The sequence below is a fragment of the Peromyscus eremicus genome, chromosome 19 (assembly GCF_949786415.1).
Source record: "Peromyscus eremicus chromosome 19, PerEre_H2_v1, whole genome shotgun sequence".
In the NCBI taxonomy this organism is placed as follows: domain Eukaryota; kingdom Metazoa; phylum Chordata; class Mammalia; order Rodentia; family Cricetidae; genus Peromyscus; species Peromyscus eremicus.
In genome coordinates, this window is record NC_081435.1 from 66053761 (window position 1) to 66125849 (window position 72089).

Genomic DNA, 72089 nt, shown 5'->3' on the forward strand with positions numbered 1-72089 from the left:
ATATAACTAGATGTCCTATATCTTGCTCACAAACTCTAAAATTTATACCTTTCACAATAATTTTCTTCTACTCTCCAGATTCCATAATCCCTCTTTGAGTCATTGTTCCATTTTTTCCATTCTTCCATGATTACTCTTGACTGTGAATGCCTGTGTCCATCTGATTTCCCCAACAGACTGTGAATCCTGTGAAGGACTCAGTGTGTGTCACTTATTTTGTGTCTCCCTCCACAGCCTATGTTGCTTTGTATCACTGGCTTCCTTTGAGACTCCTTTTATAACCCATGTGTTTTAACCCCATTGGTTAAAGAATAAACTGCCTCTTCCAAGACTAAGATAACGTAATCACATTATATTTGCCTATACCCATCAGAAAAGAGGATGCTACAGTGAAAATTAACACTGAGATCTATAGTAGCTGACCAGGATAGCTGTGATGGTGGAAATCATAAGGCAATCTAATTATTTCCAGTGAACTAAAATGTTCTATAAGGCCATTCGCAAGGCTGAATCCTTAGTTTGTCAGTTTTGTACTAGCTACTCTTTGTTTTTTCCCACAGAATAGAAAGATTTCCAAGAAAATTTATTCTGCTGAAATCACTGCTGCAAATTCACATCTTAGTTAACAACGTAATGCTCTCTTTTGTGCTTATTATGGTTTTCGCAAAAACCTATCTAAGATAGTGATTTTTTTTCTTAGTTATAAATGCCTGGCTTTAGCTTGGCTTGTTTCTTGCCAGCTTTTCTTTTTAAAAATTTATTATTAAGAGATTTTCTATTCATTTTACATACCAACCACAGATTCCCCTGTTCTCCCTCCTCCTGCCCCCCAGCCTTCCTCCCCAAACCACCTCCCATTCACACCTCCACCAAGGCAAGGTCTCCCATGGGGAGTCAGCAGAGCCTGGAACATTCAGTTGAGGCAGGTCCAAGCCCCTCCTCCCTGCACCAAGGCTGTGCAAAGTGTCTCACCACAGGCACTTGACTCCAAAAAGCTAGCTCAGACACTAGGGACAGGTCCAGGTCCCACTGTCTGGGGGCCCCATAAATAGTTAAAGCCAAACAACTGTCTCACCTATCCAGAGGGCCTAGTCCAGCACCATGGAGGCTCCTCAACTATTGGTCCACAGTTCATGCTTTTCCACTAGTTTGGCTAGTTGTCTCTACTTTTCTCATCATGGTCTTGATGTCCCTTATTCTGGTGATCAGATGGCTGAATACTCTGTCATCATAGAGCTCTCATCTAGTAAGTGATGGAGGCAGATGCAGAAATCCATGGCCAGGTGCCAGGCCAAGCTCCAGAAGTTCAATCGATGAGAGAGAGGAGGGATTCTATGCACTAGCTACTCTTTAAACTATAATCTCCATTTTGAAGGACATTGAGTCAACCTCTTTGGGTATTTGAAAAGTGTTACAAGGTGGTGGTTCCTTCCTATTCATGTATAAACATCCAGTAATGTGTGCTCCTGCCTCCAGAACACCAGGGATAGCAGCCACATCCTTTCTCAAAATAAAGTCTATTGCTTCAGCTTCTTTCCCACACAGTCTTTTTATTTTTTTACCCTGTTCAATTTGGCTCCATCCACAGGTTACTTACCATTTCCTAATCAGACTTTGAACATTACTCTTCTGCCTTTCCCTAGTGTTGGGTGGTATTGTGTTCCCTGAAATAAACTTACCTGGGGTCAGAGAACGGGACAGCCACAATATTAAACCTAGAGGATAGGCAGTGGTAGCACACGCCTTTAATCCTAGCATTCCAGAGACAGAAATCCATGTGTTCAAGGATACAGCCAAGCATGGTGACTCATGTCTTTAATCCCAGGGAGTGAACCTTTAATCCCAGGGAGTAATGGTAGAAGGCAGAAAGATATATAAGGCATGAGGACCTGGAACTAGAAGCTTTTAGCTGGTTAAGCTTCAGGCTTTTGGGCAGTAGTTCAGCTGAGAGCCATTGGGATGAGGACATAGAAGCTTCCAGTCTGAGGAAATAAGACCAGTTGAGAAGTTGGCCAGGTGAGGTTAGCTGTGGCTTGTTCTGGTTCTCTGATCTTCCAGTTCACCCCAATACCTGGCTCAGGTTTGATTTTATTAATAAGAACTTTTAAGATTCATGCTACATGGTGTTCCTTGTCTCTACTTTTTCAAATCCCACCCGGTCATGGGGTCACTGGTTTGTGACCTTACAGAGTGAAATATGCCCTGAGAATCCAGCCTGGTAGCCTGATTTTAAATATGAAGAAATGAGGGATCCAAGAATGATTAAAAATATTGCTCAGCATAGTGGCAGACCCGTGATTCACAGCGTCCCTACAGTCACTCCTTTGTTCCCTTTCATGTCCCTCAGCTGTGCTCTCTTGAACGAGGGCCTTCCCCAACATCCCAGCCAGAAGAGTTTTCTGTCTCCTGGAAGCCAGGCAGTATTTTCTTTGCTGTTTTCTTCAGGTATTTAGCCCCTTTCAGGCTGTGTTTCTGTTGATGATAAGCTTCCAAGACAAAATGATTCCCTGTACTCTGAAGAGGAAGATGGGGTAGCCTCTGAAACACTTTTCTTGATAGTCTGATGGTTCTGTTTGGAAGAATAATAAGTAGGAAATGTTGCCCAACAGGCAGATCCCACGTTTGAGGCTTTAATCAATAAAAAGATATGCCTGGCCTTGACCCTCTGGATACTGCTCAGAGTGAAGATGGACCATTGGGAATAGACACAGGGATACCTGGACTTTTCCAGGGATACAGGTTACATATAGTGGCGAAAGCATTGCCTCCAGGAGGACTGAATCCTGTGTGCTATTTAACCTAAGGAAATCTGCCCTGTGGTGATTAGGAGAGATACATTCTATGTTAGGGCAATTCCAAAGAAAACACAGAGGTGACTGTGTGATTAGTCTCACTGAAGGCCAACCTTAGACAAGAAAAGAGACAGTGAGGAGGAAGGAGGTTCTGAGTAGTGGCCAGTAGTCAGAGCAGCCTGTGATGAGCATGAACATCCCAGGTTCAATGTTAAAATAAATTGGCCCACCAAATACTAACAACAATGATTCCATACAACTAGAGAGTAAACTTGGTCATGCTTAGAACAGAAATTCATACTGGAAGTTTATCATCAACAATCTGTTTTATGGGAAATAATTGACTTTAAAGGACATAGATTCTTATCGATTCCATTTTCTTTTAACTTTTTTATGCAAAGTGTTGAAATAGGAATGTAGGTAAAGAAGATAACTGCACATGGCTCATTTCTCAGTCAAATTCTTATCTTCAGTGATTTTTTTATCCAGACCATGCAAATTCTTATGGTTTCTATCATATGCCAGGTGCTAAGCAGCCCCAGGTATGGGAATAAATGAACTAGGCATGACCTGTGTCCTTATTACAGTTGTCTTCTTGATCCAAGATAATAAACAGTCTTTGTGGGCATAAAACACAGGAATAGAATGTCAAATAAATCTTAATAATGTTGAGGCAACAATATTCTTGCTGAGACTCTATTTTACCAATTCTGTGCCATCTCAGCATCAGATATGAGAACCATGCATAAGGCATTGGCAGTACCACAGAAGCAATCTCCTTCCCACCCACCCAGACTACGCCTTGATTGAAGGCTCCATCAAAAGAGGAATATTTCTTATGATCAGTTATATTCTGAGCACTTATGGTAAATTTTCAAAAGGAAACAACTTTTATCAAGATTTAGGGCTCATGTAAGTAAATGCTATGTTGCATATCTAAAAGATATTATTAAAAGCTGCCATGTACTGGGTGCTGCTTACATTTCCATACTGTTAACCTTTTTTGATATGAGTTGCATTTAATCTACACAAAACTATAAGAGCTAGGCAGACACTGCTCTTGTCAGTTCCATGTAGATAGGGAAACTGAGGCCCAGTAGGTTGAACAACTTACCCTTAAACACAAAGCTAGCATGTGGTTAGTCAAACTTCAAATTCAAATATTTTGACTCTAGAGCTCACACATTACTATCTGTGTAAGTTCTTAGTGTGTTTAAATATACATTTCGTTCTACAAACCATACTAGCTGCTCCTCCTCTGGAGAAATTAAGAAAATCAAAACTTAAAAGTGGTGAATAAAGCAACTTTCTTTTGGCCACTTTACAGTACCTTAAAATGGAGTCGTAAGAAATTGAAAGATGAAGCTGGGTAAGGCTGATGTTCTCTTGAACCAACTGAGTATAAAAGGGAAGTCTTTTTTGTGGGGAGGGGCGGTGAATGCTGGAAGAGCAGAGAAACAGAACAGGCCACAGCTAACCTCACCTCACCAATTTCTCAGTCGATCCTGTTTCCTCAAACTGGAAACCTCTGAGTCTTCATCTGGAATGAGTCTCCAGAAATTCACAAAGATACCTCCACTGTAGACTACTGGCAATGGTCAAGAGAGTGCCTGAGCAGACCTGCTCTGGTGATCAGATGGCTGAACACCCTAACTGTTATGATAGAACTCTTATCCAGTGTCTGATGGAAGCAGATGCAGAGATCCATGGCTGAGCCCCAGGTGGAACTCCAGGAGCCCAATCAGCGAGAGAGAGGAGGGATTGTATGAGTGAGAAATATTGAGGCCGTGATTGGGAAAAGCACAGGGACAAATAGCCAAACTAATGGAAACACATGAACTGTGAACCAATGCCTGAGGAGCCCCTGTGGAACTGGACCAGGCTTTCTGGATAAGTGGGACAGCTGATTAGCTTGAACTATTTGGGAGGCCCCCAGGCAGTGGGACCGGGACCTGTTCTTGGTGCATGGGCTAGCTTTTTGGAGCCTGGGGCCTATGCTGGGACACTATGCTCAGCCTTGGTGTAGGGAGGAGGGGACTGGACCTGCTGAGTCTACCAGGCTGGGCTGACTCCCCAGGGGAAACCTTGCCTTGGAGGAGGTGGGGATGGGGGGTGGATTGGGGGAGAGGGCTTGGGGGTGGGAGGAGGGAGGATGGGGGAATCCGTGGCTGATATGTGAAATCAAGTTATATATATAAAGATAAAAAGGGAAGTCTAAAGCATTACCATGAAGTTGCAGGTCCATAGCCACATCAAGATGGACACACTTTCCACCAAGCTGTGCTGTTCACACCCTGGCTGTTATTGTAGTTAGGTGTGTGAGTCTAGGTGGCTCTGCAATGATACACCAACCAGGCCCATACTTAGTGTCATAACACAGAGCATGGAGAGAAGACCAGCACAAAACACAGTAGCTCAAGCAAGTCATGACCTATAGCAACAGAACTCAACCAAAAAAGGACAAATGCATGTATTCAGTATGGTTCCCCACCCAGAGTACCCAAATGTCATCATATCTGGTGGAAAGCTAGACACCACGTAAGGGTCTCTGAAGTGATAGAAGGGGAAGTTAGGTGCTGGAAGGAGGTATCAGGGTTGTCCAGGCTACCTTGAATGAAAACTGAGGCAGAAGAGATTCCTTCTAACTTTCAATGGAGAATTCCCAAGATAAGAACCACCATCTGACTGTTCACTAGCATGTGTCTATGAAATCAGTGATAAAAACATCCACACAAATGAAGCCAGTTTGTAGCCAGATGTTTGTCATAATTTAAGTATAATAAATGTTTGTCACTTATGTTTTACTTGTGCCCTACTGTTTGTATTTATTAAAATAAAGCTCTGCCCCCAGCTGCTTGATAGGTCTCTTCTTTGTGGCTGTGCTGAGGGGCTACAAGAGACCAACTGCCCAATGGGTCTGGTGACATCCTGACATTGATGGCTGCCGTGAGGTTCATGCTAAACCGGTAGCATATAATCGGTAACAAGAATTGTGACATCATTCAGAATTATGTGAAGTATAGTAAAAACCAAACTGTCAAAAAAAAAACAAAAAACACCAAACTGTCCATATGTTTGAAAGTCATTACATTCCATGCTGTCAACATAAAATTCATCAAGCTGTGGGCTGGGACAATAACCTCTTTGTTGAACAAGAGCAAGAAGAGATCCTGATACTCTCTGCAATGGCCACAGATGTGGAGAGCTGAGTTTTTCTTCACCGACCAGAACATCTCCTTAGGAACCCTAACAGGAATCTCCAAGTTCCCGATACTGATCAAATTCATCATGTGAAGAGTTGAAAAGCCAGACAAGAGAGCTAAGAATTCAGAGTCCAAAAGGATGATGTTGCCCTCTTTAGGGCTCTAGCCAAATCAGCTCAGGAGAGTGGTAAGGCGCGGGCCCCTCAAAGCAGGGAAAGTAGTCAATTCTAGTTTAGAAGAAGCAGAGTGTAATTTAAGTACTGTAGATGATACCCAACATGCATTTATTCTTCGCAGTGATTATGAAATGTTTGAGACTCATGGAGCAAACAGGGCTGAAAGCATACATGAACTGGCCTTGGCCATGAGCATGCTGTGGCAGTTTAAATGTGAAGGGTTCTCATCGGCTCATGAACTAGAACTAGCACACTCAGTCCCCAGCTGATGTCACTACTTGTGAAGGTTATGGAACCTTTAGAGGGTGGAGCCTTGCTGGAGGAAGGGTGTCCCTAAGCTATCTATCTTGATGTTGCTGTGGATTTGCAACTTCATATTAATGCTGGGTACTTCACTTTTCTACTCAGTTGGTTCATGAGAATGTCAGCCCTAATCAGCTTTACCTTTTTTTTTTTTTGGTTTTTTTGAGACAGGGTTTCTCTGTGTAACTTTGGAGCCTTTCCTGGAACTCGCTCTGTAGCCCAGGGTGGCCTTGAACTCAAAGAGAAGCATCTGCCTCTGCTTCCCGAGTGCTGGGATTAAAGGCATGTGCCACCACTTCCCAGCTACCTTTCTTATTGGAGTTTCATAGCCTGGCTCCACAGGCTATTCTCCCTCTCTCTGGTTCCTGGGTGAGGGTGAAAGTGTGGTGCCAGCCAGCTCCCTGTTCCTGCTGCCCTGCCTTCTCTTCCTGTATATATTGGCATGTCTTTCTCCTCATGGTGACTCTATCTCTCTGGAACTGTGAGCTAAAATGAACCCATTCCCCTCCAAGCTGATTTTGGGTAGAGTATTTTATCACTGCAACAGAAAAGAAACTAATACACATGGCAAGTCATGAAACTGGAATTGGAAGTCATCTATGGATGGAAGAGCAAATCAGCATCTATAATGGGTCAAAACAGCTAAATTTAATAATTAAATCTGAGTTGGGCTATGATGACATTGAGGACAGTGTGCCTATGTGAAGTAACATAGCATATTTTTCGTACTATTATTATTAATTATTGTGTGTGTGTCTATTCCATGACACATGTATAGAAGACATATAACAACTCTGAGGAGTCGATTCTCTCCTTGCACCTTTACCTAAGTTCCAGGGAAGAAAGTAGTATCATGTATCATCAGACTTATGAGGCAAGTGCTTTTACCCACTGAGCCATCACAACATCCTGGCATAGCACATTTAAAATGCAGTTTATGGGAAGAGAGAGAGAGAGAGAGAGAGAGAGAGAGAGAGAGAGAGAGAGAGAGAGAGAGAGAGAGAGAACAATTATAAAATCCTCAGTCAAATACCACGAGTCATCTCATCAGCCCTATCATTTTCAGATTTAGGGTAGTATTATCAAACATGATCATTATAGTGAGGCTGGCTGTCTGTAGAACAGGATTCATTGCTGGTTAGAAGAATGGATGCAAGCCAGAGATGCCATAGCAATTCCCTTCAGAAAGTGTGTATGGCGCTCTGAAACTTAGGCAAGCCCCCAGGAGATCTTGCAAAGCATATATTATCTCCTGCTTGGAGAAACAGAGTTAGTTTGACAGTTCATTTACCTTGACTTTCAAGAGCTTCTGTTTAGATACTTTCTAGGCAGGCATAAAATCAAATGCCCTGTACTTCAGAAGACAATTTCCCTGCTGCCTTAGATTGCTGACTATACAGTAACTAGTCAACACTGTCGCTTCAGAAAAGTGAAGGACTTTGTTCTCTAAAGCATCTTCCTGCAGTGCCCACCTTGTCTTCCTCACAACTCACAAAAAGCAGCTGGTTTCCTACTGGAATTCTCAGCTATAGCTCAGCCCCACTGTATTTCCGCAAGGTCCATTAAAATGCACCAAATATAAGGTGAAAACCAGCTAGGCTCAAACAAGAGTGATGAGTTGCTGTACAAACAAGCTTACTGAGGAGCTACTTTGGGACTCTCAAATTTGTCTTTCAAACAAATTTCCCCTTCTTCTTTTTGACTATTGTGAATTCCCATTTGGTTTGGCATGAAGTATGACAAATACATGTTTGGCCCCCATTGCCTCCCATGTACATCATTTCTACTTTACATTTGTATGATCTCTTCTGGCTCTGGAATCTATTACTGGTTCATGCTATTGCCAAGGAGCAAGAAAGAATGAAGGTAAAGAGGTGGATATTTTCTTGGTTCTCTGTCTACAATTTCCTGTAGAATTGACAAGGTGCTTGTGTGGGACAGGGAGGGGGCGCCTTGTGTGTGCAAGCCATAGGTTGAACAGATCTGAATGAGTCTCTGTTCAACACCTTTTCCTAAGGAATGTAAGTCCTCACTTGTGTACTCACAGCAGCTTGCCTGGGAGGATGAGACAAGACTATTCCCTGGAGACCAGATCTGAGGGAGTTTCTTCACGACACTTTATGATTTAGCCAAAACTGAAAGGTTAAAAATTAATTCTTAGTAAGTTATGTATTTTATCACAAAGTAGACTAAGCTTATGTGTATCAGCTATAAATTCTGTTCAGGAGAGATTCATATACCACGTATTAGTTCTGCTCCCTATAGGATGTAGGTGTAACCTTTTCCTGAGGACACCAATAACCTTGTCCCAATTTCTGTAGCAGGCAGTAAAGCACCTTTGTCCACATCCCACCTCTGCAGACTCCTGGTAGCCCATTTTCATTCTGCTGATTACTTCCCATTCCAAGACTCTTATGAATAATTTATTTTTTCCATCTGTAAATGCCCAAGCTCCCATGTGTCCCGGGCTTCTGAAGAGAGCCCTGACTTGCCTTCTACATTGTTCAAGAAGCCAGCTGCTGGTATTACTTGCTATTGTAGAAAAGACTTTGATGTGTCTGCAGTTCCTACTGGAGTTTCAGGACTGTGCTCTGCCTATGTTCTTTGCTGAGATCTTTGTTTCTCTTTTGCTGGGGTGAAGGCAAAGAATTCCCTTCCTAAGTTGCAGAAAACCACATGTAGCTAAGCATCCTTCCCAAAGTCATTAATTGAAAAAGTATTTCCATCCCATTATATCTAATACCATGATTTAAATGTCAATAGTACCATGACATCTCAAATCAACTCAGTATAATGAAAGGTTCCCTTAAATATATCTTGTTAAAATGCTTTAGCATTTTCTAATTACCTCACACATGTTCTTTATTTATTTTAAAATATTAATTAGTCAGGACTTATGGCATGATTCTCATCCTGCACATGAAACAATCAAGTTTAAAAAGGTACATTATTGTATCATGTTTAAGTTTAAAAACTGTTGTCTCAAAAACAAACAAACAAACAAAAAGCTATTGTTTCCTAAAACTTAGTTCACGATTCTTGCCAGATGTGCTTATAGAAAACAATTGTGTGAAACGATTTCTGGCAAATAAAACCAGGCAGCCCTGGGGGAAAAAGGCTATTTAGAGGATCCCATTGAAAACCATTTTGTGAAGTAAATGTTCTCTAATGCATCTATTTTAAAAATCTGAAATTTCAAACAAGACATATCTACTGAAAATAAGTACCAGGAACATTCATATTTTGTCTACTTAATCATCTTTTGTTTTTCTCCTGATTTTTGGTATGCAAGCTGGCTGAGTCTTGATGTATATAAAAGACAACAGAAGAAAAGGTAGAATATACCCCAACAAACACTTGAACACATACAATCTGTATCTAGTCATTGGTTAGCTGCTTCCCACTGTCACGGAAACTCTCCTTCCTAGAAACTCGCTGATGGTTCCAGTAAACCTTTGCCTTCTCACCTGTTTGGCTGTTTAACTCTGACTCACCCGCTGTCCCCAGCACTCTTGGGGACATACTCCTAACCCAACATGAATGTGTGTAACAGCTTCCCTTCTACTTCCATGTAGCATCCTCTACTGCAATGTTTTCCCTCTGGATGTGGACACAGCAGGGCCCCTGACTCAGCCTGATGATAGATTGTCAGCCCCAGATCTGTATTAAAATAACTTGGTCTGTTGGTTTCCTTTTTCCTAAGCTGAAATGAATGCCTGACAGAACAATGGATGGGAGGGAAGCATAATACTGGTTCATGGTTTCATAGGGATTGTGCCATCACACAAGCAGAGACATCACAGTAGAGCAGCTCAGGATGTGAAGCAGGAACTCACAGCTTTGGCTTGATCGTGTGATTTCAGACAGGAAGTAGAGAAAGTCAGAATCAAGGAAAGGCATACCCTTCCAAGGCTCTCCCATCTTTGACCTACTTCTGCATCACTTTCACCCCAGCCCTCACCCCTAAAGGTGCCATAGGCTCCACTATCATGCCCCAAACTCAGGGCCGAGCACTCAAGGCATGAGCTTGTGAAGGACAATTCAAATTCAAGTCATGACTCAAAGGAAATCAGAAGAAAATTTCTAGTTCTTGGACTCCACCATTCAAATTTTGATTTGAACTATCTGTTGTACAATGTTTATATGGTGGTTTTTGTTGTTTTGTTTAGTTTTTATTTTTTTATTCATAAGCTATTTGGATGTTGCTAACACTGAATAAAATGGAAACAATGCGATACATTTGATGCCTAACATTGGACTGAGATCCTTGTTATGGATTGAGTTGTGTCTCTCAAATTTCATGTTGAAGTTTTTGCCTCCTCATAATATGACCTTATTTAGTGATAAAGTCTTTATAGAGATTGCCCAATTAAATTTAAGCCATTAGGCTTGCTACATTTTATATCTTAAAGGTGATCCAATGATTAATGTGTTGAAGGTTTCATCCTCCATTTGGCAGTATTGAGTATGGAGTTAATGGAAACTTAAGAAGTGTGGCTTAGCTTGAAATATTCTGGTCACTGAGTTGTGCCCTCAAAGGGAATATTGGGATTCTCAGATCTCCTCTTGTTCTCTTGTACTTTTTCTAAGCCATGAGATAAGTGGACTTTCTCTGCCATCCTCCCACCATAATGTGGTTACCTTACTACATTACCTGAACCCACAGTGTCAACAGACTGGATTCAACCCTTTAAAGCTGTGGAACAAAACAAACCTTTCTTAAGGTGATACTGTAAGGTAACCTAAGGTGTTTTGTTATAGTAACAGAAAGCTGATTAACGCATGGGTAGGTACTAATGCAATGCAAATTCTATTCTGACAAAAAGGACACAGAGGGAGAGAGAGAGAGAGAGAGAGAGAGAAAGAGAGAGAGAGAGAGAGAGAGAGAGAGAGAGAGAGAGAGAGAAAAGAAGAAGAAGAAGAAGAAGAAGAAGAAGAAGAAGAAGAAGAAGAAGAATTTCACATCAGCATGAAGATAGCCCTCTACAATCCTTTTTTGTTGTTGTTTCCCTCATATCCCCCAGGAATAACTTTTTTTCTTAATATTTGATCTCAGACTTTTAGACTCTGGGACTATGCAACAACAATTTGTTGTTGTTTAAGCCATCCAGTTTGTGGCAGCTATTATGAGAGCCCTAGACAAAAGATTTATCCTTAAAAAGCATGTTGCAATAATTCTGATTCTGGAGAACAGCTCGAGTGACTAACTTGCCCCCAGTTTATCCCATAAATCAGTTCTGAAGAAACCAGAGCAGTTGGTCACCTTAAGCATAACATAAATGTAATGTATATACAAGGGCCACTGAACCAGAAAACCTAAGTTTAGACCCTATTTTTGCTCATTCTTGACTGTATTGTTTTAATCTTTGCTCCTATACCTGCAAAAGGACCTAAGTCAGAGTTACATGCTGAAGACAGAATGGTTTGCACACATAGATGCCTCTAGCATTTCCTGACACAGAGTATGAGCATTGAATAAATATTAATTAAGATCAATATTTCATGCATTATTAAACTCAGAAAATACTCACATAGATAACTTTGCTTTCACAGAGGTAAGACAGTTAAAAGAGCCATACCTCAAGTGCTAACATAGTCGAAGCCCTTACTGCTATTCATTCATTCCAGTTCTGATTGTTCAGCATTGACCGAGAAGAAGCTTCTCAGAATGTCTGCACCACTTGTCTAGTACATATCTACCATGACAGTGGACTCCGTGAATCAAAACATGGAGACATCTGCATTAGCCAATTTTCTATTGCTGTGGTAAAGTGTCATGGCTAAGGGAGCTTAAAGAAGAAAGGGTTTATTTGGAAATGGTTCCAGTGGGTTAGGAGTCAATCACCATCACAGTCAAGGCATCAAGCTGAGAACTCACGTTAAGATTTTTTTTACTTACAATATATTTTGATCACATTCCTTTCCCACCTTCAACCTCTCCCAGATCTTCCAACCTCCATACCCAATCCAACTGCATATTCTTTTTCTCTCTCAAACAAAGGAGAAAAAGAAAAACATCAAAATAAACAAAACCAGTAAGATCCAAACAAACAAAAGTATACAATAACATAGAGTCTGTTTTATTAGCCAGCTACTTCTGGCATGGGCACTGTCATGGGGTATGGTTGATATATCCAGTGTCACTGCATTGAAAAAAAGTGATTTTTTCCTTTTGCAGCATTTATCAACGGCAAATAACTTCTTGGCTAGGGGTGGGACTTCGTGTCCACTGTACATGCTGAGATTTTGTCTGGCATGAACTTTTGCAGGTTGTGTGTGCATTGTCACAGTCTGTGAGTTCATATGTGTGTCAGCCACATTCTCATTAGAGAAGTTTCTTCTTTCAGTAGATGGTAATTAGCACAGAGACCCACAACTGGACAATGTATAGAGTGAGAGACTTTAGAGTGCTCAGCCCTAAATTTGATATCTTCTTCAAAATCCTTCCCTCAAGGCTTAGGGATCTATGCAGAAAAGGAGGCAGAAAGAATGTAAGAGGCAGAAGAGGTGGAAGACCCCAAGGAGACAGCCTTTTCCAGAGACCTCACACCTTAAACTACAAACAGGAAGCAGTAGATCAAACTAGAAATAGTTCTAGTCTTTGAACTCTGAAAGCCCACACTGGATGACATACTTCCTCCAGCAAGGCCACACCTCCTAACCTCCATGTACTGGATGGTTTTGTGAGTCAACTTGAGAAGAGCTAGACTCATCAGAGAAGAAGGAGTTGAGGAAATACCTCCATGAGATCCAGCTGGAAGGCATTTTCTCAATTAGCCATCAATGGATCGGGTGGGTTGGGGAGAAGCCCAGACCACTGTGGGTGGTGCCATTCTTGGGCTGGTGGCCTTGGGTTCTATAAGAAAGCAGGCTGAGCAATCCAGGGGGAAGCAAGCTAGTAAGCAGCACCCTTCCATGGCCTCTACATCAGCTCCTGTCTCCAGGTTCCTGCCCTGCTTGAGTTCCTGTTCTGGCTTCCTTCAAGGATAGACTCCAATGTGGAATCGTAAGCCAAACAAACCCTTCCCTCCCAACTTGCTTTTAGGTCATGGTATTTTATTTCAGCAGTAGAAACCCTAACTAATACACCTCCCCAAACAACATAAACTTGGGACCAAGTAGCTAAAGAGACTATGGGAGACATTGATTAATCAAACCACCATGCACTACCACCTCCAATAAGAAAAAGGCCTGATCTGGTGCACTAGTGAACCTTTAACCACTCCAAACAAAAAAGGGAAAGGTTCTTTCAAGAAAGAAGAATGGTTTACAAATAAAGATGTTAGATTTTTGAGTAAAGATGGAGGTTGGGGGAAGGACTGAAGAGGAAATGCTAGTGAGCTGGGTTGAGAATAAAGCAGGTTGAGAATGTTGTCAGGCAACAGCATCACATCCCTGGAGTATAAGAACAAGCTCAGACCTGGTAAGTGAGTGATCTGGCCTCTCTTGATTTCTCATTTTGATATATGGCTGAATCACATAATTGACACTATTGTGAGGTGTTGTAGAAAATTATTTTAATGTGTGTTACATTTGTTTATGCTGTGGAACATTTGTTTAATGATACAAAGATATGTTGCATTCTTCTGTGTTGCATTGGTTTAAATCTGTGAAGCCGTATTACTGTGCCTGTCTAAAATACCTGATGGTCTGATAAAGAGCTGAACAGAGAATAGTGAGGCAAGAGAAAGGATAGGCAGGGCTGGCAGGCAGAGATAATAGATAGAAGGAGAAATCTGGGATGAAAAGAGAAGAGAGAAACAAAAGGAGGAGGAGTGAGGAAAGGAGAGGAGGACATCAGGGGCCAGCCATCCAGCTACATAACCAGCAACGGAATAAGACAGAAAGAAAGGTATACAGAAATAGAGAGAGGTAAAAGTCTGGAGGCAAAAGATAGATGGGATAATTTAAAGTTAAGAAAAGCTGGCAAGAAACAAGCTAAGCTAAGGCTGGACATGTATAATTAAGAATAAGCCTCCATGTGTGATTTATTTGGGAGCTAGGTGGTGAGTCCCCCAAAAGAGCAAAATCAACCAACGATATTTTGGCACCCAATGTGGGGCTAAAGTAAAAGAAAAACAACAACAGTGAGGAGTCTTGCTTCCAGAATCAAACTTTTAACTCATTGAAGATGGTGCGGCAATTTTTCTCCTCCTGTATCCCCCTAGTAAACCTCTGGCTATGTAACTTTACTAATAAAATCAGCTGATTGTCAGTGACCTTTGTGGGATGAATGGACTCGTACACTTGTACGCGCATGTGCGTTCACACACATCTTTAATTCTTAAATTTTCTTTTCCTAGAATCTGTATTACTCCAAAGAACTTATTGTGCCAAACCCTACTTATGAGCCCTTGCACCCTAGAGCATTCCTGGACTCAGAATCTGCCCACACTATAGCTACAACTCCTGACTGATTTTGGCAGGCCCTGCCTCAGACATGACTGGGAATATAGACTTAGAGCTAATGGGAAAAAAAAGGTTTTATCTGGAATAAAGGACTCACTGGTTCACTCTAGACTTCCTTATTCTAGCTGCCTCTTTATTGCTTGGTGTTTTATTGTGCCTGCTTTCTAAGTAGCCTTTGTTTTCTCCCTTCTGGGTTCATTTACCCTCCTTTATATTAAACTGATCTTGGTATGAACTTACAGCTTTCCTATATGGCCCAATCATTACTAGGGAAAAGGTTTCAGGGATTTGCTACCCTGGCTGTATAAGAAAATCACACATGAAGTCAGCTGCATGGAATCACATAGGGAAATTATGATTCCACAAGAACAGAAGGAGTACAGCTACTGTGCAAATGAAAAAGGAAACAAGAAGGGTGAGAACCATTTCCTGGGACATTCAGGCTCATTATTTTGGCCAGTTCTTTCCTGTTGCAGCACACCTTGCAGATCATATTTTCTCTTCCCAGTATAGGAGAGTGAAAGATAGAAAGGCTATGTGTCCCCCAGGTGCCCCTCTACAATGTTCCTCCTTCTGCAAGTTTTAGTGTAGAGGCCACATCTCCAAGGAAACGGTACAGACTCTCGCTCTCATATTTCTACCTGTCCCACTGATTTCATTAGAAATTTTGGAGTTGAGGTTAAAATGCTACTCTACTACATAAACCCTTTTTGGAAATCTAGCTAACAGTTTTAGTCTTATGGGCAGTTGTGAAGGGCATTTAACACAGACAGTCTTGGCATCCAGTGAAATCAAGGTAGAGCCTTAGAAAGGAAGAATTGGAGAGTGGTGTCAACTGGGGTGGAGGGAAGCATGGTTTTGGCTTGGGGGCCACAGTGATATCTCCTGGCCTTTCCAGTAAGCACAACTGATCTCTTAAATTGCCACTTCCCTTTGGCGTGGCTCTTTAATCTTTAAAGTGCTGACATTGTTCATTATCCTAGATATCAACAATATTCAATTGGTTTCTATAGGGATGTCCACTTCATGAAGCTGAATGTGAATGAGACCTTGCTGTAAGTGACGCACTTATCAAACCAAGATGTTACCATGTTATTCATTAGGCAAATAAATTAATGTCAGGCCTCCTTATCTACTGGGCCATCAAGGGACAGACCAGCTCCTTGACAGCATTATTTCATGAACAGTTATTTGTGTGAGAGAGAAAAATTTCCTAGTGAAAGCCCATGGGATGTTCCAATGAATTAGAGCATTTTTTGCAGGGCAATGCAGTTTGTGCAGTAGAGAGGGTGTATATGGTCAAAATCCACACTTCCTGTGCTGCCTGGATACCCTTGAGCCTCACAGGGCCCAAAATGCCTAACTGCAGATCTCATTGAACTTCCTAAATCTAGTTCCTAACCCACCTTGCTAGTTCTATTACTAACTGGTAGAGCGGGGTGTCTTCCTGCTCCCTGTCTGGGCACTCTTCCTGATCTCCACTTGTGTGCCAGGCTGTAGCTGTAGAAGGACACACACAAGCCAATCCTTCTCTGGGAACCAGGGGTCACTCTTCATCTTTGACTATATCCCCTAAGTTTTATGGGCACAGGCCTACACATTATGTAGCATCCTCTTCTCTCAAGTCCTGGACTGTGGGTTCATGTGACTAATAAACTGATATTCCTCTCAAATGTACAGTGTCAAAATGCTATGACAGTTGGGGAATCTGCATGGGACCAAACTAGGCCCTCTAAATGTGGGTGATAGTTGTGTGGCTTGGGCAGTTTGTGGGGCCACTGGCAGTGGGACCGGGATTTATCCCTAGTACATGAACTGGCTTTTTGGAGACCATTCCCTGTGGTGGGTGGGGTACCTTGCTCAGCCTTGATACAGGGGGAGGAGCTTGGTCCAGCCTCAACTTGATGTGCCAGACTTGACTCCCCATGGAAGGCCTTACCTTCTTTGAGGAGTGGATGGATTGTGGGGTGGGGGGAAGGCAGGAGATGAGCAGGAAGAGGGGAGCGAGGGGAGGAACTGTGGTTGGTATGTAAAATGAAGAAAAAAACTCTTAAATAAAGAAAAAATGCTATCTAGTATTAGATAAGATGGGACTCCATCCTTTACTATGGGGGTAATAGGTGGTGATCAGACTTTTTTTCATCCACAGTAGCATATTGACCTTGGAGATAACAAAATGGAAAGTAAGGCTCTAACTAAATAGCTGTAACACTGATATCTGCCCGATTCCAAGGCTAGTATATCATATAATAAGGCTTGAGTGCTATGGACATGGAAGATCTTCAGGGCTGTGCAATTGTTACTCAGTTCTGTTTTTAGGACTGCTGTCGTCCATTACTGGAAGATGAAATAATGTTTGTGGAAGACACTGAGTTACCTGCAGCCTTCCTCCTACACCAGGTCGTGACATCAGCTGGAGCCTTCCTCCTACACCAGGCTACACACCGCCCGTGGCATCAGCTGGAAGGCACAAAGAAGGGACAAGGAGGAAGAGCAGACAAGAAGGCAGTGAAGTCATCTGAAGGCAGCAGAAGCAACAGAGCAGCAGTTTTCCTTTGTGATACTCTGAGGCATTTCCTGTGTACCTACATCTCTGCGCACAAAGTGCTGTATGGGATGTGGTGCAGGAACTTTAGGGAGCTAGAGTCCAAAGAGAGAATCAGACAGAAGCCTCTGGGTGGTGGGAGGGGCATTATGACATAACTTGGCTGACGGATTGATGTGTCTTGTAAAGAACACACAAGCATGCAAAAAATGATACATCTTTTGCTATCTCTTTTCCAGGCTCGTATCTCCCAATCCAACCGTTTCATAAAAACCTCTCCTGGAGCTCTGCTGCTCCAGGATTGGTGGATGCCCAAGATTGGCACAGACTTAAAACAGAGGTCAGTTCTGCCAGCCACAATTTCTCTTTCAACTTGCATTCTGTGATATAATAATGAAGAAGTTTCTGGAAAGAAGCAGCATCTATACCAGGAGCATAGGAACAGGGAGGGGAGGTTATGTGCTGGGTGACTGAAAGGGATTTGCCATATAAGGAAGTAGAGAAAGGGGGCTTGCTGGGGAAGGAGACAGTGGCTCTCAAGGTGAAGGCAGCGGATCACTTGCTGATGGATAAGCAGATCTGGAAGTCTGCAGGGTACAGTCCACAGGAAAAAACTTGGGAGGATGGGAGAAGCGTAGCTACCCCTGGAAAATTTATGTCCTACTTTTAGGATGCTTTTATGTTGAAGACAATAGAGAAGCATTAAACTATTTAAACTGGTGTGTGTGTGTGTGTGTGTGTGTGTGTGTGTGTGTGTGTGTGTGTGTGTGATACAGTCTTCAAAAAACTCTCTGTGGCCATTAAGGGAATGAAGATTGTGCTGGCTGTTTGAAAACTAAGGGGGATGATTTTGAGACTCCAAGGGAGAAATGAACAATGGTCAGTCAGTAGCTGTGGCCTCAGTAAACTAAAGAGGTGTGTGTAGTTCATGCACCCTCTGAGCAGAAGTTCAGATTCAGGAGGGCTGGAGAGATGGCTCAGTGGTTAGGAGCATGTACTGTTCTTGTAGAGAACCTGAGTTCAGTTCCCAGCACCCTGTTTGTATGGCTCACAACTGCCTCTAACTTCAGCTCCAGGGGGCTCAGAAGTCTTACAGTACACACCTGCACTACTACCTAACATCCACATACCCACACACAGACACACACATTCACTCATTCAGTCTCACACACACACACACACACACACACACACACACACACACACACACGTACATGCCTGCACATACACAATTGTAAAAGTGAAGTAGGATTCGGTTTCTACAGTGTAGAGGCGATAGGCTCACTCCTACACCAACTTACCCACTGTGTAGTGGAATGGCCTACAGCCTGTCCGTTTCTTGGTCTAGCACTCCTTTCTTCTCCTGTAAAAAGACAAAGCTGGAGCCAGGAGCACCAGCCTGTAATCCTAGTCCTCGGGTGGTAGGAAAAAAAATGTTTAAGACTTAAAGGTCATCCTTAGTTATATGGAAAATTCAAGGCCAGCTTGGGCTACAGAAGGTTTTGTCTCAAAAAAAAAAAAATCCCGAACAGCAACTACAAAGATCCACCCCCCCAAAAAAAATCTAAAAAGAGATGGTTGGATTGGACATTCAATTGCTTTCTGTTCCTAACACTCTCTAATATATGATTCTGGACCAATTTGAGCGGCATCCAAGGAAATCTGGTTAGTGAAATCCCAAACAATCTCATTGTGAAGTGTCCCATGGATAAGAGCCCAGGAAAGTTACAGCAGAGCTTGAGGAGACTATTACTAGAGATAATAATAGTGTTTGTTTTTACACAATACTTTCATAGTTATAATCACCTATGATCTGTGTTAATCTTCATCATTGTGAGTCAGGAGTATAATGCTCATTATCCACATTTTAAGGAGACCCAGGCATTGAAAGCTCAAAAGACTGTCCTGGAATCTGAGAGAAGCCATGTTGGTGTCAGGATTGGCACTGTGTCTGTGAGCCTGTGGGGTTTCTTCCAGACTGACCTCAGTCTTCTGGTCATGTGTACCTAATGACAACCTCTACAAGTCAGTTCATCTGGTCCTGAGGTTTACCGCCACCAAGGTCCACTTCAGCTTGGTTTATAAGATCAGCAGGAATAACCTTGAGTATGTACCCTCTTCTCACACAGTAAAGAAATGGTATAGGAAAGGATTCCAAGTAGAGTCACTTTGAGAAATAAGAGGCCCTTGATACAATTACACATGAACAAATATCTGAAGTTCTCATATTTGCTGTGTGGCCTGGTTTGCTTTCTCTTGATGTGTTGAACACCATGACCAAAAGCAACCTGAAGAAGAAGAGTTTATTTAACTTACTTTAATCATAATCCATCTCTGAGGAAGTCAGGGCAGGAACTTAAGCAGTAGCGGAGGCAGGAAGGAACTGGAGGAAACTTGCTGACTGGCTTGCTTCTTAGGTTCAAGTTCAACTACCTTGCTTATCCCTCCCAAGACCACCTGCCAAGGGTGGCACTGCTCATAATGGCCTGGGCTCTCCCACATGGATCCTTAATCAAGAAAATGGAGGCAATCTGATGGAGGCATTTTCTCAGTTGAGGCCCCCTCTTCCCAGATGACCTTGGTTTGTGTCAACTTGACAAAAACTAACAAACAAACAAACAAACAAACAAACAAAAAACCTGACTAGCACAATGTAAATTCTGATTGTTTCAAGGGTCTTGGAAAACTTACTGGTTTCCTGGCTTAGAATGAGATGCTGTAAGAAGATAATTAAGGAAAGTTTGAAGCTCAAGAACCCTTTCTTACAGTTTCTTCCACCTTCTCCATCATATTGCAGCTCCCTTTGGGGTTTGGTGACCAATTGAAAGATACATTTCTCCACAGACTTTGTATGCTTTAGCAGATGAATAAGATCATCACAGACTGTTTTTCTACCCCACCAATTTTCTTGCTTTGCCTGGCTGAATCTACGGCTCTCTCTGCCCCTTTGCCCCCTATTATATGTTCAACTCCAGCTGTTCCCTGATTGAGTGATTTTTATAGAAGGAAAGAAGAGGTTGAGAGAAAGGAGCAGTGATTATATGTGCATATCATATAATGAATACCTACTGGGTACTACACTGTATAACTACTGTGTGTGTATGTGTCTCCTGGTGGTATGTATCTGTATGGTGTCTCTGTGTGTTATGTCTGTGTGTGTGTGTGTGTGTGTGTGTGTGTGTGTGTGTGTGTGTGTGTGTGAGTTTTTTGATTCTCAAAATGATGAAGTTATTACATGGGTAAATTCAAGATTATATGGGTAAATAAGGTGAGATTTTGAACTCAAGAATTTCTGGCTGCAAATCCTTTCCACCTCAACACCCTATTTTAAAATTCTGTGAGTCAGCTTGCTGTTGACTTTAAACATTCATTTGAACATAGAGATTATGCCCCACATTTGGGACCATCTCCTTGTCTCATATAAATAAGTCTTTCACCATCTAAGATCAAAAAACAATGACGGCAAATACCATTTGCAGATACCATTTTCTTCAACATTCTAGTGTCTCCAAAGATGCTGACATTATAGGTAAGATATCCACAAATATTGTCTCTAATGTAATGAGAAAAACAACTACTCAAACATTACAGGATTAAGAAATATATTTTTAAATGCAGTAAATTATTAAAAGGATTTTTTTATTCTTACCTGGCAGGGGAAATACCATGATCATGAAGATGGTTTTCCCATGGCAAGACTTATCCATTGCACTTAGGATGTGCTCATCCCTACAACTTCTCCAAATGTGGAAAATTTCACTGCATAATTTGTGGTAGTAGAGAACTGCATTTGTACACTCCCCTGGAAAAAAGAAGAAATTGTTGCTCCACTCAAAAATTAAATTTTTTTTAAAGAAACTGAGGAAGTATCCCTGAAAGTCATAGCAGGTTCTCCAGGACTTAAAGACTCTACCCTATAAAATTATTGGGAACCTCTGAAATCAGAATCCAAGGCCACTACTCATTCAGCCAACTCCCCATGAGGTTAGCATCATCCACTCACATGCACATCTGTAGTGACTCAATTTATGACCAGCAAACTTGAATTACAGGATGGTCAGTCCCCAGAACACCACTGTAAAGCTGCTGTCCATGGAATGTGAACACTGCCATTAAATCATTGAGTTTATTCTCTTTCTCAGTCATACTTGTTTCTTACAAGAATATTCTTAAGGCTGTCCTGTGGAGTGTTATGACTGCCTCCAGGGTTACAAGTGATGTCGGGGTGGTCACTTGTTTGCTTGTTTCTTATTTCAATATATGGTAAGAACTTTTACTAACTGAACCAATCTTGATAGGCTGAGTGAATGAGAGAGGATGAAGACATGGGAGGGTACTTATACTGTATGGAGGGTATGGTTAAATCCTTTCAATTCAGAGGTATTTGTGTTCTTCTCTCAGTTATTTCTTGAAGTGGTGTAATTAATGAAGCCACACATAGTGGGGCAAATGTCTCTAGGGCACTGGTTCTCGATCTGTGGGTTGCAACCCACTCAACAAACTTCTGTCTTCCAAGATATTCACATTATGATTCATAGAAGTCACAAAATTATAGTTATACAGTAGCAATGAAAATAATTTTATGGCTGGAGATCACCACAACATGAGGAACTGTATTAAAGGGTCAAAGCATTAGGACGGTTGAGAACCACTGCACAAGCAAACCCAGATGGATTCAAGAACACTACAATTCTCCCTTGAGAAACTGTAGTCATCTCAAATGATGATTCCTTAATCTCTTACTCAGCCAGCCTACAACATTCTGAGCCAAACCAAGATTCAAATGAACAGAATAATATCTTCTATAACTTCATCCTAACTACCTGAGTTTGTCATTAAATTTTAGTAAGCTATTTTTTATAACACGAATCTTAAAAGGTCTTATAATTCAAAACCTAGTTCCAGATATTGGGGTGAAAGCTGAAAGATCAGAGAAGCAGAACAGCTAGCTGCTAGCTTACCTCTACAAAATCCTCAGCCTCAAGATAGCGAGTTCCTGTTTCCTCACGCCTTATATACCTTTCTGTGTCCTGTCATATTACTTCCTGAGATTAAAGGTGTGTGTCAACACTGCTTGGTTCTGTTTCTTTCATGTAGCCCAGTGTGGCCTTGAACTCACAGAGATGCAGACAGATCTCTGCCTCCCCAGCGATAGGATTAAAGTGTGTGCCACCACTGCCTGACCTCTATGTCTAATTTAGTGGCTGGCTCTGTCCTCTGATCCCCAGGTAAGCTTTATTGGGGTACACAACATATCACCACAATTTTTCATCTAACTGAAATGGTTAATCACATGGATCTTACCACCCTGATTGAGCCTTTGAGTTTCAGCATAAAGCAGAAAAAACATTCTAGATAAAGAGCTGTTATATAATTTTTTGTACCTGTGTATGTGATAAAAGTAGAAGGGTGCTATGTGCAGAGAGAAGGGGGTCTTCTGGGAGGAATCAGAGGGAAACAGGGGAGGCAAGGAGAGGAAAAGAGAGACGGGCATTGCAAATTTTCTGTCAGATGCGGAGTCTAGACTTCTACCCATCATATATCTGTGACATGAAAGCAGAAAAGAGACTATTTGTTCAAGGAAAAGGACAAACAGCAAGTGAGAAATGGCAAGGGAGAGCAATGGCAGGATGCAAGCAAAGTACAGTCACACACACATACACACACACACACGTGAAATGATCATCTGCAGGCCAAAGACAGAGGCCTCAGGGGTAGCTAGGCCTGCTGACATCATCTTGCTCTTGAACTACTAGCAAGAAGTCAGAGGTTGTGTAAGCCACGGCATCCACTGTTCTGCTAACATGACCACAGTAAAACCGTATGGTCATCTTTGTAGAAGTAGTCTCAGATGAAAGACGGACAGGAGAAGTAATTGTTTATACTATTCCCAAAAGGTAGAATATGCAGGTCTTTCATATTACTGTGATCAATCTAAATTTCTGTCCATCAGGACAGGGAGATGTGGGGCATAAATAGCTGCTAAGTTGGGACTACTAAGAGTGGTCATATATGGTAACCACTACTCACACATGACACTTCAGTGTTTGAAATATGGCTAGTGTTATTAAGAAAAGTATTTTTGTTTCATCTTAATAAATTTGTCATATGTCTTAGTTAGGTTTTTATTGCTGCAATAAACACCATGACCAAAGGCAACTTGGAGAGGAAAGGGTTTATTTGGATTATCCTTCCATACCACACTCTTTCAATGAAGACCATCAGGAAGGAATTCTAGGCAGAATTTTGGAGGGAGAAACTGAGGCAGGGCTATGAAGCTTGCTCCTTCTGGGTTGCTTAGTTTACTTATACACCCCAGGACCAGCTGCCCAAAGGTGGTACCACTCACAGTGGGCTAGGCTGTCCCACATCATTCATTAATCAAGAAAATGCCCATGATGTGGCAGCATAGGCCAGATAAACCCTTTCCTCCGCAAGCTGCTTTTGGTCATGGTGTTTTATCACAAACAAACCTAAATAATACATCATATTAGATGGTGTGGTTCCCAGTCACATGGAAATATGAAGTACTGCTTTGGTTTTGTTCAGAAGGACTCAAGCAAGCCTTGTCATATATCACCAACAGAAGCTGCCTCTGTATCCTGTAATATTTTAGTAATATATTACACGTTGCTTTGAAAATATTGTGGTGGTTTGAAAGAAAATGGCCCCCAAAGGGAATGGCACTATTAGAAGGTGTGGCCTTGTTGGAGGAAGTGTGTGTCACTGTGTGGGTGGGCTTTGAGGTCTCCTATGCTCAAGCTACACCCAGTGTCACAATTCACTTCCTGTGGCCTGCCGATCAATATGGAGGGCTCTCAGCTCCTTCTCCAGCACCATGTCTGACTATATGCTGCTTTGCTTCCCACCATGATGATAATGGACTAAACCTCTGAAACTGTAAGTCAGTCACCATTAAATGCTTTACTTTATAAGCCATGGTCATGATGTCTCTTCACAACAATAGAAAACCTAACTAAGACAATTGTCTACACTCATACCACCCTGACCATACCTGATCTTCTCTGGAAATACTTATTTGATTTTTTAAAGGAAAGAGCAGAGAGAATATTTTAGACATAACAATTTTGCATGAAATGTGTTTCCATACCTAAAGAAACAAAAAGTTTACAGAACTTCAAACCTATACATCTTAGAAAGAGGTGTTTATAAATTCCAAATTTCATGAAAGTGGATTGTAAAATGCACTTTATCCATAGAGGCATGGACTCTATCAACGAGGACAGACACATAGAGCTTTAACAGGGATTCTCTCACAGATAACAGAAGGGAATGAGGGAACATCTTATATAAAAATGTTCTTGAAGATAAGCATTCAACCAGGAAAACCAGTAACTTATGAAAAGCTAACACCATAAAAGTAAGCAGGGATGAGAGTGTAATTTGAAAAGCTTTCAAAATAATATACTAAAATATTCTCAAGGAGATAATTGAGAAAAATCACATTTCTGACAAGAATCTGTGAAGCAAAAACAGGAGATTATGAAACAAGAGTAGGCAGCTATTTTAAAGATTCCATGTGGTAAAGTGGAAAATAAAATGATTTAAGAAAAATAACCAAAAAGCAAACTAGTAAGCTAAATGTTAAACTGAATATTTGGAAGCTAAAAACACAAAAATAAACCCCAAATGTAATATGAAAAAAAATCCAGAAAGTCTAAATCTAATGTTAGTATCTCATGCATAGAAATTGGCAAAAAATAGAGAAGAGGCAATATTTAAAAATTATGTCTGAAAATGTCCTCAAAGTAAAACAAACAGAATATGAGTTCCTAGGGTTGAGAATCTAGAGAGGATTGCCAAGGACAATCTTCCTAGACACTTAGATGTATAATGCCCGAACATCAGGGACACAGGAATTTATAAGCTGCCAGAGAGGAAAGGCAGACCAGCTCAAAACCATGAGAACAGAGTGACAGCAGCCATCTCATCTGGCTAAGGTGGACTATTTCCTTTGTGGCTGAGAGTCGCAGTTTCGTGTGTCAAATACCTTTGGAAATGAAAACATAGTTACCAGAAGAACTTGTAATTGAACACAGACGCTGGATCATAGTCTAGTGTTCTGTTCCTTACTCCACCAAGTAATTGCCATTTGATTTTGTGTTTAACTAGAGAATGTGTGTTCTCCTTATATTCTACATATAACTCATTATATATGAAAATATTTTAAAAAATGACTTATTTAATTGAAATATATCAAGTACCTATTCATCTGAGGCACATAGTTCATTTTAGCTGTTTAAAACATAATCTTCATTCCTATCTTGTGTGTGTGTGTGTTTGTGTGTTTCTCTGCCCTCACAAAAGAAGAAAGATTTAGCCAGGTAGCCACAGATGGGAATTATAGGGTAGGTAGAAGATTTTGTTTCATTCCACCAGCGCTTGGGTTCAGAAAATGCTAAAGGTGTCACAGAAATGAGGTTCTTCCACAGAACTCAAGGATTCCTATGCTTTGCTCCATTCACTATGCATCACCCTGACTAAGATGAGTGGTGTGTCTTCTGGCGACATTTCTTCAAGAGCAGAGATCACCCTCACTTCAAGGGGAATCTGGCTCATCTCCTTTCCTGGAATGTGCAACCTAAATAGCTGAGTCTACCACCCGAAGAATTTCTTTAGCACGTCATACCTCTCTCGTTTTTTGTTCCCATGTATAGTAATATCTGATGCCTCCAAATTCTCTTAGATCATGTTCTTCTCTTAGATCTTCTAACATAAAGTTTCAATTCCAAGCAAGAGAATTTTCTTGTTCTTTTATTCATTGTGCTGACCTTAGTGAAGATCTCTGGCTGGAATGTGCTGTGCCAGAGAAGATGCTCACCCATCTTTCAACCCTAAAGGACCACATAGGGATGTATATATTCTATGAAGTCATATTCAGCCTGTAGTAATTGTGTTTTCTCTTTTGTTCTCCTAAAATGCTGTCTATTTAATACATCTTGGCATTTTCTGAATCATCCTGACAGCTTTCCTGATCATACTAAATCTTAGTACATATCTATTACTTTATATATGGTACCGAACTTTACCCACACAATAAACAGAACCATTAAAAACTCCCTGTTAATAAGGAAGAAAGCTGAAGTTAAGGACACTAACTCACTAAAGACCAGGAAGCAAATGAGTATCAAAGATGGGACAGACCAATGAGAGCAGAACAGGATTGTACAGTTAGGCAATGTACAAAGGAGCCTGGCAAGATTTGCCATTCAACCCTATCTCACTGCTCGACAAGCCAACAATGAGCTCTGTGCAAGGGCAGGGATGTCTTTTTCTAATTTGTCAAAGGTGAAACCTAACCTGTCAAAGGCTTCCTGAGGGCCATGTTTGTCTAAATCCAAAATCCGTACTTAACCTCCTGGTATTCCAACCTTCGTTTAAAGGATGAAACCATGAGTCTTAAGAAAATTCAGTGATTTCCTGAAATCTACAGAGGTCACAGAACCTGAATTTTCAACCCTCTTTATTTTATTTTTTTGTTTTACTTGTATTGATTCTCACCCAGTGATCATTGCTTCATGATTGTGTCATATGTGTTTCATACTCCCAGCAAACTGTGCGTGCCTCGAGGTCAGTACCATATCCTTTACTGTTCCAGCTCCATGTGCCCCATACTCAGGCACAGAAAGTCTCATGGATGTCCCTTGACAGGAATGGAATATTTCTCAGGACGATATTGCTGCATGGCCTGGCAAGGACCTCTGCACCTGCAATGATATTGGGCAATGGACACACTGGGAATATGTTAGTAGTCTACTGGTCTATAGTCACCACTCTTGGAGTTAAATGATACTGGCTCCCTACCAAGGAGTAAATCTAGCCTATTTATGGTCCCTATTCTTTTCGCTGGCTTTCAAACAGTAGCAGCTCTTCTTAGGAAAAATCTATTTATTCTGTTCTTTCTTCCCCATGACTACTTCATTCTTTAAAGTAGTATAAAAAAGGTATGAAGAATGATCATGGAATCATGCCTCAGAGATTCCAAGAATAATAACTTGTCCTGAAAGGTTAAAGTCTGTGATAAATAACAAGCTCCAGGCATGTTTATGGAGTCAAGAAAAGCAATATTATTTTAGATATCTACATGTACACATTTATATTTTGAGTAAGAATAAATGTAGGTTTCTAGCGTGTCACATGCCTGGGGTGCCTGAGATGATGGTGGTAATAAGTCGAAGGCCTGAGAATGGATTTCTGGCCTACCACCGAGTCTAGCACTTATCCCCTCCTTTAGCTAATGTGCCCTGGGGTGTGAAGGGTCTGGGGACCCCTAAGTTGCCATCAAAGAATACTGCTTTAACATTCCTTCAGCTATACATGAATGCTAAGCCAGATAATGGCTTCATCAGGCCTTCACAAGTAAGGTATCTTGGTGAGTTAAAATGAATTTTCCTATTTGTCCTTTAGAAGGTAAGAGGAAAAGGTTATATCCTGGCCAGGTAAAAAAACTCAATAAAATCATCCCCACTTGCTAAGGAAAAAGATCGAGAAACTCAGTTCTGATCCAACCCATAGGCAACTGCAATGGCCCTCCAAAGGACCTGCCTTTCCAAAAAAATGACTGCTCCACTGGAGTTAAAATTAGACACACATCAGTTTTGGATCTTGACATGGAAATCTCTGGCAGGCAGGCTGGAATCCAGAACTTTTAACAGAAATGACTGCTGTGGGAAGTTCTGTATGGCAAATGTGTTGCTATTTAGTCGATAAATAAAACACTGATTGGCCATTGGCTAGGCAGGAAGTGTAGGCGGGACAAGGAGGAGAATAAAGCTGGGAAGTGCAAGGCTGAGTCAGAGAGACACTGCCAGCCGCCACCATGACAAGCTGCATGTGAAGATCCTGGTAAGCCACGAGCCATGTGGCAAGGGATAGATTTATGGAAATGAATTAATTTAAGCTATAAGAACAGTTAGCAAGAAGCCTGCCACGGCCATACAGTTTGAAAGCAACATAAGTCTCTGTGTTTACTTGGTTGGGTCTGAGGCTGTGGGACTGGCAGGTGAGAGAGATTTGCCCTGACCGTGGGCCAGGCAAGAAAACTTAAGCTACAAATGACATCTTCCCAAATACCTAGGACTGAAGGAGTAAAGTCCTCATGATTCTTTGCAGGTATCTTCTGTCCATGTCTTATAACTAACTACAACCTAGCAGGCCTTGGGGCATGGGCAGAACTGCCCCTATTGATGGCTGTGGTTTCAAAATGAACTGGCACAAATGCAAAGTAATTTCTTTTTACAATAATGTTAATTCCTGGCATCTGTAGAGTTGCTGTGTTAATATATGATTCACTACCTCATTTATCCGTTTTAGAAGAAATATTGATTGCTCTCCGCCTAATACTTTGGACACATTGATCAGCATGTCCAGCAGGGTGCTGAGCCTAAGTAGTTCTCTGACTAAGATAATGGAAGTATTGCTGTCTATCTTCCGGTGTATAAGGAAATCAAAAAGTGGAAGTGACTTCCTAAAAACAAAAACCTGCCGCAGCCTCTAAGGTGTGATTTCCTTTTCTCCTCATTCCCTTCAAGCAGACCAGCATCTTGGCCCTTTTCAGTAGAGCCATACCAATGCTGCTGTTATGGGTTTTCCCAAAGGTACTAAAGATACACATACACTCCCTGGATTTCCCTTCTAGAAGAAATTAAATTACATTTTGTAACCAAATTTATGGTCCACTCATTGGAGTTATGTATTCATTCTTTCAATCTCTTCTTTATCATTTTTAAGAATTTTTTTCATCCTGAAGTCCTTTATAGATTGAAAAATCTCTTTCAAATAAATGAGAAACATTCCCACGGCTCTTTAATGATCCCAATCCGCACACTGGTTCAACACAAGTCTAGATTCTCACCGCAACTTTGAGGTTGGATTTTCTGGGAAATGCTTGGCTATTTCACTATTCTATGAATTTCAAGAAATGTAAATGTTCCCCAGAAGCATATCTCTTGCATCAGAATCAGAACAAATTGAAACATAGCAAAGGTATTATTTTTTTTAAAGGCTGATCTTAAAATCCTGGAATCTATGGAACAAAACTATCATTTCCAGCATTGAACTTCCCATCTATAATGAGAAGTTAAAATACAATGTTGAATATAGATCCTGTTTATGTCTCTTATTTTCAAAGTTATGTTGATACTCATTTCTCTAAACTATTGATTTTGATGTACTCTGAACTCTGTCTTGCTTTATGAAGAAACATAGAGAATGATTCTTATGTTTAAAACAAAACTTTGTAAGACCAACATTTACTCTTTGCTGAAGGTCTATGGAGGATATGGAAATTGTACTTACTGAATACAAGTTGTCAGTGGCCAGCACACAGAGAAGCCTGGAGGACCACTGGATGCCTGCAGACAGCCAAATCACAGCCACCTTCTGTGGAGGACGTGTTCCATCCAGTTGAAGCTCCCAGCCAAGTCCTTAGACAGCATGATTATGATGCTGTTACCCAGGTTTCTCCTCTTTATTTCTTAGGCCACCTATTCAGGTTTTGTATCAGATACCCAACTTCCTTGAACATATAGCCTACCTGAAGGAAGATTTCCTTTGAAGTCAGCCATTACCTGTTCATGGATGACTGTAATAGAGACTCTAGACGTTTGCCTCTTTGTCTCCCTTTCTTGCTACAGATTATCTTCTCCAATAATCTCCTATATGAAGATGATATTTTTTATCACAGAGTATTCATTCTTTGGCTTCAAGAGTTTCTGTCTTCCTGTGCTAATGAATCTGTGTATGTCTCTATAGGCAGTTTTGCACCTAAGAACAATTTCCCTCCTAAAAGTAGAAAAACATTTGGGTTTACTTTAGCTATGAAGAGAAGACACGGGGTGTTAGAAATAGGAGAAGGCTGTCATAAGCCATGCAGAGAGGATGCTCAACAGAGACCATTAGCACTTCCAACAAGAGTTGATGTCACTGCAATGCTGACGTTCTCTGCCTTAATTTACAAGATAAAATAAAATTGTTTCTTTGCAAAAAAAATGAAAATAAAGGAAAAACAGGGGGAACAAGGAGAGAGAGAGAGAGAGGTGGGCATAGATGTTTATCATGCCCATCAACTCCCAGAATGATCAAATAAACCAGAAAACATACATGAACTGATGTAAAGTTATTCCGTGCTTGGCAATACCCTAAAGAATCCAAGAAAAGTAGTAAACTTTGTTGTTTTCAAGATGTGTTTACTTACTTATTTGTGTGTATATGCATATTCACACATGAGCAAGGAATGTACACATAACTAAGTGTGTGTGTACACATAGGTGTGCACTGGGGCTAGAAAAGGGAGTCCGGTGTCATCCCGTAGTATTCTTCTCCTATTCCTTTGAGACAGGGTCTCTCCTCCCTGACCCTGGGACTTGTGTCTTCTCAGCTGAGCTAAGCCATCAAATTCCAGTGATGCTTTTATTTCACTTCCTATAGAGCAGAGGTTACAGGTACGGGTGGGAGTCTGACTTGGGACACAGGATAAAGGGATCTGAGCTCTCTTGCCCATGATTCTACAGTAAGTGCTGTTAACTACTGATATATCTCTTTAACTCTTGTAAACTGTTTGAAATAAATATGTTTACTCTAAAACTTTGGAAACTGACACAAATTTTCAAAGGAAGTGATTAGCTCACAGTTAATATAAACATGACAAAAACAAGCATGTCCACGCACCAGCATAAACATCAGACTGCAAAATCTACTCACAAAGATTTCATGTTGTATAAATATCACACAAATACTATAAAATGACTGTGTTTACTACATCCAAGTCTTAAAATATTAAAAGCTCTAGAAAATATTTTCAACAAACAGGAAAGTAAAAAATATTAGGCAATAATAACAGATACCTGGATTATTTTCAGGATGTAAACATCCCAGAAATCATTGTCATTCGTAGAACATGAAAAGGTGTATAGCATATGAAAACACAATTTTCGTTAAAGCTGAAGGAGAAATGAGGTTTGAGAGACACCTAACTAGCCTGTCATCTACAGAAATGGGGAGGTCTTTATGGGGAGACAAGATATAAGCACATACTCATTTGGGGCAAAAGTTGGTAGAAAATAATGAAAACATGTAATTTTAAAAATGTAATAAAACCAATATTTTCTAGGAGTAGTGTGAGAGGATAGAAACAAAGTGAGCCATAGACACAAAGCTGGTCAAGCTCTTTTTACATGAATCATGTTGTACATTCATCAAAACGATGGGAGAAAAGTGAGAGAGAATAGAAAAAGCTGCCATGAGTTCAGGCCTTGGGGAGGAAAGCAATGGAAACTACCAGCAAGGCACGGGATTCTATCTTGATTCTGCTTCTCTGTCTGGCTTGGCCCACAGAATAAGAGCTTGGGGAAATTCATGCTGTACTCTGAATTTTATGGCCCAGGTAAAGACATAAATCCAGATTGGGGGTTGGGGGTAAAAGCAGAAAAGGCCCTTTATTCCTGTGTAGAAGAAAGGACTATGAAAAGTTTGGGACAACAGACAGCCTTGACCATCAGAAGAAGCAGATCATATAGACTGTCCCATGTACATGACCAGGGGACCAAGCATTTTCTTGGGCCAAGGCCAAATCAGGACAACAGGAATACTTACTCCCCTTCTGTCCAGACTAACAAGTGTTGCATTAAAATAACAGTAGTTTGTGGGTAGAGGAGGGCAAAATCATTCAGAGAAAGATTCCTGAGTTTGGGGCACAAAACAGAACACCAATCTTAATGGTGAAATGGATGTTAAGATAATTAATCTAACAAAATAAGTCCCCTAGCCATGTACTTGCTAGAGGAATTGAAGCCAAGAGTAAATTTTAACCACAGGAGCCAATCACAGCATCATTCAAAACTAGCTGATCACAAATGTCTATCATAACTGAGAAAATTACTGAAGAAAAAAACAACAAAAAACAAACCTACTTCCTATTCCTATTTTTCAAAATAATCTTTATCTTAGTCTCTGTTGTCTTAACCTGATACTCATCTTCAAACATTAAATTATGAAGCAGAAATCAAACTAACACTCCCAGGAGACACTCCAGTTAGTAAAACCAGACTCAGAAATGACCCAGGTGCTTCACCTACCAGACAAGCAATTTAAATAACTGTGATTGATGTGCCACAGGATTAGGAGGAAGCGTGGAGACCATGCAGAAATGTATAGTAACTTTTAGGGAACAGATGTAAGAATAGAAACAGTAATATCAAATGAAATTCTAAAAAAGCTAAAAATGAAATTAAATCAGGAAATGTTTTCTTTAGAATTATACAATGAATAAGTACTGGGAAAGAAATAAGTGAACTTCCATATATGTCAACAAAAAGTAAACACACTTGAAGAAAAACCTGCAAAGGAAAAGTCAGAAGGAGACAAGTAACCCCAAACTGTGGAACAATATCAAACAGTCTATGTACATATAGAAATAAATACTACAGAAATAAAATAAGAGAATTAGTAAAAAAAAAAATTGGAGGCAATATAAATAAAGTAAAAGAATTTCCAAACTTAGCAAAAACAACTGAGTCATAATTGAAAAGGTCTTCAGAGACTCCTAGTCATGATAATTACCTGATACTACACAATTCATATTTGATCTGTTTAGAATCAAAATTGAAGTGAAAATCGCAACTCGGGGAAGAAAAGGATTATTTCACTCACAGTTCCATGTAACTGTCTGTTTTCAAAAGCAGTGAGGGCAGTAACTCAAACAGGGCAGGAATCTAGAGGCAGGAGCTGATGCAGAGGTGGTGAAAAGGTGCTGCCACAGGCTTGGCTCCCATTGTTTCCTCAGCCTTGCTATAAGCACCCAGAACCACATGGACAGGAGTGACCTCCCCCACAATGGGTTGGACCCTCTCACATCAATCACTAATTAAGAAAATACCCTACAGGCTTGTCCACAGCCAGATCTTATGAAGGCATTTTCTCAATTGAGGCTCCCTCCTCTAAGATGACTCTAGCTTGTATCAAGTTGACATACAACTACCCAGCACAGTTACCTTAGAAAAGAGAAAAGTCAACACAAAGTCCTTTACTCAGTCAAAAAGCCTTTTTAAAGCAAAGTTGAACAAAAGTCAATTCCAAATGGAACAAAGACTGTTGGGCGCCATTTGTAGCTAGAGTTTTCCTGGTGGCTTGGTATATCTTGTTTTTATGGCAGCAACTGGCAATGTCTCCTGACTCAGCCTTCTACTTCCCAGAATTCTCCTCTCTCCTTATCCCACCTACACTATACTTCCTGCCTGGCTACTGGCCAATCAGCATTTTATTTATCAATCAATCAGAGCAACACATTCACAGCATACAGAACATCCCACAGCAACCCAAAACTACTAGATGAAAATATAGGGAGTACATTGTTAGATACAGTTCTAGGTAAGGGCTTTGTGAATAGGGCTGTACTCATTCAGAAGCTAAGGCCAATTGACAAACAGGACTGCATGAAATTAAAATCTTACATACAACAAAGGAGACTGTTAAAAAGCATTTGAATAGATGTGCCATTCATAGATAGATAGGACTACTCCAACAAGCCACAGACTGTTAAGCTAAAAGCCCAGTGCCAGAGTATGATACCCACCTATATGAATTGGCCTTGGAGTTCCTTTAGGTTCCCAAACAACACAACCCATTGTCACTGTTCTTGACGGCCCACTAGATGGTAAGATACTATTGCTGAAGTGCGCATACACTTTGGTTGCAGGACATAAAGCCATTCAGCTGGAATTGAGATGGAAATTTCCTCTGGCTAGCTTCCATCATTCTGGCTATGGAGACTACTGTGAGTGAATTCTCATTAACATCTGACCTAGCTACGGGCCCTGTATGCAATGATACTGACTGTCCAGGCAATATGGGGACTGGTACAATATGAGTGGCATCATTATTATGGGTATTACCAGCCTCTTTTTTTTTCTTTTTACTAGATTTGATGCCTACTCTACTGCAGGAAAAGTCATGTTTGACATGGTAAATCTGGTCACAACCTATGTCTGGAAAGGTCATAGGTCTTGGAGGGAGTGCTAAGACTGTCTTCCTAAAGGGAAATGTTGTCAAACTGCTATCCAAACCCTTATGTTTCTTCCTGCACATTAGTGTTGCTTCCAGCCTTGGGAAGAGCTGCTTCTTTCTGTGATGAGTGTCTGTAAATACAGAGGCTTCGTAAGAGAGTAAAGTGATGAGAATAAGTGATTGCTGAGTGTTCAGTCCTAAACGGGGCTTCTGCATCACTCCCCTCAAGGCTCAGAGAACGTCATAGAAGAAAGAACAGATAAAAATATAAAAGATGAAAGATGGGGGAGTGCTCTGAAATGCTGTTTTCTAGAAATGACATGGCCACTGAACCAATGAACTCACAGGAAGGACCAGCAGTCACCTGCATAGGATCTATTGTCACCCGACTGTGCTCACTAACATTCCATTATGAATGGTGGGGGTGGTCATGAGGCCCCACCCTTCCTGGGGAGATAGAGGTGGTTTGGGTAATGAGAAACACATTCTTCAGGGGTATGACCACAGATATGAAGCTCTTGGTTAAGTAAATATAGCCTTTAACCAATGTTCATGCATGCAGTGGGACATAACCACACACACACACACACACACACACACACACACACACACACACACACGCACACACACATGCAGGCACACACACATGTGAATATGCATGCACACATATATGCATGCATGCACATATTCAGTCACACACACGCATCCACACATGCAGGCACACTCACATACAGAGAAACATGGAGAATACATGAAAGCAGGATGGGGGCTTGCTGGGAAGAAGGGACTTGGTAATAATGGGAAAAGGTAAGAGAGGATAATGGAAAATTAATCAAAGATATATGTCATGTATATATAATATATATGTATATGACATCATAAATGGCTAAAAAATAAAGTTGGAATAGGGGCTGGAAGGCTAACTTGTCACCTGAGGTCAGATGCCTAGCATTTATGTAAAATCCAGTCATAATGGCACGCAGCTGTAATCCTAGTGCTGAGAAGACAAAGACGAGAGGATCCCTGGGCCTTCCTGGCCAGCCAGCCTACTTCCTTTGATGCATTCCAGGTTGAGTGAGAGATTCTATCTCTGCAAATACAGAGAAGGGATTGAGGAGGACTTCCAACTGACTTCCGTCTTCCACGTGCATCTGGACACATATTTATTGTGCAATAAAAGCTGAAAGAAAGAATGTTTGGAAGAAACAAAAACTAGAAATTCATTACTAATAGTTTTACCCGGTATTTTTTAAATTCATTTGGCTGAAGGAAAATAATGGCAAAGAATGATGTGGATTCACAGGAAGAGGTGAAAAGTGATGGAAAATGGAAACTGTATCAACTGGATAAATGTGAAATTCAATTCGTTGATATTTTTACTACTCTAATGTTGTCTATCAAAGGCAAAGTTATCATTTTGGGTTTACAAGAACTAGTACTAGCACAACATAATAATTAAAGCATAAAGATAAGGGGAAAGAACAGGGGTCTAATAGTGTGATAAACTTGTATTGCACATGAAGTGCCATGGTATAATTTGAAAGCAGTTTGGAATAGTTAAATATGTACAATGCGAATCCCAGGGAAACTACTGAAAAGCAGATTTAAAAAGAGGAATAATAACAAGCCAATAATATAGATAAAATATAGAGTCAGTTAATCCCAAAGGAGCAAAAAATAAATAAAGGCAGTTGAGGCAAACTGAAAACGATTAGATGTTTATCAAAAATCAAACATATCAACAACAGCACTAAATACAAATGGCCTTCACAGTAATTAAAGATTGGATATTCAACTATATGCTATGAGAACCATTTTAACTATAAATACATAGATTAGGGCAGAAAAGATGGGAATCCTTGTCTAGTAGCCACAAGGTCTTCGGTTCCATCCCTGGAACTGAAAAATAAAAGAAGTATTAAAGCAAAATAGCTCATATACAAATAAAAGCACTGAACTGAAGAGGCCATTTTCGTATTAAGAAGAGCAGCACATTACTAAAGATAAAAAGAGACATTACATAATTGTAAGGGGCCAATTCACCAATAATATTTAACAATCTTAATGGCAAATGCAGCTAAAAACAGCCTTAAATACATAAAAGCAAACACCAGTAAAGCTTAAAAGGGGAATGGGCAAACCCACAATCACATTTCGAGAATTTACCACTCCACACTCAGCAGTCAGCAGAGGCACACAGAAAACAATAAGGGCGTAGGGACCCGAAGAACAGAATCAACCAACTCAACATAATTGACACTAAGGGACTACACATCCCGACAGCATCACTGTAATCTGTTGAAAAATTGAATTTGTAATGAAAACCTTTAAAATATAGGGATCTCCAAGCCCTGTCTGTCTATTGGAAGGTTTTCTTAGGAAGCATCCAAAGGCTACTTCAGAGCATTTCAGGCTGAAGGGAAAGCGTCTGACGAAAGGAGGAGAGGAAGAAAAGCATAGTGTCTACAAAAGCGGAAGCCGATGAACCTGATAAGCACGAACTTGGCAAAACAATCAACACATGTAATTGTGGGGAAAACAAGCTGCAGCTGCAGAGCTGGGACAACAGACGCCGACAAATTTTGATCTTGTTTAAAATATGCTGTAGCTTGGTGTATGTGCACCTGAGTTTGAACATGCTCAAGTGTGTGTGTACGTGTGTGGGGGTGTGTGCACTTGGAGGCCAGAGGTCCACATCGTCTTCCTTAGTTGCTCTCAATCATGTGTCTTGAGCCTGGTATCTCACTGAACCTGAGCCTGCCAATGCAACCAGAGCTTCCACCTCTCCTTCTCCAGAACTGAGACTCCAAGCACCTACTGCTGTGCCCAGATGTTCATGTAGGTGATGGAGACACTGTTGCTTGAGTTTTCCTGCCTGGCCCACAGTCAGGACAAATCTCTTTCACCTGCCAGTCCCACAGCCACTCAGACCCAACCAAGTAAACACAGAGACTTATATTGGTTACAAACTGTATGGCCGTGGCAGGCTTCTTGCTAACTGTTCTTACAGCTTAAATTAATCCATTTCCATAAATCTGTACCTTGCCACATGGCTCATGGCTTACCGGTATCTCCCCATTCTGTTTGTCATCGTGGTGGCTGGCAGTGTCTCTCTGACTCAGCCTTCCACTTCCCAGCTTTATTCTCCTCCTTGCCCCGCCTACACTTCCTGCCTAGCCAACGGCCAATCAGTGTTTTATTGATTAATTAGCAACACATTTGCCATACATCCCACAGCACTAGCTACAAATGGCGTCCAACGTGGTGGCAAGAGTTTCCACCTAAAAACTGAGAAAAAAGATTCTAAAACGGAGCTAAAAACAGCTTCCTAATTGTCTCTCTCAAATGAGCGGCAGCTGCTGGTTTCAGCTACTGGTGGGTTCCTGCAGTATGCGTGCTCAACCTGCAGTATGGCGGGAATCAGGCCTCTGCAAATGGCACATTAAGCTGCATGGTGGATTTAGACTTTGCTAGTACAAAACAACAACAACAAAAAAAGAGGTTTCTGGGCTACACGCTGCTTGGATAAAAGCATAGACCCAGGATAGCTCCCAGAGCTGGTGGTAAAGGTAGCCATGTTGGGAAGCTGAGGTGGGTGGAGCCAGCAGCCACAGCTGCTGCAGTTTAAGGCAATAGATTAACAATAAGACAGATTCAGATGTAATGGTTTACAATGTGTGTAAAAGGTACATAGGCTTGAAAGAGACAAAAAAGGTGATATATAGAGTTATAGAAACAAATACATAGTTTTAAAAAAATAAAGTCATTAAAGAGACAGTAAAGGTAGTATAAAAAATAAGCCACGTAAAAATGGATATTACACAGAGAATCTGGATTGTGTTGTCTTTGGGATTTTTAACTGCAGAAAAACATTTGATTGTAAAAGCTGTTGAGTTATGGCAAAATGTATATTTTAAAGGTACCTTGACTTCAAAATTTGGATATAAGGATATGTTACTTTGGAAAAGAGTTTCTGCTTTTGTTCCCACAGAAAGCCAAAGGCTATGGATTTGTTCCAGATTAAGATACATCAGGTTTGACCAGCCAAGACCCCCTGAAGGTCTCCAATGACACCATGGCCCAGATGATCCAACATCCAGAATGGTTTGAAGGCATCTGGCTCAGATGATACGGCCTCATGGACTATTCTATAATTCTAAAATTTTCTTTGTTTCCCCATAAGATACAGCGCCCCCTTCCAGCAGGAAGTAGTAAGAGAAGCTACGCCCAAATTCCCAAATTATATGTAATTTTACTTTGTTAAGGTTAAAACCTTCCTTTTTGAAAAAAAAAAGGGGGGAAGTGCTGTGGGATGTATGGCAAATGTGTTGCTAATTAATCAATAAAACACTGATTGGCTGTTGGCTAGGCAGGAAGTGTAGGCGGGGCAAGGAGGAGAATAAAGCTGGGAAGTGGAAGGCTGAGTCAGAGAGACACTGCCAGCCGCCAAGATGACAAACAAGCATGTGAAGATGCCGGTAAGCCACGAGCCATGTGGCAAGGTATAGATTTATAGGAATGGATTAATTTAAGTTATAAGAACAGTTAGCAAGAAGCCTGCCACGGCCATACAGTTTGAAAGCAATATAAGTCTCTGTGTTTACTTGGTCGGGTCTGAGAGGCTGTGGGACTGGCAGGTGAAAGAGATTTGCCCTGACTGTGGGCCAGGCAGGAAAACTCCAGCTACAAGACACAACTTCCTGTCCTTGTGCTTTCGGACACTTCATTGACAGTCAGACTCATGGTCCCTGAAGCTTTTAAATTGTTCAGAAAGTAGGTGAACACTTTCATCTTCAGAATTCATTACAAACACTTGTTCAGATACCCATGGCAAGCATGAGTTTTCATGTGTATGAGAAGTAAAATGAAGAAAAAAAAGGAAAATATCAATCCAATAGATAGTAAGAAAAAAACGGAGGAAAGAGCAAGAGAGGTAGATGATATAAATACCCAAAAATTTACTAGTAATGACAACAATCACAGATGTGTTAACATTTCTCTTTAAAAGACAAGGATTAGCATACTGAACTAATTAAATGGATTATTATCTTGAACTATATTAAATTCAGTTAATGTTTATGAGAGCTATGTATTAGTAGAGGTGGAAGGGATTTGAAAAATGGTAAAAGGTGAAGAAATCCATCAACTGTTCACTAACCTACAGAAAACCCATGAAACCATGGTGGAAGTCAACAGAATTGCTTCTAAAACAAAGAGCATTGTCAGAAACAAAGCCAATCATTAAAACAAACAAACAAAGAAAAGATTCAACCTGGCAGGCAAATACAAAACATTTAAATTTACGTGTTCCTGACAAGAGAGCCTGAAATGTAAAACACCCAAATCTGATATGACTATCAAGAGAAATGAACAGATGACTTATTATAGTGGGAAGTTTTAACACAACTCTCTTTTGACAGTGGATCCAATGTTCCAACAATTAGGATAGTCATGGGGTACAAAAATCTTTTCCACATTCTTTCTTTTCTTAATTGAAAATAAGAAGCTTTATTGGTTAAGCAATGTGTTTGTCACATTGACTTAATATCAAGCTGTTTTGTTTTTGTGATGTTTAAAATCAAGCCATATGTTGTACAGTTAATATCTGTTGCACATGGAATGTTAACCTTGAGATATTATTGAATACGACCATCATCACCTCATTCCAGATCATAAGTTTTAAGTGTGATATTAGACCTGCAGTTGGTAGGACAGCCAAAACAACTTTATAACTTGTCAAATATTTATTAATAATAGCTTATTGTTTAGAGGCAGTTTTTCTTCAACTTTTGCTGATTAGTCTATATTACTGCTGACATTAATATATTCTTAAGCATTATCCCCTGTAAATATAAGCCATAAGTATACATATTATGTTTTAATATTTTAAGCTGTATTAGTTTTTATCAATTTAGCAAAACATGATCATTCACAAAATAATATATTTTATGAAACATACACAAGAATTCACATACTATCATACAATTGCAATTTTAGAATTCTTTGTTTTATTAATTTCATACATGTATGTATATAATGTATCTTGGTCATTTCCATCCTCTACTCCCATCTACCAGGTTATCCCAGCTCCCTTCCAACATATTTCCTATCTCTCAATTTCATGTCTTTGGAAAAAATGTGTATAACCCACTGACGGGAACTAGTGCTCTCCATCCTCTGCGTGTGTATGATGCTATGACGTCATCCGATGAGGCATAGACAACCCACCAAAGGCTACCATCCCCTCCAAAGAAAAGTGTTTCTTCATCCCACAGCAGCCATTAACTTTAGTTCCTCATCAAGGAGAGGGGCATTGGGATTCACTCCCCACTTCACTCTGAAATTTTAATTCTTTATCTTGTCGAGATCTTGTGTACGTGTAACCTATGATTTCCTATTCGTAACAGCCATATCATGTCCTCTCACAACACTCCTTCCCATCTTCTGGCTCACACACTTTTCCCCTGATGATCCCCAAGACTGGGGGTGGGTGGGAATAATATAGATATTCAATCTACGACACATCACTCACATTTGCTTTTTCTCAGCTTTTTGAACAGTTATGAATCACTGTGTTATCCCCTACCTTCTGCAGTAAGAAACTCCTTGAAAACAGTATAAATCTATGGATATAAACATAAGTATGTAGAAGGGAGTTTGATAACTTGACCAGTTAGCAAAACAACATCAATAGATTCTTCCACAGGGCCCATACCTTCCCTAGCCATGACTTTTTCACCATGTTTTTAGTACCACCTATGAATTCCCTCCCATTTGAGCAGGACTCAAATCTGATGAAGAAAGTGATTAGTTACCCCCAGTAAGGAATCTGTCCATCGAGTGAGGAGGCAGCCAACAAAATGACTCTTTGTTAGCTATATATCTAATAGAGGATTGGTGTCTAGAATGTTAAAAATTACTGAAAACACAAACTAAACATCAAGAAAGCCTAATTGAAAAATGGGCTGTGGTTCTGAGCAGAATGACCTCAAAAGAAGAAATATGAATGGTCAGGGAGCACATATGTTGTTAAACAACCTTAGCTATCAGGGAAATGCAGATTCAATGAAGGCTGCTACATCTGGGACCCACACCTTGCCTGGTCATTCATATCACTCTTAGGAATCGGTTTCTGCTGTCCTGTTACCACAATATGTTACCTGATACCCTCCTTAGCCCCTTACTGTACTATCCTGCCTTGGGACATCACTCCATGTCTTATCAGCATTACTGAATTGATGTTATGGGTCCTTTGTGGTTTATATCAGCAGTATAAGCAGCAGCCCAGTCCTGATGATTGTAGCAGGCAATAAACTTTGTTTCCCAGTTATAATTGGTGTGTGCTTCTTGTTCAAGGGTTTTGTGTTTCCCAAATAGTCACACTTGAAGTCATTGTATATACTTCCCTCTGGCTTCTCTAGACAAGAAGGAAGATTATTATTATTATAATCATAATTATTATTATTAACCCTTTCTTTGCCTTTGTTTTCAAGTTGGCATTGATTAGAGATCACGTGTTTGCAAATGATACAGGCACCCCAGTCACAAGGAAGGTATTATACAAGCCCCAAGATTCCCAATAACACAAAAGCAAGAGTTCAGTTGAAATATCAGATATTCTAATATAAAACTATCAGGAAAGTTTGCAATTGCACAGCCACAGATGGTGAGAAGTGACTTAGATAATGATGGCACAAGACTTTCATGCCATGTCAGGGCCTTCATATGTTGTCATTCAGAAAGTTTGCAGTGTAGCATGGCAGAAAACGAGCCACATTCTTAGATTTAGCAGTAGGGTGGATGAGAGATGGTCCTGAATTTCAGAAAAATGGAGTGACACTACATTAATAACCAGGGAAAAGGAAGTCTAGAATGCATAAAGGCAAAGGAATGAGATTAAATACCGACCAGACCATCTAAGAAATAATGTTATTCACAGGGGGAATATTAGGATCTTTAAGTAGTGGAAAGAACATTTTTTTTCCCCAAGGGTTAGTTCTTCAGTGTTCTTAGCAGGCTTTGTGTTTACTTAAATGTGTGTCATAGAACATCTACGTCTTCTGCTTGCAATTTCATCCTCTGTAGCACAGTTTCTTCCTGCCTCTACTATATGTCACCGTGTTATCCACTGAGGCTCAAACAACCCTAGAACTTCCCTCTTTCACTGCACTTGGAGCAATTTGCATGCACGGCTCTGAAAATGCATATGCACACATACATGCATTCACAAAAGCCCCAAAGATTAGGCTATCATTTCAGGGAGGCATCTTGTTTATTTATAACCCAAATGTCATTTCTAAGTCTGACCATTCACCTAATTTCCATTTTGGCTTCAAATGGCTTTTAATTTTCTTTAGAAATTAAATCAGATCTAGAATGAAATAGCTTTTATTGAAATTGCATACTCTATGCCGACATTCTTCCAAGAAGTTTAATTTATGTCTTCTTTCATTATTATTATAGATATGTGATACCAGCCACAGTATACCCACTTAAGAAGAAGAAAATGAGGTTTAATAATTTGCCAAAATTATACAACTGTAAGGAATAAGTATGTTTCAAATGATGTTTTCCAGCTACAAAGTAAGGGATGAAGATTTGATCACTGACATGAGCCAGCATCCTAGACATATCTGTAATCTCATCACCAGTGTGGCATCCTTTCTCTCTGCCTGGGCCTCAGCTCCTCACTTTTTGCTCCCCGGGAACCTCAGAGATTCTTTAGTTGTCCCTTATTTGAACACAAGCTCCCTTTAAAGCTGAAACTGTGTTTTACAAATCATCCTGTAGGCCTGGGGACAGATAACAAAATCCAGAAGATTCTACATCTCTAGTAAAGGAAGAAGCAATCTTAATGGTTGATTCAAACAGCCTAAGTGAGTTCACAGGTGCGTAAACTCAACTCCCCTGTGCTGATGTGAGCTTGGCTTCTTTCTCTGAGAGTTACAGTGGAGAGCAGAAGAGCGAAAGCCATGGGGAAGGTATGACTGGCTGAGATTCTGATCATCTCTTTCCCTCCACTAATGGCGTGCTGAAGGACAGAGCACCGCATACTGTACTTAATGCAGACTCCATTCAGTGAAACAATGATTACAATCAATTTGACTACTAATGTGACTTATCTTGTAAATTGCTGGGTCATTAACTTCAACAACATCAATGTGCTGTCACTATCCAATTCCACCAAATTAGTGTCCGAGGTAATAGGAGAATGAATGTATTAGTACATTATTGGTGGCTAATAGAGACAGCAGACCTTTAATGTGCTGCAGAGAGCAGCTGAGGCACGGGGGATCAAGACAACAAGCCTAAGGAACGGATGAAGAGATTAGGATTTGCAACAAGGTGGCGCATCAGTGCTGTTACAGCCTCTTACTTGCCCTCTTTCTTGGAGCCTCAGTTGGTAGAAGAGTGGGTACAGGACAAGAAAAGTGCATATTCATTACCCTTAAAGGGCAAATATAGATTATTTCACTTGAAGCATCTATACATAATGGGCTGGATTTAAGGTCATGGTCTTTTGAAGCAGAGCCTTTGGCTGCAAGCTCAACACTTCATGCAGGCTCTTTGCACCCACAGGCGGGCCATCTTCAGAACATGAGTCCAGAGTTGTAGCTATCCTAAATCCTGTTTGAAAGTTACTGTCAAAATTTCATTCATATTCAACCTTAAATTTTTCTTTGATAATTATTTCTAGGAGACATTTAAAAGCATTTACTTTCAGGTTCTGGAGATGCCCATCACATACTGTCCTTCCCTGTAGGGAATTCTGCTTCCTGTAGCAACCAACCCACAGGACCGTAATCTTTGACCCACTGATGAATACTTAACTGAGCTGAGTTACATATATTCATTATCAGGAGAGTGGAACTGAAGTGACAATTGAGGAGTCAGACAGTGTTAGCCAGTGAAGCTGCCGTTGCTCCAAGGTCAGGTTGGCACCAGAACCCAAGCCAAATTCAAGTCAGAGTTGTGGGAGAGAGGGACTCTAAGAGCCTGGTAGAAGGATTTCTAATAAAGAAAAGTGAGTGCAGATGATCGAAGAAACTGAGCCCTACAGATGAAGAGTAGATGCTTGACGACTTTTTATATTCTAAGCATAAACTCAACTATGTAAGTTGTGTTGTATGACCTCATGCTCCTCCTCCACCTCCCCCCTTTTCAGTTTTTAAGAAATGTTTTCTTTATTTTTTTTTAGTGTATGGGTGTTCGATCTGCATGTATGTCTGTGCACCATGTGCATGCAGAGTCCACAGAGATCAGAAGCAGGAGTTGGATTCCCTGGGACTGGAGTTAGAGCAGATTCTGAGCCACCATGTGGGAGCTGGGAATCGAACCAGAGTCTTCTGAAAGAGCAACCAGTGCTCTTAACTGCTCAGCCATCTCTCCACCCCTACAACTTTTCTTAATAAAATTGTTCCACTGGGTCTCTCTTTCACATACTGATGTATCCCTAAGATGATCAATTTACTTCATGAGTTGCAAGCATTTACAGATCATTTGCCGTAAGCAGCACATTAAACTTCATGAAAGACATATAAAACAGAGAGATAGAGATGTAGATAGATAGATAGATAAATAGATAGATAGATGGATGGATGGACAGATAGATAGAGATTACTCCTTTGTGGAGAACAATCCTAACACATTTCACAGTGTAAGGAAAAGCATCTTTATATATTGCAAGAAAAATTTCTGGAACCCAGGGTCCATGATCCAGTATAGTTACTTCCTATGTTTTAGACCCAAGGTTGAAAATGTAGAAAGAAATGTGTTGTGTGGTATTGCAATTAGACAATCCAGAACCTCTATTCACTGGCAGCCACTGACTAAGGGACTCCTGGGCATCTGTCCCTTTTACAGCTACCAGTGAAGTAGTAACTATGGGTTCATTTGTTTTAAATGGGTACTAGCAAGCCATAAAACTTGTGCTTAAACCCAATAGTCTGTATGGAGTCTTTTTTCATTCACCTCTCAATCTCCTTTTCCATGTTTACCTCTCTTTTCAGAATGTACCTCTGCCTTCTTTCTCAGGGAAACTTGTCCTTCTTCGTTATTTTTTGTTGGGCTCTTTGTCACTGAGCTAAATATCAGAAATAATTTACAAAGAAGAGTTATTTTTGCTTGGTTTCAGGCTCTTCAGTTTATGGTTGATTGTTTCCATGTTTCTGGACCTGAAGCATCATGGTAAAACTGAGTGGTAGTACAGGTTGCTCACTGAACAGTGGCCAGGAAGCAGAAAAAAGGTGTACAGTGTAGTAACAGGGATTGTCTGCCATCCTCTTCTGTTCGTTCAAGGCTCCAGGCCACATGCAGAGCAGTTCTCCAAGCTAAGCATCTCTGGTAGACACAATGGTGTAATTTTCTAAGCCCACAGTACTTTCTTAGTGCAATTAAGTGGACAGTCAAGCTTAAGCGTCACGCTAACCAAACACTACCATCAATGGTACACTCTATATTAGTAACCCCAGTCTTCAGGGAAATTTAAATCATTCCTTATCTCTGCTGTGAGAGGATTTGTAGGGCACCTGGTGTGTGCATCTAAAACGAACAGCATCATCTTTGATTCTAGCGGTGTACACATCAAGAGAGGTATAAATAAAAGATAATATCTGTTATGATTTGAGGGTGACATGTCTCCCTGCAAGCTTATGTATGGGGAGCTTGGTCTCTGGTGTAAGTAGTATTTAGAGGTGGGGTTTTTGGAAAGCAATTCCTCTTGAGGCCTATGACTTTATGATGGTATTCATACACTGACGGATTCATAATTTCATAGCGTTATTGAGAGTGATGGAAATTTTAGGAAGTGAAGCTTGTTGAAAGAGGAAGGTCACTGGGAGGTATGCTTTAAAGCTTGTATCTTGCCTGCTGTCTGTCCTCCCTTCTGTTTGCTGATTACTATGAGGTGAACAGCCTCTGGCATATTCGTCCCAGAGCTATGAAGTTTGACTAATATAGCATATCTATGGCATCTTGAATCTCTAGTCTGTTACGCCTGCAAATAAAGATTATTTGAAAACATTGATGTATTGTGGTGAACTCTTTATTAATGGCTTTACAATATTTTTGAATTTATTTTTCCCCCTCATTCTCTTTGTTATACCACTATACCTTTGTTAGAATTTGGGTTGTGGACACTTTGTCTTGGAATATGCAGCATTCCCTTCTGTAAAGAAAAGATGCATATTTTACTTCCACTGAGCATATGGCAGATACCATCTAATATAATCAATGTGTATCCTCCATGCATACTTCTGCCAAGGCCCACTCTGCCTTGTGTGTAAGGGAGCTGTGAAGCCAGTATTACAGCGTCTATCACTTACAGTTATACAGGGTGACACATTTATCCATTATGTGTATTGTGGCTTTGGATTGGAAATTGATCCTTAATAGATTTTCACATCTTTGCAAAGAATTTTCACCATGGAGGCTGCCACCAGGTGACAGACATGGTGAGTAGAGATGCTTGGCATACTGAATCCACCATACTGAGACTGAACACACACACAAAGTTTAAAACATTGTTTTATTATGAAATAATTATAGATTCACAGGTTGCTGCAAAGAGCCACAGGAGATTGCAAAGAAATGTGCGGGCAAATCCACTGTTCATTCCCTGACAATCCCCCAGGGCTAACGTCTCACACTACTCCTGTACAATATCAGAAGCAGGAATTTGACACTACAGTAATATACAGAGTTTATTCTAGTCTCACCAGCCATATACACCCACTTGTATGGAAGGTGAATATGTGCACACACTTCTGTGAATCATTATGAGACTGACAGCTTCAAATAGCCCCAGAATGATCAAGATACTTAACTGTACCACACCTCAAAGATTTCTGCTATTCTTTAGCACAGATCCAGTGACACTATTCCTGGAAACAATTAACCTAATCTCTTTCTCTATATTGTTGCATGAATGTCCACAAATGAAATCATGTAGATTGTATCATGTTTGAAACTGGCTTTTTTTTTTCACTTTTTATTATTTTCTTGAGGTCCACCTGTGTGTGTATGTGTCTGTGTGTGTGCATAGTTGTGTAGTTTGTGCATTTTTTCTTTTAAATTTATTATTGTGTGAGCACACATGCTACTGCACTAATGTGGAGGTCAAAGGTCAACTCTGTAGAGTTGGTTCTCTCCTTCCATGCCTACAGGGTTACAGCGAACAAATTCATGTTGCCAGGCATGCATGGCAAATGTCTTTAGTCACTGAATACCTCACTGTCTCTGTTCCTTTTCCTTACAGTGTGGTATGGATAACCACAGCTTATTCAACTCCACACCACTGAAGGACATGTAGTTTCCAATCTGTATGTACTAGAGGAAAATCATCTACGAACATTAATATGTACATGTTCCTGATTTAAGAAGATTCCATCTCTTTGAAATACATTCTCCAGAGTATAGTTTCTGGATTGTTAAGTAATATTTTTCAGTTTTGAAAGAAACTACAAAACTATTTCAAAGCAGCTATGTTAGTTTATATTCCCGCCAGCAATGGATGAGTACTGTAGATTCTCTGGGCCCCTCCCACCATTTTTCTTTACCACTTTGTCTCATTTTAGCCCTTATGATAGGAGTGGAGTAATGCCTGTGCATTAAATATTCATTTTGCTAGTGGCTGACGGAGGCAAACATCTCCTGTGTTTATTTACCACCTCTGTGTTGTCATCAATGAAGTACCTGCGTATGGCATAGGTTTGCCCATTTTCTATTTTGATATTTTTTCTTGTTGAGGTTTAAGATACTACACAAGGCTTTCGGATATGGCAAGCACTGACTCTAAATCTCTATTTGGAAAATAAATGTTTAAAGTACATTTCTACAACAGGAAGATGAGGTAGCTCAGAGAGCAAAATCTTTTGTTGAATGAGATTATCAACTTGAGTTCCATCCTCAGAACTCAGAGTAGAAAGAGACAATTGACTCTGCGTTCACACACACACACACACACACACACACACACACACACACACACCATGCACACATACATGCAAAATAATAATAAATAATAATATATAATAATAAATAATATATAATAATAAATAATAAATAAAATGCCCACTTCTACATATTAGTAGATTGGATATTCTGAATGACAACTAAGAATCCAGTTAGTATGCCTCTGCAGTGTTTACTCCATTTTACATTTCCAGTGTCTTGTTCATTAAGTTCTAAGTTCAATCACCCTTCCCATCCCTCTTTTCTTCAAACACTCTGTATTTGAATAAATCTGTATCGAATGTCCTTTTGCCCTTTTCTTCATCAGAGTATTTCAACTCTAACTATAAGATCCAGCCTAAGTGCCATTACCTCTGTGACACCTTCTCTCATCTGTCCAGGCATGTCGGCATTTCTTCCTCATAGGATAATAAACAAAATTCAATGTTGCATTTTAAATTCTTAAATTTAAAATTAAATGTTGCATATTAAATTCTTAGTGCGATTTCATTTTGACCTGGTTATTCCTTCAACTCTTAGGATAATGTTGTTGACCCTCAGCTATAGCATTTATTGCCTTAGTAGTTTCTTGGTTTGTTAAAGGTTTTGTTTTGGCCGGGCGGTGGTGGTGCACACCTTTAATCCCAGCACTCGGGAGGCAGAGCCAGGCGGATCTCTGTGAGTTCGAGGCCAGTCTGGGCTACCAAGTGAGTTCCAGGGAAAGGCGCAAAGCTACACAGAGAAACCCTGTCTCAAAAAACAACAAAAAAAAAAGGTTTTGTTTTGTTTTGTTCGTTTTTTGAGACTGGGTCTCATGTAGTCCAGGCTGGCCTAGAATTCATTATGTAGCCAAAGATGACCTTGACCTCCTGATCCTCCTATCTCTACCTCTCAAGTGCTGGGATTATAGGTCTGTGGCACTACACCGGGTTAAAATAACTAACGCTGCATTTTAACGTAGTTTTCTTCCCCTAAAATCGTTTGTTAGGGCACACTGAATGTGTGAGTCTGATACCTTCTGCCAAGTGCAATTGAGTACTTTTATTCCCATCAGCATTTAGTGGCATGCTTTCAAACTACCAACTGTGTTTGTTCAAAAGCCTGTTGTTGTAGGTGAATGTGCTGGCTAGTTTTGTGTCAACTTGACATATGCTAGAGTCATTTTGGAAGAAGGAACCTCTACTAAGAAAATACCCGTACCAGATTGGCCTATTGGGAAGCCTGTGGTGCATTTTCTTGATTAATGATTGATGTGAGAGCTCTCAACTCACTGTGGATGGTTCTATCTGTATGCTGGGGAGTTCTGAGTGTTACAGGAAATCAGATTGGACAAGCCAGGAAGAGCACTTCAGTAAGTAGGGTTTCTCCATGGGCTCTGATTCAGTTCTTGCCTCCAGGTTCTTGCCTTGAATTCCTGCCCAGACTTACCAAGGAGATGATGCATGATTGCATATGTGTGTGTGTGTGTGTGTGTGTGTGTGTGTGTGAGAGAGAGAGAGAGAGAGAGAGAGAGAGAGAGAGAGAGAGAGAAAGAAAGAGAGAGAGAGAGAGAGCTCAGAATTTTAAGATGAAATAAACCCTTTCCTTCCTAAGTTGATTTTGTCATGCTGTTTTATCATAGCAGAAGAAACCCTAACAAATACAGAAATTGGCACCAGGCCATGGATATTGCTGTGACAGTCCTGAGCATGTAATTTTTGGAGGTATGTGGAAGGACTTTGGAACTTTGGGCTAGAAAAGCCATTGAGTGCTCAAAGCTTTTGAACTGCTTCAGGAACATGGAGGACACCGTTGACAGTGACACAGTGATGCACATGATGGAGTCTTGACTTAGGAAGTTTCAGAGCGAAGCAAGAACTCTATTGGGACTGTTTGTGGGATATTTTGAGCTAGGAATTTGTGGTATCTGGTCATCTGGATCTGAAAAATTAGCTATGGTTAACAAGAGACCAGTATCATTTAGGCAGACTCCTTTGGAAAGTGTTTGTTCAGGGATAGAATATGGAGGCTGTGGTCCAGAAGTAGCCATGGCTGTACCTCACGCTGTATAATAATCTCCCAGAGGGTTTTTGCTTTTGAAGGCATGAAGGAGTCATGGAGACCAGATGAGGCTTGACACTGTGAGAGGCCAGTCAGGGAAGGCACAGCCTCCGCTGCTATAGAAACCCCAGAATTAAAGGGCTCATGGAAAGAAGTTGAAGCTGGGCACTGTGTGACAGGGTCAGAATCCCTAATAAAACTGAGAATAGGCTATCAGTGAAGGTGCAGCCCAATTTCAGGACAACTTAAGCAAGACAATGAATTTTATTTATCATTGTGTAACTAAATTGTGTATTATTTAAATGGAGGAAATGTGAATATAAATGACAAATACATATTGTTTCTGTGAAAGTGAGCTAATTGGTTTGGACAATTTATTATAAAAAAAACCATTACACCCAAAATAAGCAATGAGATTAAAACTATAATTAAAATTATCACACAAAGAAAAACCTAGGACACACATGCACACATATACGCATGTATATACATTGACACACATACACAAATATAAAGAGAGAGAACAAAACAAAAATCTAAGAGATTAATTTTCCTGGTAAGTGTAAATGTAGAAATTGTCAACAAAATACTTGCAAGCCAAATTTAAGAACACATTAAGGCCACATATCATGACCATGGTGTTTTTTTCCCAGGGATGCAAGATTGGTCCAATACTTCAAATGAATAAATGTAATGCACCGTTAATAGACTTAAGGACCGAAATCACATAATCATCTCAATAGATGCAGAAAGTACATTTGACAAAATTCAATAGATTCCATGATAAACATTTTGAAGAAGCTAGGATTAGACAAGGTATTGAAATAATAAAAAACAAACATGATCAACCTATAGCCAACATCATACTATTAAGAAAACTTAGGAGCTCCTCCTTCAAAATCATAAGTGAACATATGTTACAAAGGAGAAGTATTGGATTGGACATGCTCTGAGTAGTCCAACAGGCATGCTGGAGACACTGAGAACCCAACTGATGTTTAGTCAATGGGACTAGATCCTTCAAATGTCAGACCTAGTCTGGCACTAAAGGCCTGGAGAATTCCTGGAGAATCACTGGTTTTCAGTCCACAGATGAAGTTGGGTTCCAGTCTCAAACAAACAAAAAAGAAGCAACTGGGTAGATATACTCAACCAGCAAAGAGTAAGACCAATCCAACACAGGCAGCCATGCTTTCCCCCAGGTCTCTCTATCTCTGGACAACCATGGAAAGGTGCTGCCCGTTCCAGTAAGGTATCTTCCTCCTTAATCCAATCTTTCCATAAAGTACCCTTAACTATCCATCCAGAGGTACATGTCTTAGTTGATTACAGGTAGAATCAAGTTGACAACCAGGATTAACCATCACAAGTGTATTTATGTGTAAGTGACTGGGTATACACTACAGATCTTGAAAGAGACCAGAGGAAAAGAAAGGAGGTTTTAAAGATGGGGAGTGGAGAGAGGAATAGAACATGTGGGACACAGGAGTGGAAAGGGGTCAAAGGGTAAAGAAAAGGCACAACAGGGTGATGGGGGAGGGGCTGTCAGAGAGGATCAATGAAAACAAAGTATGAAAATGTCATAAGAAAGCCCATTACTTTATGTCCTAATTTGAAAATTTTTAAAACAATTCAAGTTATGTACAGGCGAAAATTGTAGAAGAGGAAGCATATGAGTATATAAGTCATTGTTTGATGCAAACATGTTAACATTTCTTTTTTTTCATAGCAAAGTTAAAATCTAGCAATGAAGATGATGCATTTGGATGTGGTTTATAACATCATGTGAAACATGCAGTCACTAAACCTATATGTGAGTGTCTTCGACTTTAAAATTAATCAATGACCACTGTATCCTAAATACATAGTACTTATAACATCAACAAGCTTTTGATACTGTTTAACTTTTGTAGAAACAAAATACTGTTTTGAATTATATTACTTAACAAGGCTTCTATTCTGTTTTTTGTTTTTTGTTTTTTTTATTGAAGCTTGTCATTCAAAAAACCTCTGTGTTCACATATTGTCTGACTAGAGTGAGAGCTCCCTAATGTCAGAAGCCTGGCATTTTGCCTGACACATCAAGAGTACTCAATAAATTATTGTTGAGTGAATGAAAAGAAACCTGTAAAGCAAATTTATAATAATCAAAAGAAAATTGTATCTTATGATCTTCATGCAATTATTCAATCCAGTTCATTAAAAGAATTGTTAGTCTCAAATATCAATAGTTAATTCTGAAGAGGTCATTCTTACTTCCTTGTACAACTCTACATACTCAAAAAATTTGGACCTTGTTAACAGTATTAGCTAGTCTTGCTGTGTGTTTGTATAAAATATGATCCAACAAATTCAATTAGATTTCACTGTAAAAAATCAATCTTTCAGTTTGGAGATGTTCTGTTCCTTAACTATTATTATTTCCTATATGCCTTCTGTAAGATGGTCATCGTGTGACTTAAAATAACCTAGATATCTGAAATGAAATATTTAAAGGCAAGCATAAATGTAACCCTATAAATTTCACTCACCATATAGTACATTATTCATTAAACAGTTTTGAATCAGATAATTTTTCAGTGTAGCTTCCATAGCAACCGTGTGAAATTCAACTTGCTTGGTGAAGGCTTTGAATCAACTTTTTGCCAAGGGACCAAGGGAACATCAAACTCTCAGGGGGCTTCTTAGCCTGACCCTTGGTCTAATTAACATGACAGAGATCCAGAGGGCTCTTCTTAGCTTTAGCTCTGTTATTACATGATTTGACTGGCTAGTGATTTTTAAGGTTGTTATGCATTGACAAAAATAAATTAAAAGAGCAATCCATGCCCTGTATTGTTGATTAGCTCTGGCTTAGCTCCTGCCCTTATTGCTCACTTTGGAGAACTGGTGACACAATCCATCTCGGCATGTCAACCATCTTGTCTTTCAACTGGAAAGCTGGAAGTGACAGCTCAGTATATTAAGAGGTCTCTGCTTGAATAAATTGATGTCAAGTTTTATTACATATAATCTAAGCTAGGAGGCACAACACAACTGCTTAACGACTATGCATTGAACAACCAGGTGGTATATCGCAGCGCTACAAAATCTTGAAATACAGATCTGGAGTCTGCATTCTCTATAAGACTGAGATCCACAAAAGAAAACACAAAATGACCATACCCAATATATATATAGTAAGATCCTTATGGTGTTGAAAGGAACCAGGCTCTTGTCCTTATGGGCTGCAGCATGAGCAAAGTTGTTTGAAGAAACAGCTCCTAGAAACACCAAGACTTTTGGAGATTTAAAGACATACAGTTGGAATAAAATAAACAGCTTGAGTGAAGATGTGTGTACTCATACCTACATTTAAGAAAGATATAAATGGAATTAGGATCTATTTTGAGTAAAAATAAACCCTAATACTTATTTGGCAAAAATTATGTCAGTATCACCAGCATTTTTAAACATGTGTGTTGATAATTTTGTTACTTCCTGGAAGTATTTTCCATTCTATATATTTTACAATCTATGGAAAAATTTAAGATCAGCATATTTTAAGTGCAGTGAAATAGAATACAAAGTATCAGAATATCTCACATGTAGAAAAGATAGGTGAGATTTTTGTTTAAATTATGGATTTTTGAGGTCTTCGGTCTGATTGTGAATGTATATTAATGTATGTTATAGTAAGATAAATTTAAAGTATTTTTCTAGAAAATTTTCCCAAAATTTTATTAATAACAAAATTCTCTAAGAACTGTAAAAAATATACATATTACCAAGTCTTTCTCTCTAAAGAGGAGAAGTCCAGAGATGTGTGAAGGATGTTTCACCAAAATCTCCTGTCCACGTGTCATTTACTCTAATTAGAATAACACAGCAGGATGTGAAGTTGCAGCTATGAGGTATGGAGATTGCAAACCATGTACAAGAAGGGTCAGGATAAATGGAATTAGCAGAGCAGAAAGTGAGCTAAGATGAGAGGGTGTGGCAAAAATCTAAAGATCAGGACTCACAGCATGGTCCTGAGCATGGGAGAACATCAGAGAAAACACTTGGGGCCTAAGTCACTGAGCACTGACTGCTATCAGTAAGCCTCAAAGATCCCTATGACATAAAAATGAGTGAAATGGATAGTTAATGTTTGTCTTAGTTAGGGTTTCTATTGTTATAAAGAGACACCGTGGCCACAGCAACTTTCTTTTTAAAAAATTTATTTATTTTTGGTTTTTCAAGACAGGGTTTTTCTGTGTAGCACTGGCTCTCTTGGAATTCACTATGTAGACCAGGCTAGCACTGAACTCAGAGATCCATCTGCCTCTGCCTCCCAAGTGCTAGGATTAAAGGCGTGCACTACCACCTCCTGGCCTGGCAACTCTTGTAAAGAAAAACATTTAACTAGGGCTGGTTGAGAAGTTTAGTCCATTATCATCATGGTAGTGCACAGGCAGACATGTTCTGGAGAAGAAGCTGAGAGTTCTACATCTAAATTGGCAGGCAACAGGAAGACAGACTGAAACAAAGAGGCCTGGCTTGAGCTTCTGAAACCTCAAAGTCCACCCCCAGTGACACACTTCCTCCAATAAGGCCACATCTACTCAAACAAGGTCACACCTCCTAATGCCACTCTCCAAACATTCAAATATATGAGTCTACAGGGGTGGGGACGTTCTTATCCAAACCACAATATTATAAGTACAAATAAATGAGGAAAATGGGATTTCAGAATAGAGTCCACCTGGGTAGACTGGGAAGGAAAGACTTGTCTTGCCTGAGACCTGAAGAATGATTAAAACAAAGACTTCTTCAGAAAAGGTTATCTTACCTGCACTGGGCACTAATTGTTAAACAAACAGTAGATGTTAAATGAATAGAGAAAGTATTGTGAGCCAAAAAGATAGGTCCCAATGCTAATTTACAACATGAGACAAACTGTACTCTCTTATATTTGCAAAACAGAAGATAATTATGAGCACAAAAATAACACAAAATCTCTAATGGCTAACTAAGTTTTCACTCCTTCTCTTGATCTATACTACAATGTTATATAGAAACATAAAGGAAGGATGCAAAGACCTCCTCAAAAATATATAGCCATGTTCTGGTCAGATGAATGCTCAGACTTAACCAACATAAAAGTAAATTATGTTTTATGGTCAGAAGAGAAAGCACACACATGGATGTTCAGTCCTATTTTGAACACCCTCTGTCTTAGTTAGGGTTTCTATTGCTATGAAGAGACACCATGACCATTGCAAATCTTATAAGGGAAAATATTTAATTGAGGTGGCTTACATTTTTAGAGGGTTAATCCATTGTCGCCATGGTGGGATATGGCAGTGTGCAGGCACACATGGTACTGGAGAGGTAGCTGAGAATTCTACATCTTGATTCACAGGCAACAGGAAGTGAACTGACACATTGGGCATGTCTTGAGCATATATGAGACCTCAAAGCTCCTTCCCACAGTGACACATTTCCTCCAACAAGGCAACACCTACTCCAACAAAGCCACACCTCATAAAAATGTTATTCCCTATAAAATTATGGGGGCCAATTGCATTCAATGGTTGCAACAATGGTCTTGAACCTCTGTGGAATACTGGGATAATCTGAGACCTCCCAAAGTCCCTGTGGGTAGGCACCACCAGGGGGAGTGGTGAACCCACAAGCTCATGAAAAAATTCCCAGGAACTAACACCTAACCAGATCTGAGAGCCACTGAAAAAAGAATCCTAAAATCCACATTGCCAAGAACATAGTTCAAGCTCTCTTTCTTGCTTCTTGACAGAAGAAATTAGACATAATTTATCTTTTGCCAACTTTGCTCCAGGCTGTAGTAGCAATAGAACCATGGACAGCAATGATTCTTTCCCTTAACTATGTAGGCAAAACCAAAGATGGGCTTTTAAGCTAAAGCTCCTGACAGCTGCTCCTGTTCAATGCCAATTATACCAACTTAGACATCCTCCCTCTCCATTGTCAAACCCTCATACTGAGAAATTGTCAGTGGTGGAGTCTTCACCCGGGCGCACCCCGGTCTTTGTGCTGAGGCTACAAACACTTGATTCAGCTAGAATCTCAGAAATCCACCTCTACAGTTCCTTGCTATTCCATAAACACTTCTTTCTTATTCCTACCTTTAGTTTGCTTTTGCCCACATTTGCCATACAAAAGTTCTGTTTAACAATCACCTCATCTAGTTACAGTCCAAATTCAGTACCTACTTGACTCCCAATAGTCCAACATCTTATAATTTCTATGACTTTTCTTCCCATATTTTCAGAGTCAGAACTGAATTTTTAATAAAAAAAAAAAGGTTCAACATTATTATGATAGGGTGGGCTGGCTGCTAGACCAAATACTTTAACTAGACTAACATATGACTTCTCTAAGCCTTTGATATGTCTAAATATCAGTATTTTATCATCTAAAATGAGAGTCATCATAACAATAGTTGAGAAAATAAAATATCAGAAAATGCTTTGTTATCTCTCAAATATTATTTTTTAAATACACAGTTGTAGATAATTTTTTGCTTATTGACTTACTATAAAACATTTATATTTAGCCGGGTGGTGGTGGTGCACACCTTTAATCCCAGCACTCAGGAGGCAGAGGCAGGCAGATCTCTGTGAGTTCGAGGCCAGCCTGGTCTCCAAAGCAAGTTCCAGGAAAAGCGCAAAGCTACACAGAGAAACCCTGTCTCAAAAAACCAAAAAAAAAAAAAAAAAAAACCACATTCATATTTATAATTACACATAAACAAATACTTGCTGTAATCATTGGATCTTTACTAAGTTTTCTAATGTTAGAGATAAAACTCAAGGCCCTGCCCATGCTAGTCAAATCCTCTTCTACTGACTGTACTTAATTTAAAAATCAACTAGCCATAAAAATTTAAGTCATAATTTCTTCATAAGCATTTTATCAGCATTATACAAACAGCAAAAGTTGTAGGAATAACTAATCACTATCTGATTGATTTAAGGTCCGCTCTATGAGATAGAACCCATGACTGACATTGTTCAAGTGGACAAGAACCTAAGACATGGACCCAGGGGAAAACCAAATACTATTGTTCTCTAGAGGAACATGGCAGTAAAATGGCTTCTAATACCATTCTGCCATACCCATATATTGATGTCTTGCTCAGCCATCATCAGAAAAGCTTCCTTGTGGAGGAAATGGGAACTAATATAGAGACCCACAACTGGACAATGTGCAGAGAGTAAGAGACCTTGGAACATTCAGTCCTAAACGGGATGTCCTCATCAAACCCCTCCCCTCAGGGCTCAAGGAACAGTGAGGAATAGGAGACAGAAAGACTGTAAGAGCCAGAGAGATGGATGACACCAAGGAAACATGGCCTTCCAGACACAACAGGACTGATGCACAGATGAAATCAGAGACTTCACAGGTCTAAGCCAGATGGGTCCCAGCAGTGAGGAGGGGAACTAAACACAAGCTCCCACCCCTAACTCAGAAGCTATTTCCAATTGACAACTGTTTGGAAAAGAAAAATTGGTTTTCTCCAATGAAGTCTCACTGGATATACAAACCACACTTAAGGAGAGGCCCCATGCCCAGCAGTAGATGAGCAACACAATCATATTTTTTGAGATTTTTTTTTTGTCTAATAATGCTTTGTTTGAGCATTTTTTACCTTGTCTTTTACTTACCTATTATGGCTTCCAATTTTGTATTTTTATGGGTGTGTGTGTGTGTGTGTGTGTGTGTGTGTGTGTGTATGAGAGAGAGAGAGAGAGAGAGAGAGAGAGAGAGAGAGAGAGAGAGAGAGAGAGAGAGAGAGAGAGATTCTTGTGCTTTTTCTATATTTGACTGTTTTATTCTAATTTCTGTTTTTTGGTTTTTTTTTAATTTGGCCTATTTGTTTTCTGAAGAGAGAAAGAAGGTATAGAGTTGTGGAGGTGGGGAAGCTCTGGGAGGAGATGAGGGAGGAGGAACTATATATATATAAGTATACTATACAAAAACATTATTTTCAATTAAAAAGATCAAGTCATAATTTCTTTGTGTTCACTTTAACAGTATTGAAGGAGAAGGGCCTGATCCTAAGTTCTAGGTTCTTGGAAAATCCTAAGCTTCTACATCAGTTGAAAGAAAATACAAATAAATGAATACAAACATTATTATTTTAATTATTATGGCATATATATCATTAATAGGAAAATAAACAGAAAATTGAGCGTATGCTACTAGTGATTATCTATGTAAGGTATAATTATGGAGGGACTTAAATGTTTTCTGTACATGTTTGAAATACTCTACAAGGAGATTGTAGTAAGAAACAGTTTGTGAGACATAAAAGGCTATCCCAACTGCACTCATAGATTTCTTGTGTACATGTGTGCAGAAACATAAACATCTTTTGGGACAAAAATTGGCAGCATCTTTTGCCTGGGTCTCCGTGTAAGAGATGTTAACAGCCACTGTCCATTGCATTTAGAAAACTGTGTGGACAGAATAGGTAAGGTGGGGCACACACATGAAACCTCACTTATACTGTGTAATGAGTTTAGTACAATTTCATGGTTAAATTTTCTTAATGTATATTGTATTTTTTTGAAATTAAAATGTAATTATGTCATTTTCCTCCTTCCCTGAAAACACTAACATCAAGCATTCTCTTCCCAGAGAAGCCTAGCACATTTCCGTGATGCTTTCTGGCCTGATGTGGTTGTTAGTATTACTGTTTTCTTGAGGCAGAGTCTCATGCAGACTGCATAAGGCCCTAGCATTTGGAACAGTCTTGAAGTTCTGCTCCTCCTGCTTTTGCTTCCTGAGTGCTGTATGCACCACCACACCCACCTTTTCCTGTAATTTTACAGCTCACAGGATAGAGAACACTTTCTGGGATTGCGGAAGTCAAAGGGATTCAAGGACAAAAGGTTCAAGAGTACTTTGGAAGTGTTGAGGCAATATGGGTCTACTTTAAGAGTAATTACTATGCACTTATAAATTCAGCTTTGATTTGGTGCAGTCTATAGAGATCTGTGATATAATAAAATGTAAATTGTTTTTTTTTTGATAAAGAAACTAGTTTTCATCCTTTCCCCCAAGGACTTTGTGACTCAAAAAGGGAAACTGCAATAGTCCTGGATTTATCTATTTATCTATTTATCTGTTATACTTTTTTTGGCTTCCCCTTTCATTCTCGAAATCACACCAGCATAGAGGATACAGTCCACAGCCACTTTAAGGCCATGAGTCAAGGCATTGTTTGCTCTTTTATTGGATGACAACACCAGGCAACCATCCTGACTTAATTGGCAGGATGGAGAGAAGCATTTAGAGAGGCTTCCTGAAATCCTTCGAACACAAAAGACATACACATCAACTCTTGGTTTAAATCATCTCATTTCATAATCCACTTAAGTACAGAAAACACAATAACACAATATCTTAGCAATGATTCATCACTGCCCCAAAATGTCCCTGTTCATTTTTTCTTAGCTTTATTACATCTGTTTAAACAATAGGATTGGCAGGCTAAAAAATATTTAATAGTTTTGGTATATTCCTTTGAGTAACATTATTAAACATCAATTAAGTGATAGCACTATGTAATGGACACAGCGAATAAATTTGGGTTGAATTTCTTCTCTAGCTTACAATGTGTTTGAAAAGATAAGGTTCATACTTGTTATAAGAAAAAAACAACTAAGCAATGATGGTAGGTAATTAATGATCTAAGAGTTTGAAAGAGGAGCTGACTGTAGGTAGAAGGATTAGAATTGGTTGGAATGTATTTTTATCTTAGTGTAAGCCAGCATCCTGAGGGAAAGATTATTCTGTCCACAATTAAATACCATTGGATATTCTTAAGCAAAATATCGAGAATCTACTCATGGGACTTGAGAAAGGACTCTAAGTGGTTTCTTGAAGATAAACTGATTCCTTGCACTCCCAAAGACAGTTACAATAATTGCCTTTCATCATCGATACCCCTGAGTTCCAGAATATGTCTAATGCGCAGTCTCTCCATTCAGGTGTCCGGGCATCCGATACATTGTCACGCTTTCAATTCACATTGCTTTTGCACGATTTTCTTGTATTTCTTTTTAAAGAAAAGCTTCTAGAAGTCAGGAACTAGAATACTCAATTTTACCCTGCTTTTCTACGTAATCTATTTCTACATAAAAGTATCAGTCTCTCTATTACTCTCTGTTACACCCCCCCCACACACACACATACAGATAGAAGATAGTTCAGAGTTTCCATGCAAGCTGTAGAAGGCTTGGTTGCATTTCCATTTTTAATTCTTACATTCACATCAAAAAGACTGTCAATGGGAAGCACCATTGTATGTGAGAAAGAATAAGACATTTGCATCACAACAGCATTTCAAAGTAAAACTTCTCATCAGATCAGATGACATTGGACAGACCTAATCGTATACCATCACCATCCTGATATTTAAAAAGCCAGAGTCCCAGGGCTCAACTCTCAGTCTCCACTAACCTGTCTGTGGAATTTCATTTCAATCCCATACTTTTAATCGCTATCAATATGTTGATGATGCCCAAATCTAAAACTTCACCTCTGACCTCTCTGACCTCCAGATGAGTATCTATAATTTCCTCCTTCACATCTCTGCTTGGTTGACTGATTGACAGCTCTGGATTTACCTGTTTGAAGCAGGATATTTGCTTACAAGACTTCTGCCAGCGTCGTGACTCACACATGGCATCTCCATTCTACATGCTAGTTGCTCAGATTAAAAACCAAAATGCTAGTTTCATTAATATTCATTGACACTGTCATCTGTCTTCCTCTGGTATCACATATATAATCCATCAGCAATTTCAGTCAGTTCAACCATGCAAGAACATTCAGCTTCCAGACCACTTCTTCCTACCGTCGTTTCCCTAATTGGACAACCATTCATTTTCTTTGCATTACTTAAGCTTGCCTCCATACTGGTCTCTCTCTTTGCATCTTCGCCTTTACATGGGGTATTCTCTGTGATGTATAAGAAGGATCCTTCTAAAATGTAAGTCAGAGCATGACTTACCTGCACTCAAAACCTGGCAGTGGCTCACACATCATTAGAGCCAAGGCCCCAGCATCTCCTACCTTCCTCTGATATCTGTAATATGGGGCCCTACCCAGGCTCCTTTCAGTTTCCCCCGTCCTCTGAGCCCCATCTCTGCACTTCTCAGTTGTTCCTCAAAGACACAAGGGAGAGATATTTAAGGCAGCCCTTGCTCCATTCCTTGCTGTGAATACCTTTCCTAAGGGGTTATTTTGCAGGAATCTTGAGCTTACCTGACATATTATCTGCTTATTTTTCTGTCACTATTAGAATATTGAAATAAAGGTGAAATGAAAACCAAGATCTTTGTCTGTTTTGTGTATGGTTGTGTCTTTAGTTCCTAAGAGTTCATGACCCACGTTATAGTCTCAATAAATACCTGTCAAATGAAGAATTGATTATGTAAATTATAGATGAATAGATATATAAGTAAATAAATAAGTGAACCTCTGTCTCCTCATCAATGGAATTTTCACCTTAGAGTTCAGAAGCTTGACACATCAGAACACTACTGCTAATAAATCGCTATCTAGATTTTTTATAAGCTTGCTCAATTTATTATTCACAAAAGTTTGAGTATCATGTTTCTTATCACCACTCTCTTGGCACTTAATCATTCTCCCCAAAGTCTTTCCCTTGGAATCGCTGAATTGTAGAGATGGGAAGGGTCACCAGGACATCTGATGCAAAGCATCATTGCCGGAGAGAGAAAACTGAAGTTCCTAGCTAGTTATAAGCAAAGCTAGAATTAGATTTCAGGTTTCTAAATCTCTGTGCTTGTATCATCTACCACAGCAATAAGTAATTCTGTCTCTGTCTGTCTCTGTCTCTACATCTCTCATATGTTGTCTTTGCTACCAACATGCTGATGAAATTTCAATAACAACAGTCGCTAAAAAGAGAGTCATCTTTGCAAGTGTTTTGAAGCCCAGTGCTGACTTTCTCAGAGCAAGAGAGGCAGCTGATGGAGTCCCCCTCACTTTCACAGAACAGAAGAAGCAGGAGTCATCTGTGGGCATTGGCAAGCTTGGTGCTTACTGACAGGCCCTTAAAATGGAAATATCCTGCTTGTCCTTTTAACAGGATTTCAGCCAGAGATTTTAGGGAAAAGTACTGAGCCTAGTGGGCTGTGAATATGAGTGGAAATGTCAGAGCTATGAATCAGTTAACACATTTTTATTTAGCATCTTCCTGTGAAAGGAGATGAGAAGACATAGATTTGTGCTTAATTTTTTTTCCCATTCAGAGTGGAGTCCAGAACAGGACCAGACCCTGTTAGAACCTAGATGTTCTAAGATTTCAGAATTTGAAGGTATGTGTTGAGTGGCAAGGATGAAAACGATGATTATAGATTGGCAGTTCTCAACATGTGGGTCATGACCATTGGAAAACACATATTTCCCATGGTCTTAGGAACTGAGACACCACTCAGTAAGTAGCAAAATTACAGTTATGACATAGCAATGAAAATAATTTTGTGGTTGGGGATCCCCACAACATGAGGAACTGCATTAAAGGGTCACAGTGCTAGGAAGGTTGAGAAGCACTGTCATAGAGCATTGTGTCAAGAAGGGTGTAAGGGTATGGGCAGGTATGTGAGGACTGGGGTGCGCTGCTTGCTCCTGTCCTCTGGGGCTCAAGAAGTACACTTATATGTATCTTCAGCTCATGCAATCTTCAAGTCTTCTCTGAAAGTAAGAGAAGCTGGACAGTATACTTCATACTTGTAGAGATGTTCCAACCTGGAGATAGCCCAAGTCCTCAGGCTAGAGCCAGGATTCTCTAGACTCCTTCCCAGGACACCTCCAATGCCCTGCTAGAAGACACCATCCACACACTGATGACACAGGCACTAAGTTTTGAAAACACTCAAGGAGATCAAATATTGTTCTTGTTTCAAGTTTTATGATGATTGTTTTAAAATGATGAAGGCATCCAAGATGTTACTTTCCTCTCTAGTGTTCAGAACCAAAATGCTTTAACAGTCCTGAGGAACTATCTCCCAATGAGACACCAACTCTTTGAGGCCTATTTGAGGAGGGTATGTGCTTGACCTGGTCATGGTCATGATACAGATGTCTACCATTTGGTCACAGGGCCTTGTGCCTGTGCCAATTTCCTGTCACTGACAGCCAACACTTGATTGATGGAATTTGATAATTCGTTTTTTTTTCTTAGTTCAATATAACTTCCTGAATTTATGTGGTATTTGGCCAAACTGAATTTGAATTTGGGCAGAGGTAAAGTTTACCATCAATGAAATGGAGGTCTGTTAAATAAATTACCAATGTAAACAGGATTATAAAAGGGACAATTTAATCTACTTATAAGAATAAATTGTTTGCAAGCACTTAAGTTGCATAAATTTGCATACAGTGTGCTAATTACAAATGATTGATAGTCAGTCATTCAAACACATCTGGTGGGAGCCCTGTTCTCTAACACTTGTTAGACACTAGCTTGCAGTACTTTAGGTACTTGAAAATAATAGAAATATATCATTTTTACATGTGTATCTGTAGTATTTACATAAGCCAATCCTTGTTTTTTATTGAGCTACATTCCTGTAAGCCATACCACAAAAAAAAGACTATCAAATACAGGTCACTGAGAGCCCAATTATATTTTTAATAGAAATGATGTTATAATAGGAACTGGTGTGCCAGATTTAGGGATCACACCAGGTAAATCACAGATTCTATTGCCATTATGTCATAACAAGCTAAGCTATATCAACTGAAGTTGGTGAATTCAGTTACCATTAGAGTCACTCCCTCTATTTTATAAATGACATCAGTGGCACTCAATAACTTATGCCAATGATATGATCATAATAATTAGAGTTAGAAACTAAACACAAGTCTGATTTCCAATCTCATGTCTCCTCTTAGAGCTATAGAATCAATGTGCTTTAAAACAGTTCCATCGTATGTAATATATACATTTGAAGTGCTCCTCTTAACGTCTCATGCGTTGATATACTATTGAGAGGTAACTGGATTACAGGTGCTCTAATGTCATCAAGGGTCAATCCATTGATGATTTCACACTGAATGAGCTAGTAGGAGGTGAGTGGGGTGTCCTTAGAGGAAATGAGTTGAGGAGATGTCACTTGCCCTCTGTCCCATCTCTCTCTCTCTCTCTCTCTCTCTCTCTCTCTCTCTCTCTCTCTCTCCCCCCCCCTCTTGGCAGCCATGGGATGAGCAACTTCTCTCTGCATATCCTTCCACCATGGCATTTTTGCATCATCACAAGACTAAAAGTGATGGAGGTATTCAACCATGGACTGAAGCCTCTGAAATCACGAACTAAAACAATTCCATTCTCACTTAAGTTGCTTTCTAAGGTGTTTGTCACAGTGGTTAAAACCACTGGCTGATAAACATAGCGATAGACAGTCTATGTAAAATTTATAGGATCAAAAAAAATGTGCTGCTCTTTTCTGTGGGCTGAATGAAATTTCAGTCCTATGTAAACAGTCACTGTTGAAATAAGTCTTTCCCACTTTATGTCAATGTCTTTAAAACTATTCATATATATTAATATCTTAATTTAAAATATAGCTATAGAATTCTTTGGTAGCGTTAGGATTGCATCCTGGGCCTCACATATGCTAGGCAACTGATCTACCATTGAGATATGTCCCCAGCCCAGGAGTGGGATTCTTGACTCACAGTATATTCCTCGCTTTTATTATTATTTATTTTGGGTTAGGCTCAGGGTTTCAAGCCATGATTGCTTGGCCTCACTGGTGGGCTGTGGTGAGGAAGTACATCATATCAGAAGTGTGTGTTTCAGAGAAAATATGTTTAGTTTAGGTACCTGGGAAAGAAAGAACATGTGCTGAGGGACTAGCATCCTAATGCCCATGCTTTTTGAAAGGCCCAACTTCCAGTGACCTGGCCCTGTCTCCTACCTTCTGACTATGGCGACACCTTCAAGTCATGTCACAGGTTGCTGATCAAGCTTTCAACACATGACCTTGGATGTCATTCTAGAACCTAAGTATAGGAATTAGCACACATGTAGAGGCTAACATAACTGGTTTCCACTGAGGTACCTCACCTTACTCCACAACCAAGCTCAAAACCTTGACTAATAGGTGCTGAAATATATCTCTAGCATGAAGTAGAAAATGAATGAATTTTATCTTATAATAAATGATAAATGTTACAAATTCAAAGTCAATACGTGGCTTCAATAAATAAGGTATAACCATTAAGGATATTCAAAATTTCAGAAGATTATGGGTTGTAGAAACAAGGCATGAGGGAGACAATTTGAACAGCTAGGAGCTTTCAAGATGAATTGCCTTGAAATTATTTCCTATAGTAGAAAACTAACACTCTGACTTCAGAGCTAACATTTAAGTAAAGGATAACTTCTTTTTCTATGGAAAACATATGCACATTATAAAATTGGTCATTTTTATCATTTCATTGTCTCTATCAATGGCTTTAAGTACATTCACAGAGCTGTTCATTCATCAATACCTCCATCTCCGACAAATTTCATTATCATAGAAACTCTTTACCCATTAAACAATGACTTCTCACTATGCCTTGCCCATAGCCCTATGTACTTTCTTCCCATTGCTGTGACTTCTTTTATAAGTACTTCATGTAACAGCAATCATATAACATACTCTAAAAATTTCATTTCCTTCATCTAAATATTTGAAAAACACTATTAATTTAAAGATTAATACATAAGAGGATAAAATATCTTTTTTTTCATTTTAATATATTCTTTATTGATTCTCTGGGAATTTCACATCATGTACCCAAATTCCACTCATTTCTCATTCCTTCCATATCCACCCTTCAACCTTGTAGTGTCCCTCCAAAAGAAAAACTACAAAAAATAATAAAAATAAGATAAAAATAAAAATAAGAATGTTAATTTAAAAACAACAAAAAGAAAATAAAAACCAAACAAACAAAAACGTGAACAAAATCACTTCTTAATTCTTACCTTTTATGGTCTTTATGTTTACCTATATCTCTCCTATTTAATAATATAAAATATGCTTGCTGCTGAAGAAAGAACAAAGGAATTAGAAAGACATGCATGTGTGCTAAGAGTTGGCTTAGTACCAATGGCATAAGGGATGTGTGTGGTCTGTGTGTGTGTGTGTGTGTGAAATTCCCTAGGCCTCTTTCCCTTGTCTTTCCTTTCATTTATTTACCCATCATTAGGACGATTAAGTTGTTGTGTCATAATTTTCTCTGAGAATGAAACAATCCTGCAGGGAAGCTCTCTAAGACAGGAAGTAAGTATCTCAAATCAGTTTCAGGAAGTTCCCGAAACTGACCAGAGTTGCTAGGACCCTCCCTCCCCAACAGTAAAAACTATTGAGAGTCTCTCTCAGAGGAGCCAAGGTGCAAAGAAGACTCTTGATTAGCCAAGAAGTCTGAAACAAGCAGAAACTAGCCAAGCTGCTTGGAAGAGACACCTGGAAAGAATGCTCCTCAACCTGTTGAGCTGCCTGCAAGCTGGGATGCGTGTTCCAGATACCTAGCTTTTGTGAGCTATCACTCATGCTGGGGTGGGCTTTGGTGATCCAGCTGTCTTTGAATTCTTTTTGCTCCTGTCAGCAACCCCTCACCCATGTTCATGTAAGTAACCCTACTAAAACTCATTGGTTTATCAAGTTGGACTTTTGTGGTATCTGCACTTTGGTTTGTCTTGAACTCCCTATCTGGGCTCAGTAGACATGTGTGTTTCATCTTCCCAGGAACAGTCTGTTACACAGCATAAATGAACAGAAAAGAGTGGCAAAATAAGGTATTTTCATGAAGCACTGTCGAATAAGAAAAACAGCAGAAGTGGTTGTCACATTGCAGGGAAGAAACATTTCCCTAGTCTGACCATTCTCCGTTCCTGTGTGAATGGCTACCAAACATCACTCAGGGGTTCGGTGCAGGTCACAACCACAGGAACTTAGCCTTGATGTGCTTGTGCTTTATAAACTCTCCAATGCAAGAAGTCTCTGCTAGGGGAAACCTCTGCAGTATGTCCTCCCTACTGAGGAAACCTCCTTCTAAATGCCAGCCCACTTCTCATCACTTCTAACCCTAGGTTGAATAACTCCTTTGCTTCTTTACACGTTAAACACTTCACATATGTCTAGGCTGTAACTTGAAAAGTTTTGGGTTAATGAATCATGTGTCTACCCAAGGGAGTCCATCATTTTCCAAAATTCCCAGGGGCATAATCTTTAATTCTCCATTTCCAAAACAGTCTATAAGTTAAGCATCTAGGGGTAGAAATAAATTCAACTGACAACCCCAAGTTGCTTTTCTAAGACAAAATCTTTCCTGTCTTACCTTTAGCATGTGAGATTTAAGGAGAACAAATTAGCTTGGTACTTTCTGTCATAGGAAATCTGATTTGGCCAAAGACGTCATGTGGACTGAAGAGATGGAGCTGGTTCTTGATCAGGTAACCCAATAGTGCTACAGTTTTATATTGCTTCATGAATGAACAGCTGTGAATTATCACATGTGAGAATGAGGGAGGTTATAAAACATGAAATATTATAAAAAGCAAGCATTACTATTAATAGGAGTAGTGTCATGTTGTTTGGATAGTTCAAGTTTCATTTTATACTATGATTTAAAAAGAGTAATTATGTTGGATATACATAGGATTTACTACACAAAATATAACTTTTAATTTATAACATAGGTTTATCATCATGAGTATTATTATTTAGTAATAGAGGTCACATACACTGAGATTTGACTGTGTCAATTTGTAAGGTTGAGTGTTACACAGAAATATACCAACTCTCGCATCTTGCTGAAGATGAGTACCCTATGAGTTAAAAGGGTATCTAAAGCCATTCCACTGATGTGAATGTGAACCAGGTTCTTATGGTACTCTCAGCTGTAGTTTTTTTAACTCTTTGCTCTTTGGGGGGAGGGGCTGCCACGCAGCTCTCAAATAATCACACAGGAATGTATTATTACTTATAAACACCCAGCCTTAGTGTGGCTTGTTTCTAGTCAGTTTTCCTTAACTTAAATTATCCCATCTACCTTTTGCCTTTGTGCTTTAATTTTTCTCTATTCTGTATACCTTTCTTTACTTCTTACTCTGTGGCTTGCTGTGTAGCTGGGTGGCTGGCCCCTAGTATCCTCTTTCCTCCTCTTCTTGCTTCTTGATCTCTTCTTCCCAGATTTCTCCTCCTATTTATTCCCTCTGCCTGCCAGCCTCGCCTATCCTTTTCCTGCCTAGCTATTGGCTGCTCAGATCTTTATTACACCAATCACGTGTTTTAGACAGGAAAAGTAACACAGCTTTACAGAGTTAAACAAATGCAACATAAAAGAATGCAACATATCTTTGCATCATTAAACAAATATTCCACAGCATAAATGAATGTAACACAAATTAATATTCTACAACATTCATTTTCTATGAGATCACCATGTTCTTCAGTTGCTCTCATCCCCAGTGTCCTTATTCATCATTGCTTAAGGAATCTGCGTCATTTGCCTTAAGTCAACTAATCCAAGGTTTTCAGTTCTTTAAAGAGTTTCATCTTTCTCTGCCACCTTGTCCTTTGTAACAATCTTCTCCTCCTTGAAGGGTGTGGAAACTCAAAGAACCTGCCAAAATTGCACAATAAGTGATGTTTTATACAGTGATAAGACCAAGAAAGTTGCTCTGAGAGAAAAGGGTTGCTGCAAGTCTTCAAAGACCTAGTAGTGTTGAAGAGATGGGGAGCTTCATTTGGTGAAAATCAGAGTAGAACCTCTGTGGTCCTCTCAGACAATTTGTGCTTGCATCAGTCAATTCTTGTAAGCATATGGGAATGAACTATTAGTTAAGTAATTTATCAATGCCTGAGTTTCACACACTTATGTGATCTGACTCTGAGCTTGTCATGGCTCAGAGCCTAACGTACTCTAAGGAGCAGAAATAAAGGGTTGCTCTTCTCAAAGAAGGCATCTCCTGGGAAAGAAGAGGCGTAGAAACAAGACCCCAACCAAGGAAAATTCAGGTCTGAGAAAGCAACTGAGCATGATAGATCACAGAAGCCTTTCTAAAGAAGTGGCATTAGAACTGAGAAATGAATGATGGGGAAGAGCAAATGTTTGAGAAGAGGGAGGGCTATTAAAGTAGCAAGAAGTGAAAAAGTCCCAAAGTAGGAATGAATTGGGCATCCTGATAAAGCAGAAAGAAACTGAAAGCCAATGTGGGTAGAGCTTAGAGAGGGAGAGGGAAAAGTTAGATTCCAAACTACGGGGGACATCTGATCAAGTCTCCTTTCAGGAGGAAGACATTGGAAGATATTATTAAAATGTAAAGAGACATGGTACAATTTCTGCATATGGCGGATAAGTTTGATGACTACCGAGGGAATGAGTCTCACTAACATGAACATGTTTCTTGGTTATATGAATAGCTTTGTTAAACTAAACTTCTATCAGGTCACACATTTTCTGAGTCTTAAAGAAAGGTTATTTGTCTGGAATGCCTACAAGAATCTCATCTGTTAATGCAACAGAGGAAATTTTTTGTCTAATGAACCATTACTCTAAATTTAGAAATATCCTCATTTCCAATATACCTAGCCTTAGATTCAGAATTAAGGATATCCCATATTTTCATTCTTCAAGGATTTATCTATGGCAAGTTAGTTCAGAGTGCCTTAGACTCAATCTGGGCTCAATCCTTCCCACACTTACTCTGTAATGTTAGAAATATTTTTAGAATTTTAGGATTTTTTGCTCTAAGATTAGATCCCTTGTTAAAAGTCCGAGTGTCTCCTAGGGGAGTAACTTTTCCCTTTTGATCATTGGTCACTGCCACCTCAAAATGAGGTTTTGTTTGGGATGTGGAGCTATTAGAAGGGACAGGAAAGCATCATGAAACTCAGGAAACCCCCATGCCGGGGGACAACATAAGCTGTGGAGGGTGAGGGCACATGACAAACAAAAGCCTCTCGATCGACAATCTGTCCAGAGATGTCATTCATTTTCCAATTCCTCATGGCCTTTTCTTCTATGTGAGTGTCAGATTTTATTTGGCACACTGCTTAAGTGAGTTGGGGGTGAGGAATAATTAGAGAATCTTGTTCCTGAAACCAAGGTGGAAGGAAGGAGCTGACTCTCTAGAGAGCTGCCTTAAACATCTCAATTAGTGAACGATGCTCATTGTGGGTGGTCAAAACTGTGGGTTTGTGTAGTGAGGGATAGCAGGAACAGGCTGACTCTGAGGATGAGCATGTTAGAGGAGAAAAGAATGTGAGAGGAGCTGGAGTGCTGTTTCACAATGGCATCTCTGAAATTCTCATTGTAACACTTTCTTTCAAGAAATTGGCATGGAGAACTCAAAGACAGAAGTTTGACTCTCTCAAGAATCTACAATATAACTAATAAATCTCTAATTGTCTGCTGTGGTGATGTTTTATTTGTGCACCCCAATAAAGCTTATCTGAGCATTAGAGGAAAAGGCTAGCCACTATATTAAACATAGAGATTAGACAATGGTAGCACATGCCTTTAATCCTAGCGTTCAGGAGGCAGAGATTCACCCAGATCTCTGTGAGTTCAAGGCCACACTGGGAACAGAGTCAGGAGTGGTGGCATGTGCCTTTAATTTCAGTGCTAGTTAACCCTAGAGGTCTGGAGGTCTGTACAGACAGACAGGAAGTGATAGAGCAGGGTGGAAAGAGGAAGTGATGTAGCTGGGTAGAGACAGGAAGTGAGATGGCAGGGCACAGAAAGAATATAGGCATGAATATACAGGAAGTAGTTCTCTTTTTGGCTGAGGATTTCCTAGTGGTAAAAACGTGGCTGGCTTCTTTCTGCTTCTCTGATCGCTCAGTTTTTGCCCCAATATCTGGCTTTGGGTTTTTTATTAATGAGACCGTTTAACAATTCATCTTACAATCTGGTAATGGTAAATCTCTTCTAACCACAAGAAATCCAAGGCAACCTGAAATATAAATTCAGTTCTGAGCCGGGCGGTGGTGGCGCACGCCTTTAATCCCAGCACTCGGGAGGCATAGCCAGGCGGATCTCTGTGAGTTCGAGGCCAGCCTGGGCTACCAAGTGAGTTCCAGGAGAGGCGCAAAGCTACACAGAGAAACCCTGTCTCGAAAAACCAAAAAAAAAAAAAAAAAAATTCAGTTCTGTATGAGCACATATTCATATATGTATTGCATATGTTTATAAGTAAATGTACACATGTACTTATATGTGTATAATTACATGTGTAGATACCTACACACATAAGTAAAATTGTATGTATGTACATACATATATATACATATATGTGTGACTATATAAGTAAATCTGAATGGTAGGCCTATATACAAAAGAATTTGAGCTTTGGTATGAAGATCCAAGCCACAGTGGACTGTGTAGTACTAAATTTACTTGCCCACTGAGCAACTATGAAACCTGAATCAACCACATCAAATCATGATTTGCATGTGTCGGAGAGAAACCAGATGAAATGCTATGTTCCTTATGAGAAGAAAAGCCTAAGAGATGATAATCATACCCAGCTATACCTCTTGGACTTTGTAGCTTTTGGTGAATGGTGATTATAATAGCCAGAGTAAACACAATTAGATCAAATGTA

The 72089-nt window shown here is 39.8% G+C and overlaps 1 non-coding gene across 1 annotated transcript; it reads left to right on the forward strand.

Annotated features, from left to right (window-relative positions):
* The first annotated feature begins 21069 nt into the window (after nt 1-21069).
* On the forward strand, nt 21070-21233 carry LOC131896226 (U1 spliceosomal RNA). The gene has a single exon (XR_009375392.1). It is a non-coding gene; the product is annotated as a U1 spliceosomal RNA (small nuclear RNA).
* The last annotated feature ends 50856 nt before the right edge of the window (nt 21234-72089 follow it).